At 46.2% G+C, this 69,216-nt stretch overlaps 7 protein-coding genes and 3 pseudogenes across 9 annotated transcripts; 6 read left to right on the forward strand and 4 right to left on the reverse strand.

The window, feature by feature from the left end:
• Positions 1–350: 350 nt before the first annotated feature.
• On the reverse strand, positions 351–2,251 carry LOC112882325 (benzyl alcohol O-benzoyltransferase-like). Its single transcript, XM_025947355.1, has 2 exons — positions 1,627–2,251; positions 351–1,532 (listed from the first exon to the last, which is right to left on the reverse strand). Exons 1-2 carry the CDS (start codon positions 2,068–2,070, stop codon positions 660–662), a joined length of 1,317 nt encoding a protein of 438 aa, XP_025803140.1. The 5' UTR covers positions 2,071–2,251; the 3' UTR covers positions 351–659.
• Positions 2,252–6,264: 4,013 nt separating this feature from the next.
• LOC112880226 lies at positions 6,265–10,005 on the forward strand (annotated as a pseudogene).
• Positions 10,006–13,142: 3,137 nt separating this feature from the next.
• LOC112882138 lies at positions 13,143–14,930 on the forward strand (annotated as a pseudogene).
• A 2,356-nt stretch (positions 14,931–17,286) lies between these two features.
• LOC112882763 lies at positions 17,287–21,751 on the reverse strand. 2 transcript variants are annotated; one of them, XM_025947910.1, is made up of 6 exons: positions 21,429–21,751; positions 20,316–20,587; positions 19,502–20,153; positions 19,212–19,411; positions 18,893–19,137; positions 17,287–18,724 (listed from the first exon to the last, which is right to left on the reverse strand). In XM_025947910.1, the coding sequence occupies exons 2-6, from the start codon at positions 20,585–20,587 to the stop codon at positions 17,580–17,582; spliced, it is 2,514 nt and encodes an 837-aa protein (XP_025803695.1). In that variant the 5' UTR covers positions 21,429–21,751; the 3' UTR covers positions 17,287–17,579. The 2 variants fall into 2 exon arrangements, with proteins under 2 accessions (XP_025803695.1, XP_025803694.1); XM_025947909.1 differs by having other exon boundaries at positions 21,404–21,751.
• A 913-nt stretch (positions 21,752–22,664) lies between these two features.
• On the forward strand, positions 22,665–23,600 carry LOC112880228 (annotated as a pseudogene).
• A 2,985-nt stretch (positions 23,601–26,585) lies between these two features.
• On the forward strand, positions 26,586–27,645 carry LOC112879594 (uncharacterized protein At4g14100-like). The gene is made up of 2 exons (XM_025943932.1): positions 26,586–27,139; positions 27,232–27,645. Exons 1-2 carry the CDS (start codon positions 26,665–26,667, stop codon positions 27,435–27,437), a joined length of 681 nt encoding a protein of 226 aa, XP_025799717.1. The 5' UTR covers positions 26,586–26,664; the 3' UTR covers positions 27,438–27,645.
• Positions 27,646–29,815: 2,170 nt separating this feature from the next.
• Positions 29,816–31,441, forward strand: LOC112879495 (uncharacterized protein At4g14100-like). 2 transcript variants are annotated; one of them, XM_025943757.1, is made up of 2 exons: positions 29,816–30,423; positions 30,979–31,113. In XM_025943757.1, the coding sequence occupies exons 1-2, from the start codon at positions 29,907–29,909 to the stop codon at positions 30,984–30,986; spliced, it is 525 nt and encodes a 174-aa protein (XP_025799542.1). In that variant the 5' UTR covers positions 29,816–29,906; the 3' UTR covers positions 30,987–31,113. The 2 variants fall into 2 exon arrangements, with proteins under 2 accessions (XP_025799542.1, XP_025799541.1); XM_025943756.1 differs by having other exon boundaries at positions 29,824–30,423; positions 31,012–31,441.
• Positions 31,442–43,382: 11,941 nt separating this feature from the next.
• LOC112879604 (probable 1-deoxy-D-xylulose-5-phosphate synthase 2, chloroplastic) lies at positions 43,383–46,712 on the forward strand. The gene is made up of 3 exons (XM_025943944.1): positions 43,383–43,610; positions 43,743–45,683; positions 45,948–46,712. Exons 1-3 carry the CDS (start codon positions 43,536–43,538, stop codon positions 46,092–46,094), a joined length of 2,163 nt encoding a protein of 720 aa, XP_025799729.1. The 5' UTR covers positions 43,383–43,535; the 3' UTR covers positions 46,095–46,712.
• A 3,163-nt stretch (positions 46,713–49,875) lies between these two features.
• On the reverse strand, positions 49,876–51,754 carry LOC112880229 (protein NRT1/ PTR FAMILY 2.10-like). The gene is made up of 2 exons (XM_025944737.1): positions 51,500–51,754; positions 49,876–51,372 (listed from the first exon to the last, which is right to left on the reverse strand). Exons 1-2 carry the CDS (start codon positions 51,731–51,733, stop codon positions 49,876–49,878), a joined length of 1,731 nt encoding a protein of 576 aa, XP_025800522.1. The 5' UTR covers positions 51,734–51,754.
• Positions 51,755–54,379: 2,625 nt separating this feature from the next.
• Positions 54,380–60,745, reverse strand: LOC112879543. Its single transcript, XM_025943818.1, has 7 exons — positions 60,554–60,745; positions 56,890–58,746; positions 56,751–56,808; positions 56,468–56,616; positions 55,761–55,847; positions 55,437–55,565; positions 54,380–54,704 (listed from the first exon to the last, which is right to left on the reverse strand). The coding sequence occupies exons 1-7, from the start codon at positions 60,620–60,622 to the stop codon at positions 54,582–54,584; spliced, it is 2,472 nt and encodes an 823-aa protein (XP_025799603.1). The 5' UTR covers positions 60,623–60,745; the 3' UTR covers positions 54,380–54,581.
• Between the last annotated feature and the right edge of the window lie 8,471 nt (positions 60,746–69,216).

Below are 69,216 nucleotides of genomic sequence, written 5' to 3' on the forward strand. Positions count from 1 at the left end.
CCTTAGGCATTTCTTTATTTTTTATACTTATACAAATGGAACAAAGTCAAAAATACAAAATAGGAAGACACGCGATGTCAACTTAAACATAGAAATAGACGTTTAAGTGACAAAAGTACCAAATGGGACAAGTTATTTTTTTAAAAAAAAACTAAAGACTATTGATGTGCTGTAGGCACAGTAACATTTATCCATATGTACAGTTCTATGCACTAACTCACTCAAGGATGAAGGATGGCCGGCAAAATACTTTAACTGACGTTGAAGCTCCAAGTCAAACGATATAGAGACGTTATGGGCAGATTGACATGCATGACTGGAGTACAATTCATTTTAAGCTTTAGCACTCTTATTATTTTCATAAATTTGCACTTGCAAGGACATTCAACTATTCAAGGCTTCCTCCCATACCAGCTGGTAGAGTTTTATTTGTACAGCATGCAATCAACTCACCAAAAGAATTAATAATACATATTTTAGGGATGTTCTCCCTGAGTTACATTGTACTGTGCAGCTGAACAAGGCAATTTAGATATCAGGATGAGCTCAAGCAAATTCGCAGCAGATGTTCTTGCCGGGGTGGGACCCACGGTGTCGCCGGCAGAGAGGTCCGGCGATCGCCCGCGACGATTACATCCATGATCCATGTAGGGCCTGCACTAACTCTTCAGCAGAATGTCGACCTCGGACGCGAACCGGGCCATGGCTTGCCGCGGCAGCACGACGGGCACGGCGATGGCGTCCTCCCCGTCGCCGTTCCTGACGGCGACGATGAAGCTGAGCACGAACAGAGCGCCCGCGGGGCCGCCGTACACCGGCTCGCCCCACCCCAGGTCGACGCGGTGGAACCCTGCGTGCCGGTTGTCCGACACGATGAACATGTTCGCCAGCGCCAGCGACGGCCGCCCGCGCAGCGCCATCAGGTCGGCCGTGGACCGCACGAACTCGGCGCTCGCCGCGGCCTCCTTCGCCGCCCGCACCACCGCCACCGCGTCGCCCAGCGGGACGCCCCGCAGGGCCCCGGCGGCGGACACCGCCGACGGGTACACGCACGCGTTCCCGTAGTAGCCGGCGGGCAGGCCCAGGTCGCGCACGCCCCTGACGCCCGCCGCGACGACCAGGCGCGCGTCCTCGCCGGCCGGGATCTCCAGCGCGGCCGTGCGGGCGCGCCAGATGAGCGCCGCGAGCGCCTCGAAGGTCGTGGCCTTCTTGCCGCCCCGCTGCACCGGCAGGCCCTTCTTGATCGCCGCGACGTCGGCAGGGCTGAAGGTGAAGGTCCGCATGACCATGTCTCCGGGCGGGGGGAATGGCGTCGGCGGCACCGGGTCATATTCGTGGTGAGGGAACGATGGCCTTGGTGGGCTGCGGGCGTCCAGGGTCTCGCGGGACCACACGGGCGCGACGGTCGGAGCCGGCAGGCCGCGGGCGAGCTCGCCGACGGCGGACATGAACTGGACGATGCCCACGGCGTCGCACATGGTGTGGTTCAGGCGCAGCGCGAAGACGAAGCCGCCGCATCGCAGCCTGGTCACCTAGGGATACAACACACAATATGCTTAGCCTAATAGCCCAAGAACCCAAGATTATAGTGATAAGTATACATGAAGAGTACAGTATCGTGTATACCTGGACGAGCAGCAATGGGCAGTTGAGCACGCCGCCAGAGCCCTCGACGTCGAAGAGCAGCTGGTCCATGCACGGGAACGGCGGCGTCAGCCCGGCGGCCTCGACCTCCGCCAGCCGCACGTCGGCGTCGGCCTCCACGAACAGCACCCCCTCGCCGGTGCAGTCGACGACCAGCTTCCGCCCCTCCACCTCCCGCAGCCTCCCGGCGAGCGGGTAGTACGGCACCAGCGCCTCGCCGAGCGCGCGGCGGACGGCGGCAGCCGGGTCGCCGGCGTCGGCCCCTGCATCGCCGCCGCGGCCGCGGTAGAAAAGGACGAACGGCACGTGCCAGCGCAGCCCCGCCTGGTCCTCGATGTCGGACAGGCGCTTGGTCTCGCGCGGCGTCTTCCTCGCCGGGCCGACGAGCTCCGGGTCGCGCCGGCGCACGGCGAAGGCGATCGTCATGATGAGGGAGGGGCACAGGGATAGCTTTGGGTGGTTCAATTCCTAAGTGTGTGGAGACACAAGTGTCATGACTTGCAACATCCAGGCAAGTTATATAGGGAGAGGTTGCATTGGTAGATGCTACTAGTGTGTGGACTAGCCATGCATGAAGTTGGATGGAAACGGCACTGAGATGCTTCCTGCAGACCTCGCTAATAAGTCTAGCCAGTTTGCAAGCCTCAAGATCCTTTTTTTAACCTGCCTACTTGCAATTGACGATGCTCTTTATTTCCTTCGCTCCCATCACTTTCAATTATTGTATGAGTGGCCAACAATTTAAGCACTTGTTAGTATTTACTCTATCCTGAAATATAAGAGATTACGAGTTTGCTCTAAGTCAAACCATTCTAAGTATGATCAATTTTGTTAAAAAATATAATAATAATATTTTTAATATCAAATGAGCATAATCTGATCTATAAAATATATTTTTGAGATTACTTCTTTGATGTGGTAGATGTTAGTGCTTTTATGTATAAATTTGGTCAAATTTAAGAATAGTTGATTTAGGACAAAATTAGGATCCCTTATGCTTCATGACGTAGGAGACTTTTTCTGTAAGGCCCTGTTTAGTTCCCACCCCGTAAACGCAAAAAAGCCGTAAACGCAAAATTTTCAAAGGAATCTTGCTAATTTAAAGTACTAAATGAAGCCTATTTACAAAACTTTTTGCATGGATGGGCTTTAAATCGCGAGACGAATCTAATGAGCCTACTTAATCCATGATTTGCAACAGTGATGCTACAGTAACCATCCGCTAATTATTGCTTAATCATGGATTAATTAGCATCTTTAGATTCGTCTCGTGATTTACAACCCATCCATACAAAAATTTCTGTAAATAGACTTCATTTAGTACTTCAGATTGGTAAGATTTCTTTGAAAAAGTTTTTTTTGCCCTGAACTAAACAGGCCCTAAGTTGCCAACATTTTTTGTACTTTCTAGTAGACTTTGTGTGCTTCTGAATTTATTTATTTATTTATTGTTTTTCCAAATTACCATCAATCTAATCGCCAACAAAATATCTACCGACTCTTACGATGGATACTTTTAACCAACACATGTACAAATCAGGGCCACTTGCAAAGAAATTGTTGACTATATCCTGGTATGCACAGTCTCTGAACTCGAAGTTGAGCGTTTTGGAGCCACATGTCCCTTGACTTGGAACCGGAAGAGAGCCGCAAGCCGGAAGTGTCTGCCTCAGGAAATATCAAGCCACTATTACTAGTGAAGTAGTGATAGATGCTTAGCTTATCATCAGGTGCATGCAGCTGGGACGACGATGTAATTAATGCAGTTCTCATCGTTTCTTGTTGGAATCGTATGAGAGTTGATGCGCTTGGTCTCTAATCCTCTTCCTAAAATTATGCCGTATTTGTAAGGATTCAGTTGGGACAATTTAAAGGGCCTGTTTGGGACATCTTCTGGGCCAGCTTCTAAGCAATTTTAAGCCGCGGGCTGGCCAAAAGCTCCGCTTCTGGACCGCTTCCCCCACCAGCGCTTGCGGACCTCCTTCAGGAAACGCGCGTGGAACGAGCAGCGGGAGCGGACCAGCTTCCGCAGCTTGTGCGGTCTAATGCCCCCCGGCGGTGCCCCCCCCCCCCCGCCTTGCGCCGCCCCAGCGCCGGCCCGCGCCGCCCCCCGCCGGCGCCCCCCGCGCCGGCCTGCGCCACCCCCAGCGTCGGCCCGCGCCGCCCCCTGCTTCGGCCTGCGTCGAGCTAGCGCCGCCCCCTGCTCCGTGCTGCGCCGAGCAGATTGTTCATGATGTTATCTAATTTATAATTAAATTATCATTATCTTATTTAAGAGTAATTTATGATTAATTGTATGATATATTTGTGTTGTTAATAATTCTATTGTTATTCTGTTGTAAAAATAAATAAATATATATCTGTACATAAGAAATACATGTACTCAGTAAACAGTAAGGGTATTTCAGTCATTTCTCACTTCTGACATAATTTCAGCCCATTCAATAAGCAGTCTGCCAAACATTTAACTTCTGAGACCAGCTGCTTCTTTAACAAGCTGCTTCTCTGGCTAGCTAGCCACCAGCTGGCTTCTGAACAAGTTTCAGCTGTGCTAAACAGGATCAAAATGGCTGCTAAGGAGTAGAGAGCATCTTCGCATCAAGGAGCCATGCAAGGGAAAATTTTCGCCTCCATTGCCAGTGGGGACAGCACACACCATAGTGCCAATAATTGCCAGGTGGTGAGCCACTAGAGTACTAGCTGATGAGTACATCGGTCGCTGTTGGATACTATTTTTTTTAAAAAATTACATAGTACAACTCAAGATACTCATGACACACGTACACTCACATCTATGAACACACATACGCAAATCCTACTCCTACGAGTATCTTCGAAGACTGAGCCGTCAAATCCTTAAGATTGACGAAATCACCACTGGTGCCTAGTTGTTGACAGGAACATCGTCTACCATCGAAAGCACAACGCCATTAAATCCTAGAAAATTCGCTCCTACAGAATTTTGATTCCGGTACCTAAGATGCTACCGAGACTTTTGTAACCCCTGGACTACAGACCCTGTCGCTGTTGGACACCGGTAGAAGCGAAGGATTATATTATGAATTAGGATATAGCATACTCCCTCAATTATTAGTCGTTCTGGCTTCTTTTAGCTTTGTTATACACCTAGATATAATATACACATATATATGACAAGTTTTATCTACACTCACTTGTAGCTACTCTCACTGTCAGCATACCACCGTACGTATGTCCACGTACTCATTTATCCTTTTGATTATGTTCATATACTAATTCTAAGATACTTTAAAAGGATATGTACGAAAAATTTTAAAAGTATCCCTATTTTTAAATATATCATAATTATATAAAAGTAAGTATGTCCATATACTCCATGTATGGTCACATACTTAAAGTATATACTATCACAGATGGTCTAGTATGATCACATGTACCTTGTACGTACCTTTCGTTGGCTCAGATACGCCCTACCTCATGAGATATACATGTATGAGTAGCTACAAGCGCGTCTAGAATGAATTTTTTCTATATATATATATGCATAGCAAAGCATATGAATCAAGAAAAATCAAAACAACTAAGCCAAAATAACTAAAATAATTAGGGCCTGTTTGGTATCCTGCCTAAGGTGCCACAGTTTGCCTAACTTTTCTGCCTAAGGTTAGTTCTTCAATTTGGACGACTAAGGTTAGGCAAGTTGTGGCGCCTTAGGCAGGATACCAAACAGGCCCTTAGTAATTTAGGACGGAGGGAGTACTTTATTTCCTCTAATACTAAGAAGGGACCTGATAAATAAGCATTTTCTCTCAAGCCTATTCATTCCCTACTTTGTATGATCACATACCTTTGGAATTAGACTAAATGGAATAGGCGCCGAATGCTGACAAAACATATGATTTGAATCCATGGATGCAAAGTCCTAGGTTGGATTCAATGGGCGCATAAAAATAGTGTCGGACTCCCATGAGTGCTCATATACTTTTTTTCGGACACATGGGCCGGTTCAAATAGTAAAGCATGCATGTGCCTGCTGAATTGATACAGTTATTATAGTATGGTGTATATAATCGATCTTGGCCGGTATCTGTATCGTAAACTTTGCAATTTGCCAGGGCGGCTCTGTCGTCGCGGCAGTAGAACAAGACAAGGCGCAGCCCCACCTGGTTACCGTTATCGACCAAGCACTTTCTGTCCCTTGGCGTCAGCCTCATCACGTCAACGCGAGCTCCAGGTCTTGCAAGGCAAGTGCCGAGAGCAGCCGTTGCAGTACGGCAAGAGCTGCAGCCGCTACAACACAACCAATTGCTCGAGCCGCGGTCTGCATCACAGCTTTTTTTTTTTTTGCTTATTACACAGTACAACTTACAACACACGTATATTCACCCCTATCAAAATAGGTATACAAAATGTACCTCTATGACCATTTTTAAAAACTGACTGAAACCATAATACCGTTAAATTCTAAATTTTTTTCACTCCCACGGTGAATCGAACCCAAAACTTGAGACGCTGCAGAGGCTACAGTAACCACTGGCTATGAGCCCTTTCGCGGCTGCATCACAGCTGCAAGTCAACCAAATGCTGGGTTGGGCTGGGCGAGTTGGGCTTTATAGAATTTAGCGATCTCTCGACAGTGCGATGGGCCAGGGGCCAGTGGCGAAGTGGCGACCTTTCAGCTCTACACCCTCCGCAAACCCCAATTCTCCATGGTTGGCTGCACCAGCAGCTCTCGTCGGCGGTGAGCCGAGAAATCTCCAGCCCTACGAGAGATCCAGCACAGGCGAGATGGAGGAGATGAGATCTCGCGGCGACGGCGTCGAATCGACGATGCGTGGCATTTGTGAGAATCTCCGGGCGGCGCTCTGCATTCCTGGCGCTGGCGGGAACCGCCGCCCGCCCCCAACCCTTTCACCCCCGGACCCTGGCGGGGAGCAGCGGGAGGACCTCATCAGCGCGCTCCCCGAAGACGTGCTCCTCTCCGTCCTCCTCCGCCTCCCGTCCGCCGCGGCCGCTGGCGCCGCCTCTGGGCGCGCCTCCCGGAGCTCTGGTTCCCGCACCCCGCCGACCCGCTCGCCCTCGCCCGCTCCCGCGCCGCGCTCGCGGCGCGCGCGGCTGGGCCCCCCGCGCTCCGCCTGCTGCGCGTCGTCGCCTATGACGCCGACCCGGGGGACGCCGCCGCGGTGCTCCGCCTCGCCGCGGCCCGCCTCACCCGCGCGGTCTTCATCCGCAACGTGGTGCCGGAGTGCCGGAAGAAAGCGGTGGTGGCCAGGGCCGGGGCAAGGGCCGCCGTCGTGTTGCCCTGCTTCGACAGGACCGAGCAGCTTATCCTCTGCCTAGGTTACCTTCGCCTCGTGATGCCACTGTCGGGAGCGTTCGCGAAGCTCACCGTGCTGCACCTGGCCAATGTCCGGTTCCAAGGTGCCTGCGACCTCGGTGACGTCCTCTCGACGGCACGGTGCGCTTCGCTGCGAAAACTTGTTCTCCATGACGCTCAAGGGTTGTCCAATCTCGCTATCTGTTCAGAGTCTCCTCAGTGTGGATTTGTGTAATTTGGAAGGATTGCAGCAGCTCACCGTTGTGGCACCAATGCTCAGAGAACTTTTTATCGTTAGCTGCTTCTTCATGAGGCAACCAGTGGCCGATATCTCTGCTCCAGTTCTGGAAAATCTCAGGTGGTCTGATGTATATGATCCAAGGTCAGTCCAGCTCGGTGAGCTAGCACAGCTGCGGATACTGGTGACCTGCTGCTTTGCAGGGTATGGATTGTTTGAATATATGAAAAATTGTGGCACTGTGCTGTTATTGCAGCACTTTCAGAAGATTGCTTTTCTTGGCATGCTCATCTATCCAATTGTGAGTATATGTCCTGTTATCATGTATTTGAATCTTTCCTTTATTTAAATATTGCTAAGGACAACTGACCAGTAACTGTCCGAAACAAAAACTACATCGAAGTTCAGACTAGTAGTGATTGCTAGATCTTAAAGTAGCCAAGCGCTGATCAATAACATGTGCATGGTTATGGTCACTATTATGACACTTGACCCTACATGGGCATGAATGCAAGCATCAGATGTTGACATGGATTTAACTACTGATCTGCTAACAAATGAATTGGGGTCTTTTGATCCTACCTCAAGCCAAATGGACTGAAGCTCCAAGACACTCACATTCTTTGGCTAATTTATATTACAGGAAAAATGAAAAAAATATTATATTACTCTTGTGTCTTGGCATTAAATACAAAGTCTTTATCAGGATCAGTAGTTGAGAAGATCGCCGTATTATTCCTGCATCCTGTCATCAAACGTGAAGTCTTTATCAGGATCAGTAGTTGAGAATATTGGCTTGGTGTTGGTACCATCCTTGATGGTGTTACACATGCCAATCTCTGGAAATCATGCAAGATGACGATGTCCTTAGTATTAAGTCTTCATTGATATGTCCAAACCATTTTAACTGGTCAATGATGGAGAAGGTTTTCTTTAATTGGTGCCACCCCTCTGTATATCATCATGTCAAACATGATCCTTTCTTCTATGACTGCAAATGATAATTTTTAAGCACACCTCGTTTCTTATATAAAATCCTCACACGATTTAACAAGCCTATCAGTCGTAAGGTTATTGAGGTTCTTCATTTAAATTAAATCCTATTGATGGGTTATGTTTAGTCTAACTTATTTTTAAAATTTAATGCACCTTGGTACCTTATTGAATGATTGCATTACTGCAACCGCTTTTTGTTAGTTATCCACATAGATGCACTGGTATAGTTGTAATATTTGGTCAAGGACATGAATTCAAGAGTGGAGGTACAGTATGTTCCGTGGGGCATATTCAACTCAGAGCTGAGGCCCAAACAGGGTGAGTGTGTAGTTCTCAAGTAATTATGATTTTGTACCAGAGAAATCTTCTCTGTCATTAGTCATTACTCTGTAGAACGAACCCAAAGTACTTTTGCTGCATTTTGTAACTGTCATTCCTTGTGAGAAAATTACTTATTCTAGAAAGTTGCTTCGTTTTTTTGCTGGTTATCAAAATTTCTTGTAACCTTTTATGAGTTTGCAGAACATGGTTAACTACCAGTACCTCATGGAGGCCACAGCCTTACTCCCAGACATTGAGAACTTAAACCTGTGCTTAGTAAGACGTGGACATGTTATTGGCACTTGTGTATTCCATATGCTTAAGATTTCTACCAGTATAAGAAGGTTCAATCTGGATATACATGAAGGCATTAAGGTATGCTTCACTTTATCAGCTACCAAATGCTTTGGTGCACTAATGCGACTAATGGAAAGTTCAGGAATTAGATTTTATAATTATATATCTTCACGGTTTATTTCTAGAAGATATTATATGCATACAAAAAGTACAATGAAAAGTTGCAGCTCTCTACTTTAGCTCCTAATTATGTGCCAGTGCAGATTTTGCTCACTGGCATCAGGTGTTTAACTAATGGTGTGCTTTACACAGAGTCAATACCTAAGATGATGGTGCTCTCATGGTGCCATGCTAAAAGATCTGTTGAAACCCTAAGAGCAAAATTCTTTGATTATACACTATTTGTAATTGGCAAATTTTGTGGAAATTTGTTTCCTGAAATTCTCTGCACGAACTCCTTTCTGCAATTGGCGAACACCAAAGGATATCCTGTTCATCTCCAAATTTGCCATATGTTGTTCAGATGTTATCTGTTTAAATCATTTCAACTTTCTAATGCTGTTCCTGTTGTTAATAGCCATTGAAAAGTTTATTGAGCAGCTAGCCGATCTTATATTTATGTTCCTCATCTAGGAAAATGCTGCTTGTTCACCGGGTTGTGTTTGTCATCAGCCGCATGACTGGGAAACTAAGGAGCTGCGCTTTAATTCTCTCCAAGAATTGAGAATCTGTGGATTGAACGGTGCAGATTGTGATTTCGCATTTGTGAAACGACTATCAGGATGGGCGCCAGTGCTCAGAACAATTACTATAATTTTCGATCCTTCAGCCGTTGTCAATGAGGAGCTTTGTAAGGAGCTACTCGGCCTCTCTGGACCAGAGACTTGCATGAAGATTTACTTATATCGCAACGGGGCAAAGGTGATGTATACACCCGCAGGCTAGGGCAGTCTTAAGGGCCGTACGGCTGTAGCCTTGACATGGGAATATTAACCCTACCTTAAATAGACAGTCATACCAAGTATCGAACTCTGCTTTAGTTCTGGGTTCAAGTGTGGTTCGTGGTCACTGACGGGCCAATGTTATGCATCATGCAACTTATGGTAGAGCACCATTCTATTCTGTAGCGTCAGAACAACCGTGTCCCGACATTCAGAATGTTAGTTCAGCCGTTCCTGCAATTGTGGGCAAGATCTTTCCTTTGCTAGGTTCACCATCCTGTTTTCATCGTTGTAAGAGATTGGCCGCACTGTGCACCGCACCCTTTTTTTTTTGTGTGTTCCAATTACGTGAAACAGCTCATTATGCGTTCTGGTGTGTGACAACGTTGAAGGGAGGTAGGTGATCAGGTGATGGACAAGAATTTGTGGACTGTGGGTTGGTCTTGGGGTGGGCTTCCAATTCCACAATCCAACCAAAATGATGTGGGCTTTTCGCCGGCCCGGTCCTGAAAGCATTGGTGGTTGGATGCCAATTTTTGAAAATTTTCAGCCACCGAGAGATTTTGGTATTTGAATTTCAAAAGATTCGCTAAAATCTGTCGGTGGCTTGGCGAAATTGGGACTTGGGAGTGCCGCTACTGCCTCCCTCCCTCCCAAAACCCCAATTCTCCGTGGTTGGCTGCATCAACCACGGCAGCTGTCGGCGGCGATCAGCCGAGAAATGTCCGACCCGGAGGGAGTATCCAACGCAGCCGAGGCAGAGGTGCAATCGCGGCGACGGCGTCGAATCGACGATGCGTGGCATTTTGGGAGAAATTCCGGGCGGCGCTCGGCACATCGGGCGGGAACCGCCGCCCGCCCCCCAACCCTATCAGGCTTTCACCCCCGGGCGCCTCGTCGCCGGCGGTGGCGAAGGAGGCGGCGGAGAGGGGCAGGAGGATCTCCTCAGCGCCGTCCCCGGCGACGTACTCCCCCTCGTCCTCCTCCACCTCCCGTCCGCGGCCGCCGCCGCGCGGATCAGCGTCCTCTCGTGGCGCTGGCGCCGCCTCTGGGCGCACCTCCCGGATCTCCGGTTCCCGCACTCCGCCGACCTGGCCCGGTCGCGCGCAGCCCCCGCCGCGCACTCGCCTCCACCTGCTGCACGCGCCTGACCAGCAGGCTCGTGTTCCGCGATGCGGTTCCGAAGGACCCGGTGCCTCACCGGGCCTTGGCTGGAGGCGGCGTCGAGCTGCCCTGCTTCTCCAAGGTCCAACGGATTGACCTCAGTCTAGGTTACCTTGGCCTCGCTGTCCGGTGAAATTGTTCTTTGTTGAAAACTTGCCGTGGACAACCAGCAAGCCAGTGTTAAGTTTGTGGCTACTGGTTTGGAGTTCAAAACAGTAGCAAATCCTCCGTCTTAATATAGTCTACCAAGTACCTACTCGAGTATCAACGAAGGGCTGGCAAGAGGACGTTGTGGCACCAAGTGAGTGTTTGCCATTTCAGGCTCAGGCTGAAACTGTTTTACCAAGAAACCATTCAGTCTATGCTCCCCATTTCAGGTTCAGGCTGAAACTGTTTGTTCACCAGGTTTTGTGTTTGCCATCAGTTGCAAAACTGGGAAACTGAGGAGCTTTTACTTGAATTCTGTCCAGGAACTCGAGATCTGTCAGTTGAGAGGATCAGAATGAGAGCTCCCATTTCTGAAACAGCTACTGAAATGGACGGCAGCGCTCAAAACAATCACCTTAGTTCTCGATCCTTAAGCCAATGTCAGCAATCAGATTTGTCAGGAGCTACTCGGCCACTCGGTCTAGGCCAGAGACTTGCTTGAAAATTTACTTATATCGCAATTAGGCTAGTGCGGTTTTAAGGGTTGTTTCTAACACAGAGAGTATGGCTATTACTGACATGGGAGTATGACCGTACCTTTGACACTTTTCCATAGAGAGCACACAACTGCGTCACATAAGTTGTGGCTTTTCGTGTGTTGTAATGGATGAATAACTGTGATTGCAGACGATTCACTTGGGTTTTCTTCCATTGATTTTCAAGTGCAAAGGTCTTGAAACCACTGAAAATAAGCTCAGGTGCAACCTGGGCCTTGTTTAGATCGCTTCCAAATTCCAAATTTTTACACTCTCTCTCCATCACATCAATTTTGGGACACATGCATGGAGCAGTAAATGTATGTAAAAAAAATAACTAATTGCACAGTTTAATTGTACATCACGAGACGAATCTTTTAAGCCTAGTTAGTCCATAATTAGATAAAATTTGTCAAATACAAACGAAAGTGCTACAGTATCAAAAAGTTCCAAAAGTTATAAAAACTTGCAATCTAAACGGGGCCCTGCTGCAAATGTCGGCTGAAAAAGTAAATTACCTGTCATGCAAAATTACATGAAGAGCAACACAAACTTATGGATTAGCTATTAATTATGCAGCATTGCATCATTTATGATATACTACATTTACAAAATATGCGCATGGTAATTATGCTTACCGATAGTTAGAATGTAACTTGTCACGGTCTGCTCATTCATCAGGACATGGTTTTACGTTTGCCTTCCATGCTTGACAAACAGATGCAGTAGGCAGTAGCTAGCTAATCCAACAACTGAACCATCCTAATCTGATCAATATTTAGGGCCTGTTCGTTTCCTCCTATCTAAATTTTAGACCCATCACATCAAAGAGAATCTTGCTATTTAGAAGTGCTAAATAAAATCTGTTTATAAAACTTTTTGCACAGCTAGATGCTAATTCGCGAGACAAATTTAATGAGCCTAATTAATCCATAATTTGCCACAGTGATGCTACAGTAATTGTTCGCTAATCATGGACTAATATACCTCATTAGATTCGTCTCGCGAATTAGCACTAGGGTTCTGCAATTAGTTTTGTAATTAGACTTTATTTAATACTTCTAAATGATAAGATTCTCTTTGATGTGACCCCTCTAAAATTTAGGTAACCGGAAACGAACACCCCCTTAGTAGCTCGAAATCTACAAGCCTCAAGATAACCTAGGTGCATTCAGAAAGAGGAAGAAAAACAACCTAAGCTAACACTCATGAAAGATTGAAAGGTCATGTCCCACTTGCCCCTTCAGCTAATCTAAACTTGACTAGACGCGTCCTGTTCTGTGAGGCTTCTCTCGCAAGCCTAGATGTCCTCCGAATCTTCTCTCGCAAGGAAACTGAAGGCTCGCCTTCTCTCGCAAGCCCTAGATGTCCCCTCTCTGTGAAGCTTCTCGTGACTTTCTTGGGCGAGCAGGACTGTCCTGACAGGCGGAAACATCTTCACTGTGGTCATAAACGCGTTCTCTTGACTTTCTTTCCTTGCGAGCTGGACTGCCTTGCACACCAAGCATTCTCAGCGTCGGTTTCCTCCGTTTCAGATCCTCTTGGCTTACGGCCTGTCTGAAGAGCTGCCATTAGTGGCGCAAACCAACAGAAACTTACTTATTTCATGGCCTCTCCTCTAATCCAGACACGCGCGTGAAGAAAGATCTACCAAATTTCTTTCTCGAGCAAAAGAATTCAGGAAGCATTGCGCTTGCGCCGAATTGGGCCAGCCATGGCCATGCACTTGGCAGCTTTCGCGGCCCATTCGCTCCACTGCTCCTCCGCTCGAGCGGTGTTGGTCGCTCCGCATTTATAACTCCCAGAGGAGGTGCTAGTGCTGCCGTGCTAGGGTTCCACTGTTCTCGAAAGTCCCCAATTCCTCACTCCACTCCACTTCGCTTCCTCGAAGCCGCCCCGCCGCCGCCGATCCCGTGCTTCTCCGGCTGCCGGTGAGCTCCCTCCGCCTCCCCGTCGCCGCGGTTTCCTCTCGCGCGCTCGCGCATTCCCTCACATTCACCACCTGCGGCTTCGCAGAAGCCATGCAGGGGCTCTTCTGCATGACGCCCGAGACCTCGGAGGCCGCGGGCGGCCGCGCCCGGGCGTCCTCCGGCTTCAGCTTTGTCGACCTCAAGGGGGGATCCGCCGCGCCGCTGGACGTCGTCGACCCGTCCTTCTCCTTCCTGACGGAGCTGCCCGGGACCCGGGTCCTCCTCTTCAGGGACGCCTGCAACGGGCTCGTCCTCTTCCAGCACCGTCGGGAGCCGGGCGGCGGCAGGATCGTCTACGTCGTGTGCAACCCGACTACCAAGGAGTGGGAGGCCGTGCCCGCAGCCCGCCTGCGGCGACCCAGAGCTTCTAACCTACGCCTACCTGGCCTTCGACCCGGCCGTGTCCGCTCACTTCCACTTGGTCCAGTTCCAGGTGAAGGACGACGAGGAGTTCGTCTCGGTCCACGCCTACTCCTCCGAAACCAAGACGTGGGATGGCAACAAGATCGACGGACTAGGAGAGCAAGGGGAACTGGAAGGGTGGCGTCAGGTACTCAGGTCAGGTTTAATCTTGCAGACCCTAACCTCCGGTGCTCCTTTGTCAATGTCTTGCTGCATTTGGTGGTCTGGGACCAGCAGGATCAGATGAAGATAGCTGCTGTGGATGTACAAGGCAAGGTAAGGAGGATGGTCCCAGTGCCACCTGTGGCTGATTGGATGCACTGGATGTGCTATTTCTCAGGAAATATTAGATGATGGTGAAGGGAAGTACAATCTGTCCGTCTGGGCTCTTCAGGATTATGATGCACAGGAATGGGTGTTGAAGGGCGCTGTGAACACTTACGAGGTCTTTGGAGAAGATAGCTGCATAGATGCCACCTCGGAGTTCGAGGTGGTTGACATTCACCAAGATTGCGATGTCGTTTTCTTTACTCACCCCTTGGAGCGTAGTAATTTGGTAGCATACGACATGGACAGTAAGGAAGTGAGCGTTATTGCCACTCTCGGTGATGGAAAGGAGCTGTTGGGTACTGCTCGTTATGTTCCGTGCCGGTTTTCCTGAGGATTACCAGTCCTCACAAATAAGCACTGAAGGTGTGAGCTAAGTATGGAACACCTATCAGTTAAATCTAGTAGACTTGGGAAGTGCTGGTGCTAGCTTGTCATGTCTGTTGTTCAATTAACCCGTCAAGCTTGTTGGGACATGTTATGTAAAGCTAGCTTTATATCTAGTTATCGCGATGAATGATGTTGCTGGACCTATGATGCATGCTATGTAAGCTAGCTTTATATCTAGTTATCTCGATGAATGCTGTTGCCGGACCTCTGATGCTTTATGCTAAAGTTTAATGTGCCAATGCTACCTTTGTGTTTCCAGAATTATGGAACTCCTTATGTAATGTTATAGTTTTCCTTGGCTTCACTAATTAGTGATTACTATCTGTGATTTTTCCCTTTTGTTTCCTTCAGTACAATGCTTGTTTATTTATACTGAAATACTGCATCGTTTGAGATGTTGATGCAAGGTAACAGAGAGTGAGATAACTAAGCAGAGCTTTGTTTATATATGTGTGATCGTGTCCAGGATATCAGTTCTATGAAAAATGACTGTCCTGTTTAGCTACAGGCCTGTTCTATATATTGCTGCAGCTAATAGTTGACATGGTGCTTCTACTGCTACTGCATTTAACTATACATGTCAGCTTTGTGCACGGTATTGTTCTTGAGAACTCCCAATGCACTTCAACTGAAACTCAAATGCCAAAATAATCTGTTATTTATTGCTATGAGTTCTGAATTATGGATGTTTTCTTTGTGATAAAGTGCCAAAGTTGAGGCAATTAGAGGAATAGGCCTGGAAACTTTTAATGTGATATTGCGATGGCTGAATGTGGAGGTCCATTGCACTTGATGCTATTCTTGGAGGTAAACGGGTTTTTAGCTACTGACTTTCCGGACTGATACTTGAGCCATAGAACATTTAGTGTTGATTTAAGTAGAAATATAGCTGAGGAAAGAGATGTTGCATTTATATTTTCTGCTCCTAGATTTCAGGAGATGATATCTTGCCAGTAATAACAGTGATGGTAAATGGTGTTGAACTAGTAGATGTGACAGACAGAGAGCTGCACCCAAACAGGACGTGTTTATGCTGAGCTGTTTCTTTCTTATTCAGAGGAAAGTGACTATTACTACCTTCGATTCCAAATTACAATACGTTTTGGCTTTCTACCTCCGTTCCAAATTACAATTCATTTTGCTTTCTAGATACGTATATTTTGCTATGCAATTAGATGTACACTATGTCTAGATACATAGCAAAACGAATTGTAATAATTTGGGATGGAGAGAGTGCTAAGGAAGCGCTTACTTGTTACATGCTTTCCACTTGTCGCGGTGTCCTTTTGCAAATCTCCAGACTGACCTAAACCCTCCCTTAGCTCCCTATGGCATGCTTTTTTCTTGTAATCATAAACTGATCAAGTGCTAGTTCTCAGGTGTGCCTCACGCAGGCCAAGATTACATTGCAGTTGCTAACTTACTATAATCAGGCATCGGCATTCAGTTAGCAGCAAGACAGCTAGTCCGTGCTAATCGTGTAGTATTGAAGGGAGTGGTGTCAGTGCTATCCGGTTATCTCCAACCATCGTTCTCTATATACTTCTTTATATCCGTAATTTACAGATTTCTCTACAAGATTCTCTTCTCTATATCTCATTTCTCTCCAACAACGTTCTCTAAATCTCGTTCTCTATACATTAAACCCTATATTAGAAACGTATTTTGTTCCAAATTTTTGTACGTATGTATTTATCATACCTCAAATGCTATGGATATATTTTATTTTTATTTAATCTAATGTTTAAAACGTAAAGAAAAAATAGAGAAGAGAAGAGAGAATCTCTATGTATAGAGGAAACCTGTAGCGTTCTCTATTTTAGATGACCATTTAGATAACGCTGCTGGAGCATACGGAGAACGGAATCTTCTCTATATATAGGGTAGAGAACGGTCTAGAGTCTCCCGTTGGAGACAGCCTAAGACTTGCTGCTTACTGCAAGATTTTGCCCTCTTGGCTGACTCGATGCGACATGATTTTAGCTGGTTCTGTGCTCCGAAGATTACAGGGCAGCTGGACAGGGGAAAATTGTTTGGAGAAAGGCCTTGCACTACCAAACAGATCGTTGTTCATGCAAGCCACTGCTTTGCTTGCATCATCATGGACCGAAGCTGCTCGCACATCGGCCTGGTGGACTGGTAATCTAGCCCGCTTCAACTAAGCCCAGCGAATCAGTCTTCGCACGCATCTGAGACGATAAGGGACAGAGGCCCAACGAAGTGAAACTAGAAGCGTTTCGGCCCAGCTGACCGAGGTAGCTGCGGGCCGGGCCCAAAGCTAGCAAGCTACACGTCAGTGCATTGGATAGCTGCGGCAGCTGTCCCTCGATCAATGATGATGACTCGATCATTGCAGTCATTGTCAGCGATCAGATTTGTCAGGAGCTACTGGGACACTCTAGGCCAGAGACTCGCGTGAAAATTTACTTATATCGCAATGGGTCAAAGGTGTACCACTGACACTTGGCTTTCATACTGATCGAGCACACAACTCCGTTACATAAGGAGTTGTGCTTGTTCCTCTTGCTTCAGGTGACTGTAACTTGAGAGCAGACACCTGCGATACGTGGGGCTATAGATGAAAAAAAAAAGTGTGATTGCAGACGATTCCATTGGGTTTCACAAGGTTAGCAAATTATTGCCTTCGACGTTGTACCAACAGTTAGAATGTAACCTGTCATTGTTGTTGCCTACATACTTTACACGATCTCCTCAGTCATAAGGGTAACATGTTTATGCTGCCTTCCACGCTTGGTAAACAGATGCAGCTGCTAGCTAATTCAGCAATTGAATCAACCTAATCTGACCAATATTTTCAGTAGCTCGAAATTTACAAGCATCAAGATCTAGGTGCATCAAGGGGGGGGGGGGGGGGGGGGGGGGACAACCTAACCTAACACTCATGAAAAGTCATGTCCCACTTGCCCCTTCAGCTAATCTAGCATCGACTGAAGACTCGTTCAGTCCAACGATGGCTTGGCTGCTTTCTGTCTCAGACGGTTGCGCGATTTGTGTCGCCAAAGTTCCTTCATCGTCCAAGCTTCTCCCGGCTTTCTTTTTATCATGATCTGGACTGCCTTGATCCAAGGAAACCTCTTCGTTATCAGCCAAGTCTTTTCCAGACTTGCTTCTCTCATAAACCTGGCTGTCCTCTTCTGTGGAAGCCTCTTCATCATTATCAGAAGCTTCTCCTGACGTCCTTTTCTTGCGAGCCGGACCGTCCTGATATGTTGAAACATCTTCACTGTTGCCATTAGCATTCCCTGACTTTCTTTTCTTGCGAGCTGGACTGCCCTGATTTATGGGTACTTCTTCTTCATCACCAGAAGCAGCCTTGGATTGACTTGTGCACACACCATTCTCACTGTTGGTTTCCTCAATTTTAGATTCTCTTGGCTTACTGGCTAATTGTGGATCCTGGAAAACTGGCCTATTTGAAGAGCTACAATTAGTGGTGCAAATCACTGCATCTAACTGTGTCTTAACAGAAACAGCCACAGCCATTGCATGGTCACTAATCACAGTATCACTGGGCGGGCAATGAACAATATTTGCCAGTGCCTGGTAATAGCGGAACAGGGCTAACGATGGCGGTGCCAATCCCCTGTCACGGCAGACCTTGGTCGACTTTATTGCATGTTTGCAAAGGTACCCCTTCCTTGACCAGTTACAATCGCACAACGCAAACTCAGAACCTGGATTCCATACGACATGGGACTTCTCCTTATTCTTCTGGCTGACCACTCTGGCACAATTGCCTTCAATGACAACATCAGAATCTGGAATCTGCAATCCCCGGCGCCATGAGTTTAGGCCACTGCTCCACTCACTCCTCCAGTAACGTGAAAAGCTGTCCTTTCCTGAGTATTCATCAAGCCAGTAGTAAGAATGGACCTTTGTACCCAACTTATGAACCAACCAATCTGCACGCCAGTAGACACTTTTATCTGCCTCATTCAGTAGCCGAAGTTTTAGCAGGTGATGGTAGCTCTCGATTGCCGAAGCTACCTCTGCACTAGCCAATGGAGTGGCCTTTAAGAGAGTTGTCCATGCCCCTGGACGAGATTTAGCAGTCAGCAGTAGCAGATCAAACAATAATCAAGAAACCTCATCGAATAATTGAACACTTTTCTTCTCAACATACAACTCAAAACCTTGACAAGTGCACTAAAACTCAGATATGGAAAAGCAAAATATGATACAGGAGAAGTATATGAACTGACCAAGTCTTGGAAACCATAGAGCTCTGAAGTAGTCTAGAAACCCAGCACAATCAACAAAATCTTGTAGAAAGGCTTCAAATAATTCAACATTACCACTTCCTCTACATACACTGGATATAGCATCTCCAAGAAATTTGGCCATTGCTGAACGCTTCTCAATGTCTGAACATTTATTGACCAAATTTTTATGCCAAGCATGCCGGATACGCCACAAACTGATCAGCACAGGGCACTGGAACACTTCCCTGTTCAGCATGTTATATGGTCAGGCAATACAACCCAAGGAAAGAGTACACTGAAATAGAAAACTATGGACTACCTTATTGTGCGAACATCTGCCAAGGGATCATCAATAATAAAGCCACCCAATTGCCATGTAGGATCTTTTGTGTGAGCTCGGTCATAAAGAGCGCCCATCCATTTATAAATTTCACCATGTGCAAAATTGGGGGTTATAATCCACGCAACAGGAATTGCATTTTTCTGCTGGTCGAAAACAAGGATGCTGTGTACAGGATACTGCAAAATGGTGAATGGCAATGCTATGATGAAATTGAGCAAATTTTAAACTACTATTGGAACATATTGACAAAAGAATCACTCACAAACCTTTAGCTTGTTTGTTCCAAACTTTGAATCAGAAGCCAGTAAACTACGGCTACCAAACTGAATCATTTGCTGCAGCTGCCAATCCGTCTGAATGCCCAGGACAAAGGTGCCTGTATCTGAAAAATCTTCATAGAAGAATACGCACTCCTGGTGATTTTCAACCCATATGGCAATACTAATAGTGTCATCATCATCAAGCTCATAATCAGAACGCCGTATTTTCCTTTCCAGTCTCCTAACATATCTGTGAGTAAGAAGATCATCTCTATTTGATGGCCCTCCTTGCTTTTTAACCATTACATTATGCCTCTGCATTATGGTCTCCACAGGAATACCAACGTAAAGCAAAGACATAACTTGCAGGCGAAGCTCATCTGATATGTATGGTGCAAACATTGCCTTTGTCCCTACAGCCATCTTGTCCATAGGACCATGGCATGGCATGCCTTTCTTATCTACATGCTTATTATGGTTATATATCACAAGAGCCACAGATGGTTCAGCAATCAAGCGCTTCACAATAAAATGGCAAGCACATCCTCTCTTTGTATTAGGGCGTCCAGCAGGTGTTTTCCTCTTTTCTGAGAAGGGCCTGCTAGGCCGGACATCACCACCCTTTCTATAATCATCTGGACCAAAAGAACACCAATACCTGCACGCAATAGTGTCATCAAGTTCAAAATTGTACTCTGAATTTCAACATCTGGAATAAGGAATCGTACCAATAAATTCATTTTAAGTGGCCAGACAAATAACTAGCCTACAGCCTAAGTCATGTCTGACGAAAAGCATAAATAATGCTTCGAAAACTTACAGAATATACTCAAGTATCCCATCAACTTTTGGCTTGCATTTCATTGTCGGAGGACGCCTTCTCCGTGCTTCAACATGAAATCTTGTTGGGCAATCTTTGTTGTTCGACTCTCCTCTGACAAAGTCATTCACCCTAGAATATGGTATAAGTGCAAGCCTGTCCATAGAATCCTTCCAGCCTTCCACCATGGACCACATGATATCTGCAGCTGAGAACTCCAATGTGGGTGGGTTCTGAACTGGAAGAGTCAAAATTTCATCCCATCTAGTCATCTGCATTCACAGCAGACAACTCATCAGTCATCACAAACAAGGAATGGGAAAAAAAAAGGAAAATAACCTATCGATCGCAATGCCACTTGTTCTATTTTGTTATCTCACTCACACACGCACAAGAAATGTTATGGACCTTCTGTCCTGTGCAAAGGGATAAGCATAGACTTAAGACCAAAAGAGTCATGTGTTCTGTTCGCATACTGGACCACACTCGCGCGACTAGACATAAACTAGGATCCACTCAATAAATTGTCAATTTTCTTCTCCCATATGAATTAAAAAACTCTATTTTCCCCAAATATGGCAAATCAAGAACCAGTATCCCGACAGGTTTACAAACCCTCATAAATAGTTCAAGGCAATGCCATTTTTGCAGGATATTCCTTGCTAATAAAAGAGCCATAATGCAGGAGCATATAAACGAACAATGTAAATTCACCATGACAGCAACACAGCCTCACAAACTGCCCCTTCTGCCCAACCATCCCCCTGTGATTCTGCAGCTTGGTTAAACCCTAACCCCTCCCAAACCCACCTGGAACTTTGCCACCCAGGATCGCGCTTTCAATGTAGCGCTAACTCAGGATTGCGCTTTCAATTCACCGAATTCGTATTCTGCCGCGACAGGGGCGAGTCCCGAATTTGGAGCATGCGTATTCAAAATTTGAAATGGTATTTTTTTTTTGACAGACTAAATTATAGATTCATAAAATTGATCCTAACATGCATCGCTGTCACTATCACATTGTCACAAATACACAAGCATGCGCAAATTGCAATCACAAATTTAAAAAACATCGACAAATTGCTCACCTCAGTAACTAAGTTGCTGACTTGCCGCGCGCCTGTGCTGAGCCCGGAGCAGAGAAGGGAGAACGATCGAAGGCGCAGAGGGAAGAGGGATGGAGTCGATGCCGTAGACCGCTATGCCCGCCGGCCACGGAGCACCTTCGGCGCTGGCGCTCGGCCGCCGCGGAGCCCCCTGCGGCCCCGCTCTCCGCACCTGCGGTGCACGCGCTGGCACCCTGGCGCGTCGCTGGGCCGCCCTCTGCTGCCCCGCAAGCTCCGCCGCGGTGCTTGCCGCCGCCAGCTGCCGGCCCCCTAGGGTTCCGAACGAGGAGCGACGAAGGGGAGGGAGTCGGGGCGTCGGGGAGTGGCCGTCTGGCCGATCGTGGGGAGCGGAGCGTCCAGGCTTGGAGAGGCTCCTTCTGGGTGCCGAAATTAGGCCCTTGGGCCATGTCTGGGCCGTCGGGTAAGGAGGGGAAGGTGGGCTAGGATGTTCTTTTGGCCCGGAAAGGGGTGGGGGCTAGCCACCTGTCGGCAGCTTACTGGCACACAGTTAGGCCCAACAAGCGGGTAATAGCCCAGCCGTAAGAAAGCCCATTACAATTCTCATCAGTGATCAGGGCCCACGAAACTCTACTGCCACGTGCACGCTCCCCGCACCTTTTTAGGCCAACTAAAGTCTCAGCCCAGAGATTGCGGCCCAGCCAACCCACAGCCCACCAAAAGTCGCAGCCTACAAAAGCGGGGCCGTTTCCGTCAAATTTGCAGCCCAAAAATGAAGGGGCGTCTTACTGTTTGTGGCTGGGCTTTTATCAAATCTAGATTTCCTTTTTGCACGAAATATTCACCTCCGATGCCTTTCTCGTAGTAAAAGGGATGACACCTTGGCAGGTCTTGGCCGAGCTGGAAGAGTGGAGAGGAGAAGGAAAGATCCAAATGACCCTTTACTCCTCGAGAGCGACAAATCACGGTCAAATTGGAGGCTTGGTCCGGATTTAATTTGCCGTTCCTCTATCCAAATTGGAGGATTGTTCTCTTTCAATAAAAAGGAAAAAAAATGGAGGCTTGATCAGTAGAAGATGTGGCGGCGACCGTGGCGTGCCGAGTCACCTGCAGGACAGAAGCAAAAGAGTGAGGTGACCTTTGCCCCTCGGCAGCGGCAAGCGAGCAACCCTCTTCGTGTGGCCGGAACTTGAACTCCCGCCATCTTCCTCGCTTACCATGGCTGGCCGGCACGCGCAGACCAAGCGCCGGTGATAATTAGTAAGCCGCAACAACAGCCGCGCCGATGTCGTGCCTTCTCTCGCTCCTCCCGCTCCTCCTCGTCACGGCGGCGGCATCAGCAGCTGCCACTGTCGGGTGCGGGCCTGCGGCTCCCCCGGTGCCGATGCCGTGGCCGGAGCAGTTCCGCGGTGGTGATCACGAACCTGACGGCGAGCGGCGGGCGGCTGCGGCAGATCGACATCTACTACGACTGGCCGCGCGGGCAGGGCCCTGAACGCCATCCGCGACCAGCTCTAGGCCGGCGGCCCGCTGCTGGACGTCCAGTGGGCCAACGGCACCTCCTACCTGTTCGACGCCGCGTCCTGCCGGACGTTCCACTTCGCCGTCGGCCTCCTGCCGCCCGACTGGAAGGCCCGCGGCGCCGCCTATCTACCTGGGACGCGCGTGCGTCGACGGATTCGACTACCACGTCTGGTCCAACTTCCTCTTCGCCTGCTACTACGAGGACGCCGCCACCGGCCGCCCCGTCGCCTGGATCGCCGGCGGTGCGTTTGCTATTGCCGTCTGGGACTCGCGAACTCTGAACTTCCTCAGTTCTTCAGCTGGTCAGCACGAACCAGCTTGATGCAGCTAGCAGAGTGATGGTGATGGCGATGGCTTGTGCGATCTTGCTTTGGCAGGGATGGAGCGGCATGTGCTGAACTTTGAGGAGGGTGGAGTGCTCGAGGACTCCTCCAAGTTTCAGGCGCCGGCGTACTGCTTCAATGGCAGCAACGCCGACGCCCCTGCTTCTCCTCCTTGAGGTCGTCAGTTCGCCGGGCCTCTGGCCGGCTGCAGCTGTATCATTTGATCAGTGAGCTTTCTTGAAGAGTTGATGATTTGGTGAACAGAGGGTTCTGCAAAGTGGATGTGGTATACTACTATATTCTTTCCGTTTGTATGTAATATTTTCAGACAAGTGCATGCCGGAATAGTACACGTGGATATAATGTAAGGAAAATAAGACTACTTAAAATTGTGCCCCTCGCTATATTGTATATTCTAGTAGCCTAATTTGCATGTATTTGTTTTCTTTTCATTGCCTTGATGCTTTTACTTTCTAGTATTCATATTCCATACTCCCTCCATCCTAAATTATAGGTTGTTTTGTAAATCTGGATACATATGTTTTTGCTATGTATTTAGATATAATGTTTATCTAGATGCATAGCAAAAATTATATATCTAGATTTGCCAAAATGACCTATAATTTGAAATGGAGAGAGTAGTTCCTATTTTTGCTTTGTGATTAGTTTAATCCCCTGTCAAATTTTGAGACATTCCAAGCCTCTGACAAATACCTTACTTTTTGCCATGAAATTACTGATACAAGAGGTTTCTGTAGGTTTCACAAAAAGGTTCATTATATGTGGCAACAGATTGACACCAAATTTACTTGTGAAAATGATTTGTGGTAAAAAAAATGTATTTGTGATGTCAACGAAATATAGTGATGAAACTTTGCTCACTAATATTTAGGCCCCGTCTGTATCATCTAAAACTAAACTTTAGTTCGGACTAAACTTTAGTCCATACATGTTTGGATCCATGGACTAGAGACACATATAGAAATATCTTTTTACATGCTATTATACCTACATGCGTATAGTGAGGGGTAATTTGATCTTTTCGCAGTTTGCAAATTGGTTTAGTCTAAATTAAATGGAACGGATTTTGAGGACTAATGGACTAAACTTTATTTGAGTGGAAGTAAACTTTAGTCTACATTTTAGTCCACCTGTTTAGGTGCAAACGGAACCTTACTCTTCTATGATCATATATATGATAATAAATATAAGGATAAATTGTTATAAAAAAAAGTCTAGGCCGTGAGCCTAGCTGGGTTGGGCAGGTCCACCCTCCATCCCGTCGAGAGCGATAGATGGACACTCTACACTCCTGTGTTGTGTGGCCAAAAATGGAAGACACTCTAAGGTCCATCAACGGCGTATCTGCTAGCGGCTCCGGTGCGCCAAGTCTCTTGCTGCGTGTCTGAGGTTGGCACACACACCACAATCACAAAAGGGTTAATCGTCTTCGAGGGTGTTTGGCGCAGCTTCTCAACCAGCTTTTCAACATCTTTAAGCGCTTAGGCAGCCAAACACCACGCTTCTATCCGCGCTTAACAAACCAGCGCTACTCTGTGCCTTCGTAAAACCAGCGCAGAGGAAAAGCTGAGGCCACCCCGCTTCCCACCGCTTATGCGGTCTCAATGCCCTCAAAGTTGCAACAAATTACCCGCAATTGCCACCGTATAAAAAGAACCACCCAACCCACCCGCGCCCCTCTCCTGACTCCCCACGGCGCTCATCCCGTTCCTCCCTCCTGCGCCCCCCTCTCGGCTCCATGGAGAGCTAGGGTTCTGCCCCGCCCCCTGCTCCACCAAGCCGGCCCCCCCCCAGAACAACGCCGGTGACGCATCTGAGCCCCGGGCCGCGCCGCTCCGCCCCGCCCGCGGCCTCGCCGCGCCGCCCTGTCCCGAGCCGCGCCGCAATTGCATGTATGAAGCTGCTGCAATTGCAGCTTATGCAATGGTTGATTGTGGGACACCTTCATCTGCAAAGAAGCCAAGGAAAGTGCCGAAGGAGACAGGTTTTCAGTGGGTTCAAAGGCAGCTAAGTGATCCAGAAAGTTGCTATGACATGTTTAGAATGAGAAGGTCAGTGTTCTTCAGCTTGCATGAGGTCTTGGTGAATAATTATGGCTTAGCATCTTCGGATGAGATGTGCTCAATAGAAGCTCTTGGCATGTTTCTATGGATGTGTGGTGCCCCTCAGTCAGTTCGCCAAGCAAAGCATATTTTTACGCATTCCTTAGAAACTATTAGTAGGAGGTTCAATGATGTTTTGGAAAGTGTTAACATTTTGGCTGCTGATAACATTAAACATAAAGATCCTTCTTTTGCTGTGGTACATCCAAAAATTAGAGAACATAGATCTTGGCCTTATTTCAAAAATTGCATTGGCGCGATAGATGGAACCCATATTGAAGTCACTGTACCAGCATCAGAGCAGGCAGTACATATAAATAGACATGGATATTGTAGTCAAAATGTTATGGCTGTTTGTGATTTTGACATGAGATTCACATTTGTGGTGGCGGGATGGCCTGGATCTACTCATGATACACGTATATGGAGGGACACTTTGTATGGCAAATACAAGGATAAATTTCCACATCCTCCTCAAGAAAAGTTCTATCTTGTTGATTCAGGTTATCCAAATCGAAAGGGTTATCTAGCACCGTACAAAGGTCAAAGGTACCACATTCCAGAATTTCAAAATGCAGGGCAACCGATTGGATTGAAAGAGGTGTTCAACCATGCTCACTCATCACTTAGAAATGTTATTGAACGTTCATTTGGAGTCTTGAAAATGAAATGGCGCATTCTTCGAAATGTGCCAAGCTACCCAATGGAGAAGCAAACAATGATCATAATTGCTTGTGGCGTTACATAACTTTATTAGAGATAGTAATTTGAGTGATGTGAATTTTGATAGAATGGCAACAGATGAGACGTATATCGATGAGGATGGGGATATGGGAGCTAGTACAAGTCAATTTGTGCATGAAGAAGATATGGAAGGTGTACGTGATGCCATTGCGCAAGCATTGATTGGAGGTTACTAGATATGTAATATTTGCCCAAATAACTTATGTAACAATCATGAATTATCTAATATATAATTATTTAATTTGTGTTGTTAATTATTTTATTATTAGTTTGTTATTATAAATACATAAATATACATCTATACATACTAAATACATGTATTCAGACAACAAGGAGAGTATTTCAGTCATTTCCCACTTCTGATAGGGTTTCAGCCCATTCAATAAGCAGTCTGCCAAACATCTAACTTCTGTGACCAGCTGCTTCTTCAACCGGCTGCTTCTCAGGCCAGCTGGCTACCAGCTGGCTTTAGTCCTCCCTCGCTCACACCTATAAGCTGTAGCTTCGGCTGATCGGCGCGCACAGACCAAGCGTTAGTGATAAGCCTGGATAAGCCACAACCGGCCCGCCAATGTGGCCTCTCCTGCTGCTCCCGTTCCTCCTCGCGGCCGCGGCCAATGCGTCCGCTGCCGACGCCGAGCCTCCCCCCGCGGCGGCGATGGCCCCGTGGCCGGAGCAGTTCCACGCGGTGGTCGTCACCAACCTGACCGCGCGCGGCGGGCGGCTGGAGGTGATCGACCTCTACTACGACTGGCCCCGCGGGCGCGACCTGAACCTCGTCCGCCTCCAGCTCCCCGACGGCGGCGAACCGCCGCTCCGGAACGTCGAGTGGGCCAACGGCACCGCCTACGTGTTCGACGCCGCGTCCTGCCGCACGTTCCAGTTCGCCGTCGGCCTCCTGCCGCCCGACTGGAAGGCCCGCGGCGCCGCCTACCTGGGCCGCGCGCGCGTCGACGGCTTCGACTGCCACGTCTGGTCCAACTTCCTCTTCGCCCTCTACTACGAGGACGTCGCCACCGGCCGCCCCGTCGCCTGGAATTTCATGGGTGAACTTCTTCTGCTACCTGCTCTGCAGATCCCGTCTCGCAATCTTGTCTCTCCTCCATGGAACAGAGTTTGTGATGGCTTCGTTTGGCAGGGAAGGAGCGCCATGTGCTGAGCTTCGAGCCGGGGGGCGTGCTGGAGGACGCGTCCATGTGGCAGGCGCCGGCTTACTGCTTCGATGGCAGCAATGGCGGCGACGCCGCAGACGGAGTTGACGGCCAGGGCAGCAGGGCCGATCTAGTGAACAGCATGATCAGGTTCGCCGGGGCTCCGGCTGCAGCTGCATCGTTTGACCAGTGAGCTCTCTTGAAGTCTTGAGCCTTGATGATTGACTGAAGAGAGACTTTCTACGGTGACATCTGTTTGGAGGAGAATGTCAAGAAGTTTTGTCACATTCTTTCCGCTTGTACGTATATGGTATTAAGACAAAGTGCAAGCTGAAAATATAGATGAATGTAAAGGAAAAACTCATATTTTGTTGCTCGTAAAATTATGTATACCTTTAGTATCGGGCAAATGGTAGGATTAGCACCGGTCGGGCTGACCGGTACCGCCTAGCCTGTACTAAATGGAGTGCCGTACTAAACACGCCACCAAAAAAAATTACAACCGGTACTAAACGTGCCACCCAACGAAATGAAAAGAAAATGTTACAAACCCTAGGAGGCCTGCACACGCGCATCGTCAGAAGTCATGCAATGCTCGTGAGGATTCAAACCCACGACCTTCAGCCTCACGCGTAGCTTCCTTACCATCCCACATATGCATCACACGTGACTAGATTGGAGATGCATTCCTTTTGAGTAACCCGTGGAGGACCATTTTGTACCGGACCAAGACACCGGCCGGTACTAAATGGTGACATTTAGTACCGGGTGGTGTCACTCACCGGTACTGAATGGCCGCGCTATTTTAGTTCCAGACTATATTAAAATGCGACATTTAGTACCGGTTGGTGTCCTGTTCCAGTACTAAAATAGTTCCGGGGGCTTTTAAATTTGGACCCGGTACTAAAATAGCTCCGGGGCAACTTTTTGATCCGGTACCGGACCAAAAGTTAACCGGTACAAACCAAAGCAAGCTCATTTTTCTAGCAGTGATAGTCTCTTTTCCTTTTGAAACATAGAACATAAGCATCTTGAACCAGTTAAGATAAGCATGATACATACAACTTAATTAGCTATAAATATGAGCATGTACGAGTCTAAGAATTGAACCATTTAAAGAGATTCCACCATAAAGAATCTAATAAATTGAGCTATAGGAGTACTTAGTTCACAAATCATTTATCATTTTATTTCCCTTTACACTGGATTAAAATACTATGGTATAGGTCTAGCATTGCCTTCAACCTGCATTCAAGCTCTTCTTTTGCAATAAAATTCTTTCGCCGCAACACAAGCTCTCCTTTCCATTTCCCCAGCCCGTGACCACTGCCCAACAAACTATCATCCTACCTTGCATCCTAGACAATTGCTAGGTTGGCTTGTCTCTGAGGAAACTGCTGTTTTAACACTACAAAATATGTGGCTTTGATGACTTGCCACTCAGAATGCTTCATGCATCAATGATGCCCAAAAGGATGTCATTTTGACGGTTTTCCACATTTTAACTCTGTTATATCAGTTTATTTTCTTTTTTCCATATTTCCATTTGAAGACACTTATGCTCACCAGATCCAGCACTAGTGTTCTTGAGCCTTGGACAATTTCATACGCAGATGTATCAGTTACAGAGAACAAGCAGCAACAGTAGCTTTGGTTCCCGCAACAACGGCACGTACTCTTTTGGATGTCCAAGTGATGATGGAGGGAGACTACTATAATCATAAGTGATGATAAAATCGCAGATGACTATCAATTTATTTCCGAACTACGCAACCTATCTGGATGAGGGGGAACTCATTGTTCCTTAATTATGTTCTTCTAATTGTTTTATGTCAGTTGTCTAGAGCATTTTTCTATTTTTTTATCTGGTTGCAATGTTCATGCTGAAATATAGTGTGTCATGTTACTTGGATGTCTGACCAGCAGCGTTTGTTCATGGAGGAAATATTTGTCCCAACCCAAATAGTTGAGCCTAACACAAAAATATGGAAGAGTGAACCTTTTAAGTGCCATTTTGGTGGATCCATTATTGTTTCAATTGGTTAATCATCATCGCGGTCCAGATTTCTAGTTGTTGTAAGAGTAATTTTCTTACCTCACATCCAAAACTTTGTTGGTAGCCATTGAATTAGCAAACCATTAGACTTGGAACAACCTTTTTGACCCAATGAAATAAAGTTATATTTCATCTTCCTTGGGATTATGATTATCTATGGATCTAACTCTTTCTTTTGCAAATATAGAGTGCATTTAAGCTAAAATAATTTCTGAAGTATGTTATGAACATAATTTGTTTAGAATATATATGGAACCCCTTCCATTAGTGTAAAAAAAATAAGGCTCTTCAATTCTTTACTGTATTGACAAGGCGTTTAATTCCGATCACATCTAGAGATAATAATAGAGCGAATAATTAAAAGTGTGCTTCAGTATATGTGATACCCGGTTCCTAAGAAGCCTAACTTTTGTAGATCATGGACTGCATAAAGGCATAAACCCATTTAATCCTATTTTACGACTTTGCCACTGGTGCCAGTGGGCCCCACTTTGCAGACCGCGTCCTTCCCCAATCCCCACTCGGCCACTCCAGCTTCGACTGGTGGTCGGTAAGCACTCGCCATTCGCCAAGCGATAAGCTCGGAGTAAGCCGCAACAGCCGCTGATGTCGCCGCCGCCGTCGCCTCTCATGCTTCTCCCGCTCCTCCACCTCGCCGCCGGCTCCTTCGCTGCGGGCAATGCCAAGGCCACACCGCCGTCCGCCGCGGCGGCGGCAGGCGCCGGCGCCCCCGCCCCGGTGCCGACGCCGTGGCCGGAGCAGTTCCACGCGGTGGTCTTCACCAACCTCACCGAGAGCGGCGGCCGGCTGCAGCTGATCGACCTCTACTACGACTGGCCCAAGGGCCGCAACCTCAACCTCATCCACAGCCAGCTCTCCGGTGACCCGACCTACGACGTCGAGTGGACCAATGGCACCTCCTACTACTTCGACTCCGGATCCTGCCGCACCGTGCGGTTCCCCGTGGGGCTCCTGCCGCCGGACTGGCTCGCCGACGGCGCCGTGTACCTCGGCCGCGAGCACGTCGACGGCTTCGACTGCCACCTGTGGACCAAGGTTGATTTCATCTGGTACTACGAGGAAGTCGCCACCGGCCGCCCCGTCCGCTGGAATTTCTTCAATGGTAGCTACCACCTGCAAATTCCATCTAGAAATTATTTCGCTTGGTAATTCAGCGCCGCAGATTTGCAGTGGTTCATACCCTTCTCCAGTGCCTTGACTCTGACAATGTGTGCAGGTTCTGCTTTGCACTTTGTAGGGATGCAGTCTGAAAATTCCAACTTCACCCTTCAAAAAAAAATTCCAACTTTTTAAAATAGTTTTTTCCTTGATGCAGTAATAGTATGGCATTTCTGTAGTTTCGTTGTGCGGGATGCAGTCTGAATTCCTCCAATTGTTTTGTTTCTTGATCTGGACACTTGGCACTCTGCTTTTCTTTCTGCAGTCTAACATTTCTGCATTCTTCAGTAACTGCTTCATTCAGCAGTACACAGTTCTGTGATTTTTTAGTACACAGATGCATCTGGAATCCTCCGATTCCCCAGTTTCTTGATTGGATTGGCGGATTGGTACTAATCTTGTCGTTGTGCTTGCCTCATTGCAGTCTCTGCTTTTCTGAAACGCAAATTTCTGTTTGTAGTCTCAATTTCTTCACTTTTGCATTACTTGGTTGATGCAGGAGTTTGACGATTTGTGCGTTCGTGTTTCCCAGGGATGCAGCAACACGTGATGAGCTTTGAGGTGGGAGGAGTGCTGGAGGACTCCAAGTGGCAGGCGCCGGCTTACTGCTTCAATGGCGACACCACCAATGTGGCTGCAGGTGGAGTTGATGTGATGAACAGCCTGATGAGGTTCGCCGGGGCTCCAGCTGCAGCTATAGCTGCATCATTTGACCAGTGAGATTTTTTAGGGTTGGCTGATGAGAGGCTTTCCCAACGGCGATACGCTGATCCGTTATGCTCCGTTAATCACACTGTTCTTCTTGAACACTGTTGTTATGTGTAGTAACAGTCGTCATGGTAATTTGATGAGTTGTTGGCACTATTCTCTTTTCCGAGGATGCAAGATCCATGCTCAGTACTAAATTTGTACAAAAATAGGAAATAATGGTACTCTGTGCTCTGAATTTGACTATTGCATCACTGAACTTATGTTACTTGTACCATGAATAAACTGTGAGCACGTGACTGTAATCTGTAGACAGAACAGTCATGCCTGAAACACACTGCACAAAGGTAGAACTCACATGCGCAGAAAGGGAGGGTAACTTTTCCAATGAGCAGGAACTTGTGCTCGATCATGTGCTGAACGTTGCCTAGGCGAGAAGTTTTTTCACGTGTAAACCAAAGAAAAAGGAAAAATTCCTTAAAAAAGGAAAAAGGAAAAAGAAAGATAAATGGGCTACCTTTTCTTACTTGGCCCACTATCTGAGCAGGCCCAACAAGCCCATGTCTGCAGCCATCCATGATCAGTGCTAAATTTGTATCTGAATTTTTTTTTAAACGGGATTTTGTATCTGAAAATTGGGAACAACTGTACTATGTGCTGAACTTGAGACTCCGAATGACCGAATTCGACTATTCGACTGACGATCACTGAAACAGGGTGGTGGATTTATCACATATGTTACCTGTACAGTTGTAGCATGAATCAGTCGTGAGTTTAAATTTTATCAGCTTCGTTCAAAAAGAAATTTATTTCATTAAAAAAAATGAATCAGTCGTGAGTTCATGACTGAAACGAGCTGCTTGCCTATCTGTGGGCAGAGGCACAGAGGCAGCAGTCATGCCCGAAACACAACGCACAAAGGTAGAGCTAGACGTGGTAAAAAGAAGCTGAGGGATAAATTTCCACGTACCCAACGAATCGAACTTGTATTTCACCTTTGGGCGCACGTACTGTACTTTACCAAATGTCCTTGTCCGACTTCGACTGGAGTGTGTCGTCACTTAAAAAAGTCAACATCACGTTGCCGTGGACCGAAACACGTGAAAAACATGATGCCCATTGAATTTGGAACCTGCTGAAATTCGCGCCAGAGAACACACGCTCTCTCGGTCGATAAAATGGAATATATGTATGTACTACTAACAATAATATTCAGATTTTCTTTTTTCGAACGGACCTCTAGCTGAATTGGTTAGGTGGCTCCAGTAGCACTTCTCATGTTCTGAGTTTAACTCGGTCCGGGATTTTCTTAATATACGTGAGAAGGTCTTCTTCTTAACAAAATACGTGGGGATGTCTTACCCTGCAGGTCAAGTTTTTTAATATTCAGAGTTTTTCAGTAAGAAAACATATTTGCTTTGTTTAGAAACGGAGGGAGTGGATGCTTCAGCAAAAAATCTATTAAATTTCCTTCAGACCGCGTGCATATGCTACACATACTACTAGCTGTATTAACATTTCAATTTTCTCCAAAAGGATAATACAGATGCCAAAAACAATTAGTATTAGTTGAATAAAAGTCTGTTAGAGAACTAATTAATCCCCTCTGGTCCCTTCCAATCCGAGATTAACCGAACAAGTCTCTATTGAGCAGGCCATGTCAAATTCAACATTGCATTCACTTGGATCGACATAATCGTCGGCGTCCATGGAATGACCGCCACATGCAAGCTTTAGCCTCGCCGGCGCTGATGGAGCCGTGTGGATGGAATCCTCAATTATGAATATAATAATATTGTAATGCTGGTTTACCGATGCTTGACTAATGACTCTTTCAGTTAATTCGTCTATTATTACTAGGTTGATTCATAGCTACTCCCTCCATCCTGAAAGATAAATATTTTGGTTTGTCCTAAGTCAAAAAGTAGTCTAAGTTTGATCAAATTTATAGAGAAGAATATTAACATCTAACACATCAAATAAGTAAATTATAAAAATATATTTGTAATGGATCTAATTATTTTCATTTGACATTCAACATATATTATTACTCTTTTCTATAATCTTTTCTATAAACTTGGTTAAGCTTAGATCAGTTTGACTTAGAATAAACCAAAATATCTTATATTTCAGGACGAAAGAAGTACCGCCGAGTTAAGAAAAAGAAGATAAGGTAGAGTCCAACCACTGATGTGTCGTGGAGTTCAAAATGTCCGTGTAGACTCCGTCTAGTCATAACTCATAAATGCGGAACGTGTTTGGGTTGTCTAATGTCAACCACTAAAATTTTGTTAAGTTAGGATTTATGTGTTGGGTTTGAATATTTGAAAATGGTATGAGTAAATTGTATTGAAAAAAAAGTCATGACCAAGTTGTGTTCATCATGAAGATCACGACAATCATTAATTAACAGAGCAAAGCTGCATATAAATCTCAAAAACAAAAAGGGGAATAATCTAATTTCTACATGATCTAATCTGGTGGTGGGCTTTGATGACTTCAAACATTTGACTATTGTGAGCTCTGGCGGCTTATGCGGCAGAATCTACTATTCTCTCTATATACTTGACTTTCTACTGCTAGTGGCTGCAACTGCAATGGATCGATGGCGGCTTAATTTCTCACTGTGGGTTCGATTCAAAGCATGCACAAGAAAACGTCGTACAGTGCGTCTGTGTGCATGTTCGTTCAAGAGTCAAAACCTTGTGCATGGAAAATCAAGCGCACGTGCATGAAATTAATGATCTTCCCTTGAAGAGGGAGTGTGATGAATTGTTAGGTCTAGCTAGTAGCTATAGCCATATACCACAACCTACGTACTTTTGCAGATGCACAAAATTAAATTGGATTAATTAAGTTTCTCCCCTTTTCGAAACTCACCAAATATTATTCTAGGAGAATATATAGCTGTTGTCACATATAGTTACCTTTTTTGTGACTAGTAGAGGTCAATACCCAGGTGTTATTGGGTAGACTATACTGACCCCTAAAAGAAAAAATCATTTTTCTCTATAAAAGGAAAGTTGCACGCGTATTCACAGAATCTGGGCTGGGTACGTGTACCTAAATTGTTAGAAGCCAATATTCACATATAGTTGTCGATCCATATTCAACTCACATGTTTGTTGACAGATTGCTAGATCGTCTTTCGCGTGGAATATGCAGCCGAATGCGTGCGTGGGACACTTGAACCATGGATGCCCACGGCTCTCCGCCGCCATGTGCCTTTGCAGTGCAAGCTGAAGATTAATTCAGTTTCATCCATTAATTTAGAATAATTTACTATTTTCTAAGAATATTGGTTAATAAGCTATAGCAGCAGATAATGATGTTGGAAAACGATCGTATGTATACACAAGCAAGTCAACTGTCAACACGCACATGCATGACTAGCTACGATGGGATGAGAAGAACTCTCCAAGTCAAACCATGCGTTAATTACCAAAATATCTCATCCCCAGGGTAAAACTGAGCAAATAATACTACAATTATTGTGGCTGAAATGCAAAGGAGCTAGTAGGAACTATTGGATGATGTAGATCTTATGTACTGTACGTATCATCGTGCAGCATGTGATTTTGATTGAAAAGGCCAAGCTGATGGATTAACACACACACACGTGATTAATAACTTATTATCTACACGTCAGTATCACACAAATATTTGAAGATACTAATCTAGCTTTATCCTTTATTTACAGATAATGACTGAAAGGTTGCTACAGTTAACGATACGATGGTTTAGGTACATTCGATTGTAGTTGTTTATTAAACTTCCTCCGATAAAAAAATATAATTATATTTCATCTAGTAGTTTGTCCTAAGCCAAACTTATTTTTAACTAGCTATGTATATCTATGACAATGCATTATCTTAAATGGAAAGAGTTACTATTGTAGCGTGCGTGTATATTACTTTACAAAAGTACTTTTCAAATTCCATACTGAATCATAATATATAAAACTTTTAGATATAAAAAATGACTTAGGCAAATATAGATAGACCCATCTTTGTGACTAGAGGAAATACCATCTTTACTGTCGAAGAGCGTCCATATACGCTGAAAAGAGTACTGGTGGAGAAAGTTATGGTCATAGATAGCTATTAGGCAACGCAGCATTTCAGGTATCTTGAGTCGAATCAATGGATGGGAAATGCTTCGATTAGGAAATAAAGCAACGATTAAGGATTTTTTTTTCCTTACCGTTAGCTAAGAATGGTTGTTATATGGAAGCCTCCTGAGTGTAAAGTGAAGACACATGATGAACGGTCTTCTCATGTGCTTCAATTCAGAATCTACTAGGGTATATTTGTAGGCCAATCTTAAACTAAGGAGCTAGCTGCGATTTTGATTGACATTAAATTACAAATTTCTAATGTTTGATGCATTTTAGCTATAATTTCCGATCAGGATATTTAGATAGGATCACAGTAAAAATTAAACTATCCTACTAAGACAAATAGGCTAATAGGTTCCTTACTGGCACTTATATAGTCATTATGTCCATGCACTGTTGTTGTTTTTATTTTTTTCATTAATAAAAAGGACAATACAAACTCGTAGTACGGAAGGGGAAAATACAAACAGCAACCAAAATGAAGAAGACGCTGGGTACGCCTTGACACAACTAAGAAGCAACAGAACACCTACATGCACACGTCAAACCACACACAAGAGCTTGCATTCGACTGCATCGATGAACATAAACAATTAAGGTGACGATGAACACAAAAATCCAAGAACAACTTCAAGTTGGCCCTACATAGATACAAGCATTGCATTCATTTTTCCTAAATTTGTTTCTTTCACACACGTCCATTTCCTAACATGATTATTGTCACCAGTGGTTCATATATATATATATATTTTTAAAGCTGAGTAGCTGTTGGAATAAGTGACAAACGGGTTGCTCCAATGGAAGGCATCTGCACCTTCCTAGTCTTCTGGTCAAAAGGATCAGCTCATATGTACGAATGAACCCTGCTATGCACAGTATAGAAGTACTTACCAATCACACCAAAACAAAAATAAACCATTTTAGATTAGTTTATACTTTCCTTGCAATCGAGTTGCAGGATGACCAGGACACCTATGCCACAGGGAAAGTTGAAAAATAGTTGCATGATCACAATACACAAACATGACCCTAGCTAGCTGATGATGATACAATCTGAGGATATGCTTGATTCTAGACATTAATCCCATCCGAACAGCATAATTGGCGTTTATTGAAACCATGTTGCCATGGATTCTCGCTATGACGTTCTAGAACCGGGTGCGCAGTCCAGAAGGCTGCATAAACAAGTAGTTCGAGACAGTTCTAGAGATGTCAGTAGAGGTAGGAACAAGAGATAGGAACATGAGTGTTGTTAAAATCTACGCCTAACTCTCTTTTTTTCTAACAGATCATGTCCAAAAACTGGAATCTATGGGCAAAGTACAAACTTTCACCTTTTGATTCTCATATGTCCGTATCCTCACGCATGCTGCATTCAGAAAGGTGATCAATTATTCTTTATGCTTAAGTAAAACCGTCACTGATAAACGGTATGTTCTATATATGTGACTAACAAATTCCCTTATTGAGAAGAAATGTGTCTAACAGACGGTTCATACTAATTATCTGTCGTCATAATGTCACAAAAAGTAACGTTTCGTTTTACAAACCGTCAGTGACGAGGATTATCATAAATGATTTTTGAACATGAACTCTGCATTCGAAAACTAGGTGACACACCTACTTGTCGAATATCTTGACCGACTTGACACATAAAACTTGACAATTCAGGAACCCCAGTGAAAACAGTTCTGAAAAACCTGTAATGAACATATTACATTTTATCGATGCTGCGATTACTATTTCCATCCAATATAAATGAACACGCGTAGAAACAGCACTAATTGACTTTTGATCATCTATTTTTCCCATCCAAGTTTATTGTATTACAAACAATTATCACCAAGTACACCTAAAAGTAAAAAATTCTGCAGTATGAGCAATGAGCAGGCTCAGTCCAGCTGGTGTAACATTTGCTAAAAAGCTATATATGAACGTGCTTATATGTCCAAATAATCTCGATGGTGCATCCTAATAAATGACTAAATTAAATAAAGGGTTGGAGCAGTACGTACTGATCTTCTGTATATGTATGTCAGGTAGGGTAAAGCCAGTGTTATGAATGATCGAGAGCAATAGAGCGATGATTCCGATGCATGTGTGCCGGACCAGATCCCTGCTTTGTCCTGGCCGTAAAAGTTTTCTTGTAGGTTTTGGTCGCAAACTCGATGGGGTAACAAGACGCAGCCAGTATTTATAGGCGCAAGGGTGTTGGAGTTGGACAAAAATGTTATCATTTTTTATAAAATTAAACATGCATGCTATCTAGCTTCGCTTTCTTTTTTAGCATGAACTTACATTATGTTATGAAAGTATAGAAATGGAGTTGAATGGTTATTCCAATTTCAGCAAAACATCTGCATGCAATTCATTGTTGGACATAACAGAAGCGAGGTGTAATCCCCTATCGTGAAAAAAAGTTCTTTTATAGAAACTCCTTCTGTGTATATTTGTAGAGTGCGAGTAAAAGGATATTTCACACGTAAACTTTCTCCCAAATGCCATGCGATGTGCACTATCTGTCTCACCCTTTTTGGTGAAACACAAATATAATATCTAATGTGAATGGAGCCAGACAATGCAAGAAACAGATTTTATGCATTCTTACAGAAAGAGAATGGTAAATTCTCCTTATAAACACATGCTCAATCCTCACTTCTCATACAGGAGAAAACTCCATGTGAATAAAGCTAAATATAGAAGTGGATCATAAGTTGTTTTTCAATTCAATGCAAAAACTCAATGATCCTAGTAGACGATTCATGCATTGGCTTCATGTATGCAAAGTTGCTACAAATGAAATCAATACGCAAGGTCCATCACAAAAGTCCAGCAAAGAAAACTTGGTACACCGAACCTTTTCACTTAATTTATTTTCATACTTAGGTATATGGGTCTTTCAAAAAAATAGAGTTAAGGTATAATTAAGATAGTATTCTTCCCAATATGTTGATATAAAGGTGCACATATAAACTTATCGATGTATTTCTTCATCGTCGAATTTTTCATTAATTTATCCTAATTAGTATGAGTGAAGTATTTGATCACTATGATTACATATGTATAATATTATTCAGTGTAATTATATATGTAGTAGTAGCATGCATGGTCACTATCACTCATTTATCTCATGTGGGCGCGCCTGATAAGGATGAAGAAACCTGCTGGGACGTCCTTGATGTCCTGATCACTGAGGTTGATCAGAAAATTTCTTATGTCCTTATTCAGCGAATAATTTCTTATGCTCAGCTTGCACACGCCAGCCCGCTTTCTAATTGATAAATACGTAAACTCCAGTGCTTGGTTCTCTAACCTCGTTAATACCTCCGTCCACTCAAAATAGGCTAATTAGTTTATCATATATTTCTAAAAAAAATAACCCCATTAATACCGTACATGTTCATGGTTGATATCGAAATAGTAGTAGTAGCATGTTGAATCGTGAACCGACAGCAATAATACAGTACTGCAGCCACACATGACAACCATCATGCATGGTGCTAGCAGTTGTCATATAGTTTTCTTTCAGAACTATCTAACAAACACAGATGCAAACATACATTTAAGTATTTAATTAGGAGTTAATTAAAGTGCTTATATACTACTCCCAACATCCACAAATAAATTGTCGTTTTAAACACCCACATGATATAAATAATATTATTTCTGACAAATTCTAGAAGCCTAGTAAAACTTTATTATTAGGAAACTACTTTTTTAGACAAATGTACTAATATATCACTTTTAAATATCCAAAACTCAACTCATAAAGATAATTTCTAGCTGTATTTTGGCCGGTGCGTGTTTATCGTGAGAAATTCTCGTGAGGCGCGAGAAAGTCGGCTCGCGCTAGCCACACGGCTCCACCGATGCATGCGTATACGTGGCACTTACCGGCCACGGGTGGGCCCCGAGTTTTACACACACGCTCCACGCGTCACCGGCTTGTTGGTCTTGCTTGCTCACCCAGGCTACAGGCCCATTCTTGAGTTCTTCATCTTTTGGTGCACGCACGATGCATCGTATGACTTCCTTCAGCTGCAAGGTTGATGCTGGTTTGGATGTCGACATGGACAATAATAAAGTGTGTAACTTAAAACTTTTATAGTAGTATACTGTGAGAATATTTTTCAAGGACAATTTTTTATGCGCCATCGTCATCAATATCCTGTTAAAAAGTTTAACTTGAACCCCTTAGCCATTACTAATATATGGAGAAGAAATATTTAAATCCGAACAATTAGGAATATATATTTTGCCTACTTCTACTTGTTCAGTCCATCAACCAAACCGGCTCCGATCCGCTATTTGATTCGCGAGCCGTGCAGAACGGAACTAACTATATACAAGCTAGCAGTTGACTCGGAATGATTTTTATCTTGACAAAGTTGCTGAATTTTGAGCATCTCTTGCACAAGTGCATGCAGTGTAGACATCTAAGCTATGGATCGCTTTTGTTTTTGTGAGTGCAGGGTGAATAATCAGACTTTCTGCACTCTTATTCAGTGGAGTTTGATCATGTTTTACTGTAGATGTAGAATCCTAATAATAACTAGTAGACCGTCACTCAATTCTTGCGATGGGTCCGCCCCCTGTTGCTACTATTAGGGAAAAAGAGATCACTAGACTTGCATGTATATATAGACCCCAAATTAAAAGAGGTAAGCCAAGATCATAGTACATACATCGCCGTACAAGTGTGTCCCTGCAAAGTGCTAAACTTTAGCGGTTCTGTATCCAAACAGGAGTGCTAATAGGATAGGCTAAATTTTATTTATCCAGGACTTAAAAATTTTAGCAAAAGTATAAGTGCTAATATATGCCAAAGTTTATCACTTAATTTTAGCGCATCCAAACATGCTCTATCGCGCGTATATTTGTAGCCACACGTACGGTCACATGAATAGCGTTCAGCACATACACACACTGATGACACACATGACACATGTGCTGAGCTCGTGGCGTCTTGCTTGCAGGCTTGACCTGGGCTGTTTCGATTCGAGGCTTTACCTTGTCGTGGCTCGGTTCCTGTGGCCACGGCGAAGCCGACATGCTATCGATCAAGCATCTCGTCGTATATATGATGTGGCTCGATCGAGCAGGGCAAAGACATTGTGCAGCTCCCAAGCTATCACCTAGACCAACCGGCCAGAACGCGTACGTGGAGGAGATCAATGCAGTTTTGGGAGCTCTCATCACCTCATCACCTGCAAAACCAGAACTAACACGTTAAGCAGCAGCCTGTTCAGAGAGAGGTGATTACGATGGAGAGGTGTCTCTGTCTGTCTGCTTGTATGTGTACATGTTGTGCCTTGGTTTTTCTGCGCAAGACTTGGTGTAGAAATACATGCCTACACACTGGAAGCAGCACACGGCGTCTCGAGGAGAGAATGAACACCACAGGACCACCGTCACAGACTGCATAGTCAGTCTTCCACTGTACTTGCTTATTGGGCCCCAATCATAAGGCCTAAAATCGTTGGAAACAAATTTTCCACAATTTTTTCTTTTTTGAGAAAACAGATAAACTCGAAGATATATAGTAGTCCTGATTACACCAACCTTACATGACTAGTCGTATTTACCCTAGTCCTAGCACTTTGCAAGGCTCGTTGTGCATGCCATCACGTGCAGTATCCATGCCTGCACACGTGTCACTACCAGTACGTACCAGAGAGACGCTGCTCATCCCGGTCCAGCTCTGCTCTGCCGAGCTGAGCGTCAAGTACACAGTAAGCTGTTGCAGTAAAAAAAAAAGTTGCAGAGCGACAGACGCTGCCGTGCCTCCGACTGTATTTACACCATCTGACGATGAGCTCAGCGCCACATCTATCCAAGTTGTTCCGAGTTCGATGTCACACGTGATCCACGTGGAACCAGTCGTTGTTCGAGATAACGTGGCATGCATGTCTTGCTAGCCAAATGAACATGCAGAGCGTATAATATCGAAACTGTTGCAGACATGTCTGACCCACAATTTTGGTTTTATGTTGCGCAAAACTACGACTTACTGTCACTGGGGCGCCATCATGTGAACCATGGCTCTAATAGGCGATCGTATAGATCATACGGTCGTCGTCAGATGTTTTCCGGATCGACCCGATCAAAATATTGTCCAGGAACTCATCAAATAAGCTCTGACCCTGCTGCTCAGCCAGGAACAATGATAACGGGAGCCGATGGAAGAACCCTAGAACTTTCCGAAACGAGCCCATCTACATAGCATGCATGGCCAGCAAGATAACGAACCGCATCCCGTGGACTTGGACCCGGCCGTCTACGGAGGAATCAGCACTGCACGCCTACGACCAAGAGCAGCATCTTCTTCTTCTTCTTCTTCGTCTTCCCTCCAGGGCGGGCGCAAGTTTTATGTGTTGTTGGCCGGTGAGCTACGACTTGTCTCTGCGTGCCGGGCCGAGTCAGGACATGTGCTTGGAAGTCAAGAGCGCGCTGTGCTGCGTGGCCCGGTGGACCGGAACCCAGTGAGGTTTTTCAAGGCACGCCGTGTGTACCTGTACTACTGCCCTCACATGGGTTTGAAGATTGCTCATTAGTAAGGTAGTATTGGATTGGATAGTACTGTACTAATAATAAGCTGCTACTCCATCTCACACAGGACGTATTTATCTTATTCTGACTACTCGAGCGTCGTTCAAGTTTGTTATTAGAGTTGGATATATCTAATGTCTTTCCTCGAAATACAACAAGTGTAGCTGCAAAACCACTACGGAGTAGGAGGAGTTTGAAATGTGAATCCAATGCTGTGATTTCACAAACTGTTGGTCAAAACGGGCACGGCTTGACTTTTTAGAAGCAAAATGCACTTGTGTTTCTGAATACATGGAGTTTTTGCATTCCACATTCCATCCTAAAACTAAAGTGTACTTAGTTATCTGAGAGATTGTGTGAAGCCTCATTAGCCAAGAGTGATGCATATATATTTGGGAAACGTCCAATTTACATCCTCTAAATATAATAAAAGTCTAATTTTCAATCTTTAACTATAAAATAGGATAACGATGATCACCAAAGTGTGGAAACCAGGCGAATTTGGCCCCTTTGAGTGGTTTCAAATATAATTTTTTATTTTACAAAAAATGTTCAAGTTTAAACAAAAAAATTAAAAGTGATTTATTTTGAATTAGAAAATATGAAATAGGTGACAACATTTTTTTAAAAATGTAACCTATCTATTGACACTCTACTTGTTAGTTATTTAGATCCAATTTTTTTCATATTTTTAGATTTATTTGCTTGTAGTTATGTCTATTATGTTTGAATAAATAAGATTCAAATAAAGCAACAACACATAGGTTTCGTTTTTAGAAAACTTTTGGTACCAATTTCATATTTTTCTGATTGACATGAATTAGTTTCAATTTCTTTAAGATCTAAACATAATTTTTTTAATTTTTTTAAAATATAAAACTACCTTTGAAACTACCAAAGGGTCAAATTTATCTGGTTTTGACAGATGGATGGCCTCTGCCAATTTTATAGTTGAAGCTTGAAAATTGGACTATTATGCTAGCTCAAAGGTGGAAATTGGATTTTTCCTTATATATTTTATAATGAAACATAAAAATAAAAATAGTTAAACTCGAATTGAATCCTGTGCCAAAGTGGAGTAGTATTTAAAGGATGGCCAGGCTAGATGTTCATTTGTTTTAGGCATCAGATATGAGGATGCAAGTGGGTATCCAATTATGTAGATTAATTATGACGATATGCTATTCTAGTTTTTTTTTTAAATCTGTTGGGTCAACCCTAGGACTCAAAATATTTATGACTTGCATCCCTTTCTTCGCCTTCAGATATGCATTAAGATTCGTGCATTTTCTCTGTCTGTGAGCGCAGCCCCTACTAGTAAACTATACTATCACTTAATCTCGTGAGATGCAGCTTCCCACGAACCATCCTGGTTTTCTCGCCTTCTGATCCCTTTCCTTGTCGTTTTCCCCTTCTACTTTTTTTTGCTTCCTCCATTAATCGCTCGCTCATGATGTCACTCGCCTTCCGCGGGCCTATATTAACCCGCCTCTCCCCCTGCTTCGCCTTCACGCCTCCCTTCCTCTTCTTCTTCCCACACCTCTCGCCCCAGCGCGGCGTCGTCGTCGAGAGCGAGCGAGCGAGCTACACGAGCTTCCTACAACGCAGCAGCTAATCACAGCTGTAGCAAAGTGATCGTACGCCGAGCGGCATTCTTGCACGCTAGCTACACCCGGCCTCCAATGGCGCTCCAGGCATCGACGCCTTCCGTGTTCCGCGCGGTCCCGGCCACCGCCCACGCTCCCTGCCGGCGGCAGGTACGGCCACTGGCCCGTGAAGCGGATAACGACGCTCCGTTTCTTTCCCGTAGAAATCGAATCCCTTTTTGCATTGATGCATGGCGGTGGTGCTGACAATGTACTGGGACGGTTTTGGATTTGTGTCTGCAGTTCCAGGTGCGCGCGAGCGCGGCGGCCCAGAGCGCTGGCGGCAGCAGCAGCAGCAGCGTCGGCGCCGACGGGAAGATGGTGGTCCCGAAGGAGCCGAGGCCGAGCTCGACCCCGTGGAAGGTGGACTTCTCCGGCGAGAAGCCGGAGACGCCGCTGCTCGACACGGTGAACTACCCTGTCCACATGAAGAACCTCTCGACCCCGGAGCTGGAGCAGCTGGCGGCGGAGCTCCGCGCGGAGATCGTGCACACCGTGTCCAAGACCGGCGGGCACCTAAGCTCGAGCCTGGGCGTGGTGGAGCTCGCCGTGGCGCTGCACCACGTGTTCGACACCCCCGAGGACAAGATCATCTGGGACGTCGGCCACCAGGCGTACCCGCACAAGATCCTCACGGGCCGGCGCTCCCGGATGCACACCATCCGGCAGACCTCCGGGCTGGCGGGCTTCCCCAAGCGCGACGAGAGCGCGCACGACGCGTTCGGCGCCGGCCACAGCTCCACCAGCATCTCGGCGGGGCTGGGCATGGCCGTCGCGCGGGACCTCCTGGGCCGCAAGAACCACGTCATCTCCGTCATCGGCGACGGCGCCATGACCGCCGGCCAGGCCTACGAGGCCATGAACAACTCGGGCTACCTCGACGCCAACATGATCGTCGTCCTCAACGACAACAAGCAGGTGTCCCTCCCCACCGCCACGCTCGACGGGCCGTCCAAGCCCGTCGGCGCGCTCAGTCGCGCGCTCACCAAGCTCCAGTCCAGCACCAAGTTCCGCCGCCTCCGCGAGGCCGCCAAGACCGTCACCAAGCAGATCGGCGGGCCGACGCACGAGGTCGCCGCCAAGGTCGACGAGTACGCGCGCGGCATGATCAGCGCCTCGGGCTCCTCGCTCTTCGAGGAGCTCGGCCTCTACTACATCGGCCCCGTCGACGGCCACAACGTCGAGGACCTCGTCACCATCTTCGAAAAGGTGAAGTCGATGCCGGCGCCGGGGCCCGTGCTCATCCACATCGTGACGGAGAAGGGCAAGGGGTACCCGCCGGCGGAGGCGGCGGCCGACAGGATGCACGGCGTCGTCCGCTTCGACCCGTCGACGGGGAAGCAGTTCAAGTCCAAGTCCCCGACGCTGTCCTACACGCAGTACTTCGCCGAGTCGCTGATCCGGGAGGCGGAGGCCGACGACAAGGTGGTGGCCATCCACGCCGCCATGGGCGGCGGCACGGGGCTCAACTACTTCCAGAAGCGGTTCCCGGAGCGGTGCTTCGACGTCGGGATCGCGGAGCAGCACGCCGTGACGTTCGCGGCGGGGCTCGCCTCCGAGGGGCTCAAGCCCTTCTGCGCCATCTACTCCTCCTTCCTCCAGCGCGGCTACGACCAGGTGGTGCACGACGTCGACCTGCAGAAGCTGCCGGTGCGCTTCGCGCTCGACCGCGCGGGGCTCGTCGGCGCCGACGGCCCCACCCACTGCGGCGCCTTCGACGTCGCATACATGGCGTGCCTCCCCAACATGGTGGTCATGGCGCCCGCCGACGAGGCCGAGCTGATGCACATGATCGCCACCGCCGCCGCCATTGACGACCGGCCCAGCTGCTTCCGCTTCCCGCGCGGCAACGGCATTGGCGCCGCCCTCCCGCCGGGAAACAAGGGAACGCCCCTCGAGGTCGGCAAGGGCCGCGTGCTCGTCGGCGGCACCCGGGTGGCGCTCCTCGGGTACGGCACCATGGTGCAGGCCTGCCTCAAGGCCGCCGAGGCGCTCAAGGAGCACGACGTGTACGTGACCGTGGCCGACGCCCGGTTCTGCAAGCCGCTGGACACGCAGCTGGTCAGGGAGCTCGCCGCCGAGCACGAGGTGCTCATCACCGCCGAGGAGGGCTCCATCGGCGGGTTCGGCTCCCACGTCGCCCACTACCTCAGCCTGGCCGGCCTCCTCGACGGGAACCTCAAAGTAAGTAGTCCACATCGGCAAAAGCTTATTCGTCATTTTCAGTTCAAAACCGGACGAAACTTAAAAATTCAATTTTATTTGATAGCTTAAGATTTTTGACGAATTGGTTTGGTGCATGAAACTCAATATTCATTTTTACACGACAGTTTAATATTGATAAGAATATATATATATATATATATATATATATATATATATTGTGTCGTGTTCGCCGCAATGCAAATTATTGCTATGATGCTAACCATGTTCTTGTGTTCTTTGCAGCTGAGATCCATGTTCCTGCCTGACCGGTACATCGACCACGGCGCGCCGCAGGACCAGATCGAGGAGGCGGGGCTGACGCCGCGGCACATCGCCGCCACCGTGCTGTCGCTGCTTGGGAGGCCATTGGAGGCCATGCAGCTCAAGTGACCGACCACCATTGTTTAGTTTCTACGTGACCTTGAACACACACATACCATCACCAACAGATAAATAAAATTAAAGCAAATAGAAATGAGTGAGTTCAAATGTGGACGTCTTCATGCCGGTGTCTGCTACCTCCATCCCTGACCTAGAATCCCATGCTCACATGGATCTGTCTCAAGGCTAGTAGTCCTAGATAGGAGGTGCCAAGGCAAGGCCATGCCCCCATGTGTGTACGTGATCCTTGGCGTGGTGCAATGCTTCCAAACGCTAGAGGATAAGGGGTGGTGAAACCATGAAACGAGGGCATCGCCATGCTTTGATTCCTGGAGCAGTAAGGTGGATTGCCATCCTCGCTGCCAGCTGCTGATTTTGTCAGTGGTGACACAGGCATGCATGGCCCCACATGCCAGCTGATCTTGCTAGTGTTTTTTTTTTAACTTTTTGTATAGGATGCATGCATAAGATGGCAAGCATATGTAAACAACTCAAAAACAATGTAATCTTTCGCGTTCAGTGCTGGACCTATACCTATACATGTATGTATAAACAAAGAAAAGATGTGTGGGTTGTTGTCTCTGCTGAGAAAGATGGACAATGAGCACTCTCTTGTCTGGTGAGAAAGAGTCATTGCCATGTGAGTTGTGATCTCCTCCCGTTGGGTTTTGTCCTGGTGCTATCCTGAAGGTCGTGGAATCATGCCAGTGGAGGGGGGTAGCATCTGGGACTGGGAGTGTGTCGTTGAGTGAACAACATGCAGCATGATATTCCCAGGTGCCTGGTTTTTCTATAAGATCTTGTCTGGACTCTCCAGTAATTGCAAAGTAAGTTCCAGTAGTGCAGAGATTCTCTATGCTAATGAAGCCATGCATGGCCGCAATCTGTGCATAAAGTTTATGTGGAAAGGTTTCTTGCATGGAGTTAATTAGTAGTTAGCATATCTTACGACTCATAAAGAAATGAAGCTCACACTCACATGGAACAGGCCTAAGCAAGCAGACACTAGGAGTGCAAAGACAGCAAGTACTAAATAGGAGGGTTCAGAAAACATGTCCAAACAGAAGTGCAGCTAGCACCACTAGTTTTAAGATGTGATGTTCTGGTCAGCATGTGGCGCAAGCAATGGTTACATGTGTTCTGTCAGAAACGGTGCCCTCAGCTTGTGAGACTTAGGCTCGACTGCTGAGCATACATTCAATCAAATGACACTAACATTTCAGTAAACATTATAAGAGAAAAGGATTTACACATTTCAGTATGCATGATGATGTAATATTGGGGTTTTTATTAAAAAAAGAATGGTGGATTATAAATACAATGGACATGCATGAACATTGGAGGCATCCAATGCTCCCTTTGCCTTTTGTTTTAGTTTCATAGGTGTGAATCTGAAATGTCAGGCACAGGCGAGAAAATTCAAATGACAATGATAGCTATAAAACTTCAGTAAACTACAGTATTCATACATGAAGTAAAAGAACAAAACAATCACTTCACAAAAAAAAAATCTCGGTCATCGTTCCAGTACACCACGTGGAAGTCTGCAGAAAGAAAGAAGCATGTGCCATGCAAATGGTTGGTAAAAGAAGTTAAAAATAAATGCGCAGCCACCTTGGTCTGAAGCCAACACTGAAACATTTCTAAGACGATCTAGGAAATAGTACGCTTCGATTACGTCTTCTGAACAGCCTGAGTGTTTCATGTAAATTATACTGAAAACCACACGTTAAGAGACATAAAATTTCCGAGGTTGTAGCTGCAGACTTTGACAATTCCAGAAAAGGGGACAAAAAAGGAACATGAAGTCACCATTCCACAGCATGAGTTCCCCAATGATTAGACTTTTGAATTAAGGCGCCTTCGTATTTTAACTCCATGTATGAGGGCTTTGCTACGCACTGACCAGCGGCCACTGACCAAGACTACTTTTTAGCACCGTGAGTGTAGAAAGAACTCACATGCTTTGAATTCTTGTACACATTCTGAAAAACATGGGAGGAAATCCTGCCAGCCATGGGTAGCATTCATCTGCATCTGCTTACCACTACCGTTAGACGAATTCCCCATTCGTCGACGAAGGCGGCACGGAAGATTCAGAAACATCTCAAGCTGCACGGCAGATGATCATTCTGTACCATGAGGGGAACTTGGCGCTTCCATGCAAAAGTTCTCTCCGACGTCATGGCTTGGAATGAGAGAGCAACAGGCTGCGCCCAGGAAGATAGGTCATTCAGAACCATTCAGTTAAAATAACTGAATAGCTATATGCCTATATTAGAGAGGAAGTGGTCGAGACCGTTGACTGTTGACTCGAGCATTGGAGCATTCCTCAACACCACATGGGGGCCGTCGTCAAAGCATTTCGATGAACAGTTTCTGGTGGCGACAAATCCGAGCTGGCAAACACGAAAGCGAAGTAGGAAGGTACTGATAGATAGATAGCATGCAGTAGCTGGTCCGAGTACGCCACAGCATGACAGTAACGGCTACTGAATCGGTAGTGTTTCCATGCACATGTTATACGGGGCCTCCGAGTTACTTCGATCAGAGAGATCAACTTTCAGAAGCAGAAGGAACACGTGTTTTTGAAACGGTGAAATGCTTGTGAGAGAACAGAGCAAAACTTGGATGAGGTACTGAAGTACTTCACGAAGAGCAGAAGAGGCGTAGTTCGTTGCGTATTTTGGTGTATATTTTATATAGATTTAGTATAGTCGGATAGAATATATTTTTGAAAAAAAACAATCCGTGACCAATACCATGAAATACACCTTATAAGAACAGGAATTTTAGCCTGAAGATGGCATGTGTAAACCAGAAACAGCCTTTCTGACAGATTTGTACATTGAAGTTGAATTTCTCATTTTGACATTTCGATACTTCTGTTGTGGGTTTCTGAATTTCCACAACAAATTCTGTAAGGGGCCCTTTGGATCATCTTATTTTAGAAGAATTAAAATCTACTTAATAAAGCACGCACTTTAGCTAACTTCTTTATAGTAGAAATATAGAACATAAGTATCTCCCTCGTATGGCCAATAATAATACACAAATATATTCCGTATATAATCATATTAGCTTAATATATTTATGTCTAAATTATGATTATTAGAATAAAATTTAATTTCAAGGTTCCAGACAGGACATAAGAAAATATGCGTTCTTGTATAGGATACCACCTGAAAAAAAATTATTGTTATTGCTATCATCATCTTCATCATGATTAAAATGGAATGGGCCGTCTTAATCAACACGGTGGACGATACAAATCACCCCCTCTGTGGGCCGGCCACATTAGGTTTGGGCCTTCAAGGGTGGTGGAACAAATGGGCTTATTTTTCTGTGGGCTTTGACTTTCAAATGGCTAGAAATGTTTCATGTTCCTTTATCCTGGCTCCGCAATTGAACAATGCCTTTTTCCTTTGATTCGGCATTGCTACCCCTCCAAAATGTGGTGTTGAGGATGGAAAAGAAACTGCAAGAGCATGGAAAACTCCAAGAAACTGCAAGAGCATGGTCCAATAAAAACCTCAAATTATTGGAAGTAGTTTCCTCCGCATGTCATTATTTGTTAGAACCTAGATAGTTAAATGGTTTTTATTAGAAATTCGTTGCGATACACGGGCAACCAGTTAGTCGTGAAAGACAAAGCATCCTTGTACCTTCATCTGTCCTTGCAATAGTCACCTGATTATGACCTAATAAACTCCAATGTCCACAACAATCTAAACAAAATGTACAAGTTTATGGATCAGGCCACATCAGACCATCTATCTCTACTGATCTCCTAATTAGCAGGTTGATCTCCTCCTACCACTGATCTTGGCTGCCATTGATCAATCCCATGCGCATCCTGTTCATCCTCCTCCTCCATGCCCTTGTACCTGTACCATTTCGCGCACGCGAGGAACACGAAGAAGTTGACCGCGCCGACGAAGCCGATGACGAAGTAGTAGCAGTCGAGCTTCCCCCTGTTGAGGTCCTCGGCGAGCCACCCGTCGTCGCCGTCGGCGGAGCCGGCCGTCGTGCGGTGCACGATGGTGACCAGCAGCCCGCTGAGGTAGCTGGACAGCGCCAGGCCGCTAAAGAGCAGCGACCCGGCGACGCTGCGCATGTTCTCCGGGAACTGCTTGTAGTAGAACTCCATCTGGCTCACCTGGTTGAACGCCTCCGACAGGCCCAGCGCCGCCAGCTGCGGCACCAGCCAGAACGCCGACATCGGGGACACGCGGCTCTCCGACATGGACCCGCCGCTCTCGGCGGCGTGCAGCTCCGCGAGCTCGCGCCGGCGCTGCTCCGCCATGCCGGAGATGAGCATGGCCACGACGGAGAGCACCATGCCCACGCCCATCCGCTGGAGCAGCGTGATGCCCTCCTCGCGGCCGGTGAGCCTGCGCAGCCACGGCAGCATGAGGCGGTCGTAGAAGGGGATCCACACGGTGAGCGCCAGCATGGGGAAGATGGTGAACGACGCCGGCGGCACCTCGAAGCCCCGGGCGCCGCCGACGCGCCGGTCGGACTGCGCCGCCTGCAGGATGACGTAGGTGTTGGTCTGCGCGAACGCGACGTAGTAGACGATGCAGGTGCCCCACACGGGCAGGATGCGGAGGATGCACTTTGCCTCCTCCACCTGCTGCAGGCTGCACAGCCGCCATGGGTCCTTGGCGCCGCCGCTGGAGTCGTCGACCTCGCCCTTGAACTCCACCACGGCGGCCTTGTCGAGGAACCGGAACTGGTCAGTGTAGGGGAGCCTCGACACGAGAGCGCTCGCGTGGCGCGTCCGGAAGAGGGACGCGGCGGGGTCCGCGGGCGCCGGGGCGCGCCGCTTGCGGAACGCCGCGACGGTGACGCGGAGGACGCCGGCCAAGGGGACCCCCTCGGGGCGGACGCGGACGTAGAGCCCCGCGCCGGCGAAGAAGAGCGCGCAGGAGACGAACATGAGCGCGGCGGGGATGGCGAAGCCGATCCACCAGCTCACGTTGCTCTGCACGTAGATGATCCCCGTCGACGACCCGCAGACGGCGATGGTCAGGGTGAAGTAATACCAGTTGAAGAAGCTGTTGATGCCGCGGCGGCCAGACTCGGTGTGCGGGTTGAACTGGTCGGCGCCGAACGGCAGGCTGCACGGCCGGATTCCGCCCGCGCCCACCACGATGAACAGGAACGACAGCACCAGCACCGCGAACTGCCCCCTCGTCGCGCCCGCGCACTGCCCGCCCTCGCTGGCGCACGGCGGCGGGTGCAGCGACGGCACGCCGGCAGTCAGCGTCAGGATGATCATGCCCTGTTGTCACCGAGAGACAGAGAGAGGGAGAGTTGCCACGTCAAAGATTCATGAAACAAATCACCGCCAAGTTCGTTGGCAACAATGCCGATGCCGGAGGAAGAGCGGAGGACGGCGGGCGGCTTACGATGAGCGTGGCGACGCAGCCGATGCACACGGTGGCGTAGCGGCCGAGGTAGAGGTCGGAGGCAAAAGCGCCGAAGACGGTGGCGAGGTTGGTGGTGCCGCTGAACGCGTTGAGCACGATGGCGGCGCGGACGTTGGTCATGTGGAAGACGGAGGTGAGGTACACCATCAGGTTCGCCGCCGTGCCAATGCTGCCCAGCTTCTCGAACGTCTCGTTGCCGATCACGAACGGCATCGTCTTCCACCCCCGGTACCGGACCTCCCGCCCGGCGGCGTCCCGCGGCGCCGCCGCCGCCGGCGCGGCAGAGTCCAGCGAGTCGTAGTGGCCCGCGCCGTCATCGTGGACCGCGAGGACGGTGTCGCCGTCGGGCGCGTCGGGGTGAACACCGGCGCCGGGGACGGAGGGGCGCGCCATCGCCGCAGCTCTTTGCCGCGGCGGGACACGTGGCGGTGGGAGGCGGTGCTCGAATTTGTTGACCGTCCGAGGAGAGTGCGTCAAGGAATCTGAGGTGGTTTTGGCGGTTACTACTTCTCAGCGGCGGTGGGGTCGTCTGTCGCTGCAGGTGGGACCCGGGCCGAGCGTTTCTGCCGGGATACGCCGGGTACGTGTAACTTAAGAGACTGGCAGGTGGGACTAACAGAAATGGAGAACGGTTTGGGCTGCACGGGCGTTGCTGCCAACTGATGCAACAACATTTCTGTAACTCTGTTCGGAAATGTTTCTGTAACCAACAATTTTTTAAGATAATGGTAGCTAATCATGACACTATGACAGCATGTTCTAATTATTTGTTTATTGGATTTAGTTAGTTAATAACTCAAAGCGTACTTTAAAACGTGCAATGTTGAATTTCAATTACAGGTTTAAAAGAATTGACTATTCACCTTGAATTTTTTTAAACATAAAGTCATCTTTTTTAACTTTTAAGGATACCACACATATGGCATAAAATGAGCTCACAGTGTTCATTGATCAAATTCTTATTCTTTTTAATTGAACCCTTACTATAGGTAATAAAGGCAGCAAAAGAAAAACTCTAGTTGCGCTACACTTATGGGCATGGAGTACCCAGGGAGAAGGGGAAGAGTGAAAGCAAGACTGAAAGAGAGAGAACAAAACGTAGGAAATGAGAATAGAAATATTTATACCTTTTTAAGTAGAAAAGTTGAGTTTGGTGATGGCATTTTTAGCTTTTTTTCAATGAGGTAAAGAGCAATGACAAAATTAGAAACAACCAAATTCTAGTGATGAATATTCATTAAACATGCTCACCGGCTCTGGTGACCACGGCGTACTTGGAACCGACCGAATATTCCTTCTCCATCTCTGGGCACCAATTTCTCTTCCTTACATCTTCTTGTGCTACTATTGTCAAATAGCAACCAACAACACATGTGGCATCGATACAATGGTGCCATGAGGCCATGAGCCATTGCGCTTAGGTTTGTTGCTAGCAACCCTTTCTATGTGGTGTTTGCCCCCTCCGTATCCGACCACTGCAATAGGTGCATGCTACCCTACCTTTTGGGATTACTGATGGAGACAATCACCAACATGTTTACATGGTAATGCGTATTACATCATCTTCCATCGAAGTGAGATCCTTTCTTAGCTATCCCAAATTGAAGACTACCAAATACGCCTAATTGCATGGTACAGAGAGCTTGCTTGGTTAGGTTTCAAAATTTATCCTGCCAATGCTAGGGCAGGTCAAAACATGGGCATGCCAAAATTTGTCTGCCAATGGCCAAGAATAGCCATTAGTTGGGTACCAAAATTTTGGCCACCAAATGATTCAATGCAAAAATACAAATGCCAAAACAGAAAGTGCGTATGTGACAACCAAAATATGACAAGCTGAACATTGCCAATTTTCCCAGAAACTTTGGTGCGCCAGTTTTTTGAAATTCAACCAAATAAGTGCCAAAATTTATAGGCTTACCCTAGTTTTGGCTTCGCAAATTTTGGATCCCAACCAAACAGGCTCAAAGAACTAAATGGTTGTGACAATTTGAAAGTAGAGTAAGTTGGTACCTTTACTAAACCAATACGGCTCCTTCTGGTTTCTGAAGGTCTCACTTTGATCTGAGTTGTGATCGCAACAAGAATTAGTAGCATGTATATGCTCTAGAACAGAAGGACCCAATATTCTACTGGGACAGAGCAATACAGCGTTCCTTGTGTATGGGAATGGCAAGCCATAACTCAAAACTCACTTTGTAGCACTGGATTCAATGGGTGTTTGGTGGAATAAATTTTTTGAGTTCACATCCTGTAGTGATGTATCAGTAGCAATAAATGTTTTCCCGATCTCAAAGATTTGACAATCTTGATGGTTTTTACATGAAACTATTACAAGTCGCGCGAATCACTAAGGGCTCCTGGCGCATCATTGGTTATATGAAACAATTGATTTGCGAACCTTCATCTCATTCAGTTTTCAGTTGCACAAAAACTCGAATGTGCAAGGGGTCATCTTGGAAAGAAGGAATCAAATGCTTTGATCCATAGCGCACCGTGCTGTGTTCATATCAGAAGTTACAAAAGATAGATAACATATTAACATCCATTGACAGCACTTTAGAATCCCATGGCAGATTTTCATTAAAGCTCCTTGCATCATTTTCTGTTCAAAGGTCCAAGGGGCAAAAATGCACTTTTTGTATGGTTCTCGTACCTTGATAACGAAAGCTAGAATAGCTACTTCAAATTTGAACTAGTACCCAAACCTTTCAATGAGTTACTACCCCCCCAAAAAAAAAAAGGAACTTTCAATGAAGTACTGACCCGACCCTTAGGATTAGTAAGTTAGTATTAGGTTTGCCCTCTTCCAGGATTCCAACTTCAATTAAGCTATATTTTCTTTTCCAACAATGAAGATTTTATGGGAAGAAATGAAGCCAAGTAGAAAGCTGTGGCAGCCAACATCCAAAGAACATAGTTTGAGGTAACCATGATAGAAGAACCAAGAATATACATCGATTTACGTAGAGCGGCTGGAGCTAAGGTAACTGGTATTCTATCTGGAATAAATATATATTAGCTATCATAAAAAATAAATAAGCTTGCTCATAACTTTAATTCAAGGGTTCTGATCCCAAGCAAATGTTGTGATCTCGCCTTGGGAGCTTCCACTTCTAGTGCGAGCTATGTATTGCTTTACAGCATCATGGTTCACGTGAAAAATGAATTTCATGTTCCTGATCTGTAGGGCAAAAAAAACAGCTTGGTAAGAGTTCAAAATCCTACGCGTGTAACTTGCCAGTGAAATAAGCAGGTGACAAGAATTAGTTCAAAACAGAGCATTCTAACCTAGCCTACTTGTCATTGCATTATTTGTGAATCACACTTAAAGATCTCCTCCAAGTTCCAATTACTTTTCATGTTCAGATATGTTCACATGAGTCATGACTCGTGAGCAAAACAATAGAGAGACATGAAGAGAAGGCATCATAAAAGGCAAACTTCTTTACTACACTTGAATAGCATCAACTATTCAATATACTGAAAAAGGAAAGCATGAGGTCTCTTTCTGGCTGCGGCTCATTTCTCCACTATTAGCATGCTTCTTATTGCCCTACGCAGTTACATAAATAGGTGTACAGCGTATCATGTGAGATATGAACTAATGAACCACAATTGAAGCAATAGCTAGTAAAGTAGCATATCATCTTCATTCAGCTAATTCGAAATAACTAGAATGCTTGAGTGCTTCAATCTTATGGTACAACAAAGCCGCAAAGGTTGATACAAATATGCATAATTAATTGCTCTACAACCTACAAGTTTTGCAGCTATATAACAAAAAGGGAGCCAGTAACTATAGTACTAAACAGGGCATGGATCTTGAGTACACTGCTGACATTTATCACCAAATGACGAATTGATATGAAGAGGAAATTCCTAGCATAAGAAAGAAAAGATTGGAAGACCATACCTCAAGTAAAGAGTCTGAAATTAAGCTGATACGTTTGTTACATGGTACTTCTTTGCTATTCACAAAAATTGAAAACTTCCCAATATTTTTTATGTAGAAAGTTCCACCATCATCCATCTTGATAACTGCCTGTACATTAAAATACAGGATTACAAAAAGAAGGTGAGCAATAAGGGCAAGACAATAAACACACAAGGGCTAGCAGTTAGCCTGAGCCAACTTATAACAGAAGGCGAGAAATCCTGAAAACATAACTAGATACTCCTTGCAGCATCAAAGCTTCAATCAACCCAATATTTTTAACTTTACAAAAGGCCCATGTACCTGTTGACGGGATATTTTATTTGCCTTTCCTTCCTTTCCCAAATCAATATCAACATGTACCTCTTCTGTTTCTCTCCCAAGAGTTACCTGCATTAGAAGAGAATCAAGCAAAATTTTAAAGATGGCATCAACGTAATAAAGAAGCGCATTTCAAAACATATCAACTGCAGACAAAATATTTAACCTGCAGGGTGATATTTAATATTGCTATTTAAAGACTATTGGAGAATTCAACAGGCAGAAAAGCAACTAGGTGTGTTTGACAACCAACACTTAAGTGATGTCTCTTGACACAACAAACATTTGGAAACAAATAGAGATGCTTAAACACTTCAAGTTCCACAACAGAGAATACATCCATGGATTCATTTATATTAATTATTCCCTTTGTACAAGAGTATGTAGCTCTGCTTATTTGGACATTGGCACATCTATAATATGAACAAACAAGCTTGACTATGAATTTTAACAGTAATATAATAGAAGTGTTAAGAAAAGTCCTTCTCATAATAATTCTAACGATACTATTACCATGTGGCCAATCGAAACATTTTTCTACATATTTTTTTCTACATATTTATCTTTCTGCAAGTTAAAGATAAGGAAGTTTGGACAATCAAGATCCAAAATGACATGCATTTTTTTAATTTTAGGAGTATCATATTTACTGTAAGAACTGAAGGTTCAAATATAATGCTTAATATTACCTCAGGATCCCTTATGTAGCATTTCAAACGTTGGCCATAAAGAATGGCGAAAGCACCCTTAGACATGATAGATCTGTTCATATAAGAGCAAGCCCCTTTCTCTAATCTTATCAAATCCTTCCTGCTTTCAGGATACTGAAACCTTGAAACTGATGATACAAATAGCCCAAATAAAAAGAACTGGCTTTAGCATCCGTAACAACATAACAGATAACAACAGGACACATTAAGAAAATTTTCAACAAAAATGGACTTTAGAATATCAGCGTCCATTTACATTTACCTTCTGGTTGGATGAATTCGGATTCTTGATCCCATGGAATCAGGTCCTGATCAAGTATCTACAGTAAGGTTTTGAGAAGTCAGAAGCTCCAAGGTATGCAAAACCATGTAAATTCAACCAAGAAAAGAACTATATGTACCAATGCTTCTAGGTCAAAATAGTTTGGAACACTATTCTCGCTGTCAGATCCTTCTGCTTGGCTCAAAGTTGAAACAGTTCCAATGGGATTATGAAATTCTGTATCTGGCAATGCATCAGACGATTCACAGCTTTTGATAGCAGTTTCACTGTCTATTTTGAGCTTATCAGAAAGAAGTTTGCCATTCATTTGATTGGGGCCTTGAACTGACTTGTTCAAAGTCAGATTATGCAAATTATCACAGTACTCATGTTTAACAAAACCAGAAGCTGTTTCTTCACCTCCATCAACAGAACGCAGAGCTGAAATACACATGTTTGCATTTTTACCACCAAATTCATAATACAGGCCAGGTGGCTCATTTCCTATAATGCTACCTTCATTAAGAGACACCATTGTACTTTGCTCTAGGATGGCTGATTCCAGATTTATTGGTTGTGATGGTGATGAAGATTGGGCATTTTCCATGTTTATATGTTTGGCAAGAACCAAGCACGCATCATTCTGAGAATCCTGGTCCATGGTGGAGGTGGGTTCTAAAGTGGACTGGCTGGGTATATGATCATTGAAAGGGATTTCAGAATCTTCTGTGTTCAACATACACTCAGCATTATGTTCAGGATAAAACACCGCCGATGAAGTAGGTATAGTGGCCACTCCAGAAACATCTGCCACATTTTGTTTTCTTTGAATCAGTTCTATGTGGTTACCACAGTTGGTTGTGTCGAAGGTATGGGACCTGAAATCTTTTTGATCTGTGTCCCGTGCAGAATCTGAAAAGAATTCACTGCTGAGGAGCTCAAGGTCTTCTTTCTGACTGAAACCCTTTAGATGGGAATGCATGAATCCACCTTCTGACACCACTGCACTGCCTAAACCAGAATCAGGTATTACACTATATAAAGTTGCTGGAAATGCAAGTGCATCACTGATATTTGTTTCCATTTTCTTGTCATCAGAAAGTGTAAGAGTTTTTGGTTCGATGATACGCGTATCTGTCAGTATATCAGGTGAATTAACACCCAGAACCATACTCCAAGTAGGAATGCTGGGCTCCAGAGAACACCACTTTTGACTAATTGCTTTAATTGATCCTAGCTCACGTAATCCTCCTGTGCTGTTCCCAGAAAATTGGCCATGCTTTTCTCCATCTTGATCTTGATCAATGCCCAGTGCAGCCTTTAATCCTTTAGCTCCATGGTCAAACTGATCACTAAGATCTGACCTATTATCTGTAGAGATTATACTACTTCCACTAGTCTGAGAATTCTTCATGTCATTGTCATCATAAACATATAACCGGTCTGCATCCGCATTGCCATGCGGGCTTTCATCCATTACCATGCTGCCATCAGAATGCTCTGTATGGAATGAGTATTGTCCATTACCATTGGAATGTGCATGTTTTCTCACAGAATAGTGTCCACCCATAAACCCATAATCACTTACAACGGTTACTGGTGGATCAACTTTGTGAACCAAATGATGGCCTCCACATACACAACCACCACCATCAGTAGAATTACATGAGCAGAGTGCAATAACATAACCAAAATCAGCAGACGAACATGGTCCATGGCAAACTCTCTTTCTTATTGCATAATACTGATTCTTTACACTATCTATTTTCCGCTTGCCCAGGGAAAAGCATTTTGTCTTTGAGTTGAAAAGCTTCACTGCTTTAGCAGGATCGGAGACTGAAAGCTCCATCTCATACTTGGCCATGCGAGCAGATGCTTGTGCTGAGGTCTCTGAATCATATAGCAATGAATACCAGCGATCCTGCAATTCTTGAAGGGTGAATTTATGGGAGAAGCATACAGCTCCTTTAGCCAAGGATTCCAACGAGGCACCAGCCTACAAGAATAACACAGATTCAGTTAACACTTAACAGTGTACACAAAATGATCGTATTCACATGAAGTAAAATAAACTTAACCCTCACAATATAGGATTTTCAAAATATGGATCAATTACTTCAACCAAATATAGAATGGCAGCTGCAATACATCAGCACCACTGTTACTATTCTTTGCCCTAACATATCAAATGTACAAATCGGTCCACGGGCGAATATAAAGTATGAAGTAGTGTATATCGAGTATGTCCTACATTTGAATTTTTAGTCCACAGTCCACATGCGATGTAGGTCAAATCATTGAAATAATGAAATGAAACAAAGTCGTTTTTCTTTTCATGAGTTACCACTTATCACAATGCCCATTCATGGCATGAGGGACAGCACCAATAATGGCACAACATGCTACGCATTATATTGGCAAGAGGGCTAATAGGTTGCGCACTATTTTGTGCAAGCTTTCCATGAGAGGAGCTTACTGCATAATAAATAGACAAGGAAAATGAAAGCATTCAGACCATTGGTTCACATATGACAGCAGCAAGGAATTATGTAGAACTGCAGTTCTTTAATTTTGTAATGCATTAAAGTCATCTCACACACAAAATATGGCACTAATGAGCACCAGTAACAGTTCATTGGACACTACAGAAATGGAAATTTCTCGGCACAGATCACCAAAGGTGAGACTGGACACGTGCTAATAAGTTGAGTTAAGAAGTAAAGTAGAAAAGAATTAATGAAACATGTTAAGTAACAGAACACTTCCTAAAAAACAGAATACCAATAACTTCTCAAGCTTGTGGTGAAAAATCTAGGTAGTACGGTAGTTACTAAATGCAACTCGAAGAGGATAATTCTTTTACAAATAACCTTGGTACACTAAACAGATCCAGAAAATTAAAAGGCAACAAAACAGTAGCATCAAAAGCAGCAGAACAGACACATGCTATCAGTACAAGTTGATTATGTTGTTCCAGTAAACTGAATCGAATCTTATTACCAAGTTCTCCAATAGATCCTAAAATTAAAGGCCATGTGTTTCTACAGTATTCCTTGCAACGTACTGTATCTGGCAAGGGATCAAACCGTGACCGTACACAAGTCCATATGCCACACGAATGGAACTGTTCAGGAAGTGCCATTGGGCAGTGACAAATAACAGCCAAACAGTGCGAGGAAAGCAATACGAACCGTAGCAGAAAAAACAAACAGACTAGCATTATGGTACATTGCCACATTGCTTAACAAGGTCTCCTATCCTCTACAACGATGCCCGCATTACAGTCACTCGACCTGTTAACTATGCTGAGTAACAGGGATCAAACCAGACTTGAGCAGCCAGCCATGAGGAGAATTACTCAAATTACAAACAGCAAGTAAACTGAATCAGCAAAAGCAATCGGATAAGACAGCGAGTTTCAGCATTCCACGTCGTCAGGTCAAGCGTGCATCAGTAGCTAAAACATTCTCCTCAATAGGCTACAGGTAGGGAGCACGATCGCATCCTCAATTTTATTTCCGCCGAGCGATTAGCTCCTCCAAAACCGCACACACGACGGACCAGCACCGCCCCCTACCAACCGAACCCGAAATTCACAGCAATTCCAATCGGGCCGCGCCGCGAATCGAACGCGACGGAGGCGACGAGCCAGCCCAGCGACATGCTGCGGCCGGGCCGGGCGGGAAGCGGACGAAGAGCGGCGGAATTCCGCGCCTGCGGCGCGAGGCGCGCCGGGCGGAGCGTTCGCGGGGAGCTGCTGGGGATACGGAAGGGGAATGCTCGAGTCGGGCGGCGTCAATTACCTCGACGGCGTTCTTCAGGAGCACGTCGTCCTCGGCAGTCCATCCCGCCGCGGCCGAGACGGTCCCCATGGCGCCCCGCCCGCCCCCGGCCTTCAGGATTCCGGGAATGCGGCCGGAGCCGCGCGGCGTGGTGGTGGTGGGGTTCGGTTTTTCGGGGAGCGAGCGAGTAGGAGGCGAAGAGAGAGACGGCAGTGGCGGTGTGGAAGGGAAGCAGGTGCTGCTGGCCTGCTGCCAATGGCGAATCGAGCGGTGCGGAGGCGACAGCTCAGCGCTTCCCACGCTCACCGCACGCCACCGGCCCACAGCTGCTGGCAGCGCAGCAGCGCAGCTTCCTTTCCAAGAAAGAAGCCCGGAACTCTCTCCTCTGCCCAAAGATGAGAAGCCCAGCTAAGAGCTAACCCAGATTGGGCCCCAATTTCCTCGAACCTCTCTTTCTCTCTTAGCCCACCTTCTTTGGAAGAGTGTTGCGGCCCGGACGTGGGCCGTTCAGGTCCGCACGGCGGCCGCCCTTTTTCGAGGCAAATAAATCATCGAATCAACGCAACTCTGTATTCGGCCCAGTTAATATTTCCGTGGACAAAAATTTAAAGCCCATATAATCCGTAGTCGGCCCAGTTTCCACGAACATCCTCTTCGGCCCATGCGAAACGTAGCCCGTTCACAGAGAAGCAGCAGCAGTCAAAGTTGTTCGTCGATGACTCAACGACGGATGGTATGGCTTGTGGTGCGGGCGGAGCGGGCCACCACGGCCTCGCAGCACGGCGGGTTGGGCGACGACGACCGGCCGCCGCTGCAGAAGAGCTCCATCTGGTCGGCGAGGACCGCCGTCGCACAGCCCGCGACGTGTCCGCGGGCGACCCGGCGGCGGGCGCGGCCTCCGCCGCCGTGGCCGCGGGCCGCGCAGGGCTTGTGGTATACTGGTATGGCCGTATCGCACCCAGTATCCTCTCCGTCTCAGGCGATGGGACATGCCTGAACGTACACCCTGCGTCCGTGCCGGCGACGAAGCTGCAGTGGTACGGTACCGTACACTTTATGTACGGGCCATCGCTGCCATGGTGCCTTCCTGTCCGTGGTACTGTTCCCGTACGCGGCATTGCAGGTGGGCGTTGCAGTGAGCGCCTGAGCGGTCAGCTTGTTGGATTGGTAGGAGTAGTAGGTACGTGCCGACCGACCGTACTCACAGCTAGTCACACCGACGGCCGGTCCCACTCCCACATCGTTCGTCGAGGAAGCCGCATGGTATGGGTAGGGTAGGTAAACAAGACAAACCAACGCGGTCGTTCGAGTTCAGACAGACTCCAGAGCAGTCGTTCATGGAGTACATAGTGGTAATTCTGAGAGAAATAAACCTTTTTGTAGCAGCAGCAGCAGCAGCAGTAATGCTCCAGATAAGATTTCTCTTTTTTTTTTAAGAAAATCCAGACAAGATTTCTGCCCGCCCAAAAAGAAAGCAGCACTCCCTCTGCTCGATCAGCTTGCTGCTTCACTGCTACCTCCTTTTCTGTCTGAAACTTGCCTTGCGAGTTGCGACAGTGAGGTCTGCTGATACTGCCGCCCAGCCGATGCCCAATGTCTGAATCAAGGCGGGGGCCTTTGTCTGTCATGCACTTGACTCTGAATATCACGGGCAGCTTTAGGTTGTTTTCAGACAAAGCAGAGGGCCCAAGGTATTAAAGGCGCGGAGATTTAGCTTATCTGCCTCGTAATCCGGGGCTCAGCTCCCTGCTTTATCTTATCTCGGACCGAAAGGGGATCCGTCGTCCGTACGACATGTAATTAATGGAATAACGAACGGCTTTGGATCCATCAGCTGCCTAATTAATGCTAGCTCTGCAGTGGAAGTAGGCTGTAGGAGCATGAGAGCTAGGAAGCAAGGGGTGTGCTCCAAATGGAATGCAATGTGAGCTGCGGCGTGCGCACACTGTTCACCACGTCCCTTACTTCTTTTCATCGAAGATACGGTTTGGATCCATCAGTAGCTAATCTTTATCTTAGTTCGAGTGGATGCAATGAGACCGGCTCACGTCTAGGTAATGTTCTCAAACAAGATGGATTGTAGCAATCCAATTAGCTGATCCAACCCACTGGCTGGATCGTAACTATCCAATTCGCTGATCCAACCCGACGGTTCCAACTAACCAACTAATAGATTAGTTGTGCGAATCCAATCTCGTCTCAAACCTGTTTGCTCATGCATGTTAGCGCTGAGTTAGTCCCGAAATTTGACCAAAGTTTCCATGCATTTCAAAATAATCCACTCTGCAGGGACCTTATTTTCGCCGGCATTTCGGGTATGGACCGTACTAGGCCCTTGCTACCGTTAACCATACAAGCACAAGGAGACGTCGCTCAGCCTGGCTTCGCTGCCGATGCCGTACCGTACGGACCCAGCGCCGCTCTGCTGAGACAGGCAGACAGCTCGTGTCAAAGACTGAAATCAAGCTGGGCAATTTCATAAGCCAAGGCCAACGGCGCACGAAAACAAAAGGTGCACGGGGGCAGATAAGAATCTCCGTACCACGATACGGTGGCCGGTGCACGCGAATTTCTTTCCCACCAAACTATGCCGGGCGGACCGGTTGTGTCGGCCCATCTACCGTCGCCTCTCCTTTTTCTTAAAAAAAAACTACCGTCACCTTTGGGTACCGGCTTCCCCGGCGATCTTTTTTTTTTGTCTTTTTGTTTTTTTTGAAAAACTGGCTTTCCAGACGATCAAAAGCAGGCGTTCACATTTCATCGTTGCCCTTGCTTGTTTGGCAATGCATACTGTCTTCTTCTTTTTCTTTCCTTTTCTTTGATGAAAGATGTAGTGCCTCTTTTCTTTTCATCAGTTTTCTTTCTCAAGTGGAGTGATGATCCACATCCTACTACCTATCCGTCCCAGCTTTTGTGCTGTCTGCCTCCACTATCATCTGCAAGGCGAGACACACCATAGGCTAGCCAGCTAGAGATGTGGACGATGCGTAGGATCACCTCGTGGGTGACTGTGCTTGCTTTGGAGGCTCGGGCGAGTCGGCTACCATGTGGTTTCGCTTTGGGGCGTGTTTGGCTTACATCAATCATGTTGGAAGATCGATTGGGTTTGGTTTCATACCTGGCTTTCCCGTGCCAGCGTGCGCCTCACTCTTTTCGGCATCCCTGCTTTTTCATTGCTATTGACAACCTCGCTTCATGTTTTAATTTATGTGCTTGTTCTTGTTGTCACTTACGGTATCTTTTAATTTTAGAAAAAAGTCCAGTTTACATCCTCCATAAAAGTTTAATTTTCAACCTTCAACTATAAAATCGGATAACAAAGGTCATCTAACTATTAAAATCGGACAAATTTAGCCCTTTATGTGGTTTCTAAGGTGGTTTCCATTTTTTAAGAATTAAATATATTCAAATTTAAACTAAAAAATTATAAGTAATTCATTTTAAATCAACAAATATGAAATAGGTACCAAAAGTTTTCTAAAAATATAGCCTATCTATTGGCACATACTTGTCAGCTATTCAAATCTAATTTTTTTTATATTCATAATATTTGATTGCTTGTAGTTATACCTATTATTTTTGAATAACTAAGATTCAAATAGAGCAATAATAGATAGGTTAAATTTTTAGAAAAAAATTAGTAGTAGTTTCATATTTTTTGATTTAAAATGAATTAGTTTTGATTTTTTAATCTAATTAGAATTTTTAAATTTTTTTAAAAATACGAAACCACCTTCAAAACCACTCTAAGGGCCAAATTTAATAGTTGGATGGCCTCTTTTATCCAGTTTTATAGTTGAAGAATTTTTACGATATTTCAAGGGTGTAAATCAGACTTTTCCCTTAATTTTATCATAGTGCGTAATGAGCAACTGAGAGAGGCGTAAAAATCGTACTTCGCGGGTTCAAATCTTAGCTCTTCATGTACTAATCAACAAAGATCGATGTGCACCGCCTTGGATTTTTGTAGCATTATTTTAATATGATTTATTTATCAAAATGAAAGTTGCTAGAAGAATTGTGCATGTCATGCGGGTCAACTTTTGACGTCGCCCAAAAGACCGGTTCAACTAAAGTGTGCTTTGAAATAGCTGAGCTCATGTGTAGGACAATATCCTTTTTTTACTAGAATATTGTTCCATGTAGTGGAAATAGCTTTGCTAGCTCGAGTATCCTTCTGATGCACGCTCTATAGTGGTTGGCCGAACACACACATACATCCACTAGGATGGCACCAAAAAGAGCCCTCAAATTCCATGCCGTACACCTCATCTCCTCCGTGCAACTCCGTAGCCCCTTTGGTACGGAAAAGACCGCAAGCTAAAGTAGAAGATGTGGGCTGTGGACCATAACCCCATGTGAGCTAGTGGGTTGGGTGCATCATGACTGTGCTTCAGGTTGTGTGGTTTTAATTATTTTTTGCGTACCTTTTGTTACACCGATCGAGAGGAGATCAAAGGCTTGGGTTTCAAAGTTGGCTTTCTCTTGCATTTGTAGACCTCACCTCACTTAGGAAAATCAGGTTTTCGTGACAATGATGGTGCTACTTTTGTTACAAATGGAAAGCTCGTCTCCCCTTCCCCTTTCCGAGAACAAAATGTGCATACGAAGCATACTGGTATATATCATAACAGTGCAGTAGTTCTCCTTCCGATGAACAAAGAAGGCGCAGTGCGTACAACTCTACAGTACAACTCATCCTCGTACGGTTCATGTAGGTCCAAGTGAACCTCATCTTCGCTACTCCCATAACATGAGTTTTCATGGCTCATCATGGTCAGATCACTCCGTTCAACGGTAATCTCACGTGTACCTTCAGTCCACTCTCCACGCTGGTTGGCTGAGCACTCCTGTGTTTCCACTGCTGGTAGGACAGCACCCAACGGGAACCCCCCGGAGTCCACGGCCGTACAGCCCGTGCCCCTTCCGTGCAGTTCCGTAGCACCCCCGTACGGACGAGGCCGCATTGAAAAACGGATCGATGCTGGCCACCCACCCGGCTCCGTACGCCCCCCCTGACCGCGGGGCCCGCCACGACGCCCCCGCTCTTCTGATTGTGGCCGAGCGGACTCCATCAGCAGGAGTAGTAGCTTTGAACGGTGGCGACTGATTGGATTGGGTGACTAATCAGCTGGCTAATTAACTGTCAGGTGATCGGCTAGTTTGATGCACGCGCTTAAGCGGCGTGCGAACGCGGGACCTGGTGGGACCTGGTGGGCCGATCCCTTTTGTGAGGGTTCAGAATCTTTTATGGCTGGCTGAAACCTGAAGAGAACCGAAAGAAAAAAAAAATCCGGAAATGACCTGTGACTGACTGTGAGGCTGTGACAATGCAAGGTTTTGGATGTTTTCTTTCTTCCGTTTCTCTCTCTCTCTCTCTAGAGAACAGATGGGTGGTCGCAGTTGGAGGATGGAATTTAATGACCAAAGGTTTTACAGTGACATGTTGGAATTTACTGGGCCTGAGATCTGACCTGTCAACCTCTTATGTTGCAATTTTCGTGGGCTTCAAACTTTTTGAGGAGAGGAAAGTATAGTTTCCACTTGAACCGTCTTCTTCAAAATACTTGGGCAAAAAAAAAGAAACATTGGACCGCAGTTTGGTACTGCTACTGTTTTCACTCGTCACTTGCAGTACTTTTATCATCTGGAAGAAGTTGAAATCAGTTCTGAAAAAAAAAATCGGCCAGGGCATCTGTGGTGGTAATTCCTCTAGTTAAAGTTTCTGTTCCCCTTCGACTTAATGTCCGTGAGCATGACAGGTTTTGACAAAAAATGTGGACTTGAGGGAAGAGGGGATCAGCTTTGCTTTCGTCGTGGTCCACAGTCGTGTAGAGAAGAAACGGCATGGGCAATCCGGAGTCTTGACACCAACGGCTATGCGTGATGTCGGTAAAAACAAGGGCAGCGGGACTGCGAGAGGCAGGCTCCTCCACATCCACAAGCACGCCAGCGTTTACTACGTGGTACTCCGTACTCGAGCGAATACAGACCACGGCTCCATGAGAGTGCAGTTGACTTGGGAACTGAACTAGCAAGTTAGCTTCTGGAGATTCGGAATTATTTTCTGAAAATGTACTCTCTCTTCATTTGGGGTCTCATGGGTTGCCACGTGCCTCGGCGTGTCAGTGGCAATCTCGAACCGTGACTCGCGAGGTCATCGTAGAAGCACTAGCAATAATCCATGAAGACTTACAGTAACATAAGTGTACGTGAACCATGGATGTGCCTGTCATAGTGTAGTGAACCATGCCGACTATTAATTACATTTCCCATTATTCTAGTACTATCTCAAGGATCCAAATCATCTGCATCTATAGTTGCCATCTTCCTTAGATCCTGGATCATTGCTCATTAGGTCAAGTCTTGGGAAAATTAATCAACCTTACACTAGAAAGGAACTAGGGAATCCCTCAAAAAAAAAAAGAAGAAGAAGAAAGGAACTAGGGAAGGCAGAGGCGCCCACCACCTCCAATCAACTCATGGATGATGGCTTCCATACCCAACCCTGCCAAGAATATTGAAGCCTGCCATGTGATGGGTACATGGGTACATGGGAGCCCTGCCCTGTAGTTTCCTTCTCACTGCATACTCCAGTCTGGCATAACCAGTACGTGCAAGAACAAATCCCCCTACCTTTTTGTGCTCATAGGATGCGGACCTGCGCTGGGTCTTTGGTACTTAGCTTGCTGCCGCTGCATGTGTTCGATCTGAACCTCGGGCATGTGCACCCAGCACTGGCCTGGAATTTGGGAAAGGCCTTCCCCTCCTGGTCGCCACGATCCAAACTGCGCCGGCCGGCAGCTCTACCTAGAATGCAGTTCAAGTGCATCTTGGAGATTTGGGCTAGCATGAACTGAACCGATCCTGACCGACCTGCATGCCTACTCTGCCTGGCCTAGGAGTACTTGATTAGCTTTAGTAGTCGAGCTTAGGGGTTTGATTACTGTTTAAGTAGGTATCTTTGTAGGTTTTTTTTTTATTGAGATGAGGACTTGCACAGCCTATGAAGTAAGTGTATGATTTTGTACTCGCAGTACCTGTGGAAAGATCTGAGGGCACGTTATTCTAACCTGACCCTTAGTTTCGTAAACTTTATAGCATTGTGATCGACCTACTAGCATAATGACCTAAGCTGCTAAGCAAAGTGTTTGCTGACTTTGAGGATGGAAGAAAAGTGCATCCCAAGCTAGCGACCATGAGGTCTAAACCAAACCAATTACAAGACAAGGATACATTTATTTACTTGTGAATTTTGCGCGCGCGTGCGCAAGCGAACTTAATGGGTCTCTCTGTGGAATCCTTTTGAAATTTCACCAAGACCAGCTGGCTACTCCAACCTAGGAGACCATTTCCACGATGACATCTCAATCACGCACTAGCTGGTGCGCCCCCGAATATTTCGGGGGGAAAACTTGTGCTGCCTTTTGCCCTTGTCGCGGGGGAAGGACTCCGCTCACCACTCGCCAATACCCGCGCATTTAACAATAATTAAAGATGTGCTGTATCTAGGTTTGGAAACTTGCGTGAACAGATCAACGGAAACCAAAAACCAGTGGCTCCAGGGTGACGGAGATCATCAGCTCTTCTTCAGTGAAACGACACCACCCCCGCCTTGATTTCTTCGGAAAGGGTGTGGGCACGCTTGGCACTAGTAGCAGTAGCTTGACGGAGTCGTCGTTTAGGTTGCGCAACACGATCCTACTGGGTGTTGGCGTGTTGCTAGCTCAGGGTCCAGCCAAATTAAAACACCTCGCTCGAGTTTTGAAGTTTTTGAAAATAAAAAGTCCCGCTGAACTTTTGAATGAATTCCATCAGGAAGTGTGGCAGAGGGTCGAGGGACGGCCGGCGAAGCAACGTGGTTCGGTAGCAGGCGCAGGAGTCCTGGTCGGCCGGGACCCGGGATCCGGCGGGGGGTCCTGGGCCACACGGCGTACCCGGCGCGGAGGATTCTCGCGTGGGCGGTGGGAGCGCGGCGCCTGACGCGGACGCGCGCGGCGTGGGCGTGGCCGTAGCTACGGAACCGTACCGCCGCTTGTACCCGCCTCACCGTCCCCCCACCACCCCCTCCCCACCCCCCCCCCCCCCCGCCGCGCTCCCGGGGGATCCGCTGCGCCAGGGCAGGGTACAGTACAGCCGGCCGCGCTGGCGTACCAGTACCCGCCCCGTCGACTCGCGGCGTACAGCGAGTGGATGCTGCCTGCCTCCGGTCCGACTCCGATCTGCCAGATGGGCAAGGTGTGTCTGCGTCTGTCTTCCAGCTGGGCCTTCAGCTCCCGTTTCTTTTTTCTCTTTTGGTTTCACAACCAGATTATTAATAGAAAATTGTGTAATCCATGGTGTTCTCATCACATTTTTGTGATTTTCACCTAGTTAAGCTCTCTTGGATTTGGTTACAGAAGCACTTGAAGGAAGTACTGTACACGCTACCAAACAGCGGCGCTGACTGACGTGCAGGTCTGCCGCTTAATCACCTGCCCAATCACGCAGCTTAATCAACCAACGACAGCCTGAACTCTGAACCACCAGCAGCAGCAGAATCACCACGCTGCCCAGACAGCAGGCCGTATACCACGGACCCGTACGCCCGCGTCCGTACGAAAAATGAGGCTTAGGGCCTGTTTAGTTGCTAGCGTAAAAACGTAAAAAAACCGTAAACGCAAAATTTTCAAAAGAATCTTACT

The sequence above is a fragment of the Panicum hallii genome, chromosome 2 (genome assembly GCF_002211085.1).
Source record: "Panicum hallii strain FIL2 chromosome 2, PHallii_v3.1, whole genome shotgun sequence".
NCBI lineage: Eukaryota > Viridiplantae > Streptophyta > Magnoliopsida > Poales > Poaceae > Panicum > Panicum hallii.

What these genes read in the sequence shown, in the direction of transcription:
- LOC112879604 (XM_025943944.1), top strand. Translation starts at nt 43,536, where the DNA reads ATGGCGCTCCAGGCATCGACGCCTTCCGTGTTCCGCGCGGTCCCGGCC. An exon ending in ACGCTCCCTGCCGGCGGCAG is followed by an intron (nt 43,611 to 43,742) that starts GTACGGCCACTG and finishes TTGTGTCTGCAG; the next exon opens with TTCCAGGTGCGCGCGAGCGC. An exon ending in TCCTCGACGGGAACCTCAAA is followed by an intron (nt 45,684 to 45,947) that starts GTAAGTAGTCCA and finishes TGTTCTTTGCAG; the next exon opens with CTGAGATCCATGTTCCTGCC.
- LOC112882763 (XM_025947910.1), bottom strand. Translation starts at nt 20,587, where the DNA reads ATGACTAGATGGGATGAAATTTTGACTCTTCCAGTTCAGAACCCACCC. An exon ending in GGGATACTTGAGTATATTCT is followed by an intron (nt 20,154 to 20,315) that starts GTAAGTTTTCGA and finishes TATTGCGTGCAG; the next exon opens with GTATTGGTGTTCTTTTGGTC. An exon ending in TCTATGGTTTCCAAGACTTG is followed by an intron (nt 18,725 to 18,892) that starts GTCAGTTCATAT and finishes AATCTCGTCCAG; the next exon opens with GGGCATGGACAACTCTCTTA.
- LOC112880229 (XM_025944737.1), bottom strand. Translation starts at nt 51,733, where the DNA reads ATGCCGTTCGTGATCGGCAACGAGACGTTCGAGAAGCTGGGCAGCATT. An exon ending in GCTGCGTCGCCACGCTCATC is followed by an intron (nt 51,373 to 51,499) that starts GTAAGCCGCCCG and finishes CGGTGACAACAG; the next exon opens with GGCATGATCATCCTGACGCT.
- LOC112879495 (XM_025943756.1), top strand. Translation starts at nt 29,907, where the DNA reads ATGTCGCCGCCGCCGTCGCCTCTCATGCTTCTCCCGCTCCTCCACCTC. An exon ending in CCGCTGGAATTTCTTCAATG is followed by an intron (nt 30,424 to 31,011) that starts GTAGCTACCACC and finishes CGTGTTTCCCAG; the next exon opens with GGATGCAGCAACACGTGATG.
- LOC112879543 (XM_025943818.1), bottom strand. Translation starts at nt 60,622, where the DNA reads ATGGGGACCGTCTCGGCCGCGGCGGGATGGACTGCCGAGGACGACGTG. An exon ending in CGAATTCATCCAACCAGAAG is followed by an intron (nt 56,617 to 56,750) that starts GTAAATGTAAAT and finishes TTGTATCATCAG; the next exon opens with TTTCAAGGTTTCAGTATCCT. An exon ending in TTTCAGACTCTTTACTTGAG is followed by an intron (nt 54,705 to 55,436) that starts GTATGGTCTTCC and finishes TTTGCCCTACAG; the next exon opens with ATCAGGAACATGAAATTCAT.
- LOC112882325 (XM_025947355.1), bottom strand. Translation starts at nt 2,070, where the DNA reads ATGACGATCGCCTTCGCCGTGCGCCGGCGCGACCCGGAGCTCGTCGGC. An exon ending in GCCCATTGCTGCTCGTCCAG is followed by an intron (nt 1,533 to 1,626) that starts GTATACACGATA and finishes TTGTATCCCTAG; the next exon opens with GTGACCAGGCTGCGATGCGG.
- LOC112879594 (XM_025943932.1), top strand. Translation starts at nt 26,665, where the DNA reads ATGTGGCCTCTCCTGCTGCTCCCGTTCCTCCTCGCGGCCGCGGCCAAT. An exon ending in CGTCGCCTGGAATTTCATGG is followed by an intron (nt 27,140 to 27,231) that starts GTGAACTTCTTC and finishes TTCGTTTGGCAG; the next exon opens with GGAAGGAGCGCCATGTGCTG.